Source organism: Cetorhinus maximus, chromosome 10 (genome assembly GCF_964194155.1).
Source record: "Cetorhinus maximus chromosome 10, sCetMax3.hap1.1, whole genome shotgun sequence".
Lineage (NCBI taxonomy): Eukaryota > Metazoa > Chordata > Chondrichthyes > Lamniformes > Cetorhinidae > Cetorhinus > Cetorhinus maximus.
Window position 1 is genome coordinate 85,212,896 of NC_135888.1, and position 72,089 is coordinate 85,284,984.

A 72,089-nucleotide genomic window follows, 5' to 3' on the forward strand; every position below is an offset into this window, starting at 1 on the left:
ACTGGAGGTTGTAACATCGCAAGGTCTCCAAGCCTGTTCCTTTTTGGATCCACCGATGCAGCAAACTGACCTTCTGGTAATGAGACTACAAGCAATTAACTTCATGACCTGCGGAAATACCAATCCATCGAAAGAATCCCGAAATGATTGTGGTATATGACTTTGGCAGTTGAATTCACCTAAATTACCTTTCAGGCGTGAAGACACCTTGTTCATCAGGCTTTCAATGTGTGTTTTTCAGAACAAGACAATCATGTGAATTATGCACTATTATTTTATTTATAACTTGTAAAAGTGCACTATTCTCTTCAACTGCACTTTCTTCAACTGTGTATAATTGTGAGTGAATGCTGTAGCATTAGATTTCATGGTGAGTATGAGAATAAACAATCTTCTTTCTTTATTTAAACCCACAAAAAGCTTGCTGCTAGTTATTCAAATTGTCCATACACTCAGGGGTTAGAAAACACATACGCATCTTCCTATCAAAAGCTTACTGATTGTGGACAGTTGGGAAGGGAACATGGGTTTCAGCAGTTCTCTGTCACCCTGTCTGTGCCCTTCACATCGTGTCTTGCCTAATGTACCAAGAAACCTTCCTCTCCAGCCCCTCCCACATGATTGGAAAGGCCCAGTGGAAAAAAAGACAAGTACTGAAGTCTCTTTCAGTCATAGGTGTTTGAGTTTGAAACAAAGCTACTCATTTTACAGTCTATTGTAATGACTTTGATGATGATGTTCTACTTCCCTATGCACTGCAAGATATAAATAAGATATTCTGGTCCTGCTAATTCACCCTCAGTTATATAATTCTCTGGCCCATTCTCAGTTAGTGTGCCAGATCATCAGGTTTGACCTTTCTGCCTCTAAGAAGACAATGAGCATGGTGGCAGAAGCACATGCCAAGTTGCTACCCTCCATTCAGGTTTCCTACAAATGTGTACACTTTAGCCTTGCCATGAGTGCATCCTGTTTAACTAATCAGAAATGCAATTTGTCTAAAATTAAAAATGACAACTGAAAATGCTTTAAAACACCCAGCAGGTCAGACAGCTTCTGTGGAGAGACAAAAACAACTAGCATATAGATTGCAACTTTAGCCTAGTAAAGCCTCTCAAGGAGCAGGGTTAATGTTTCAGGTCCATGACCTTTTATCACAGCTAGACAATTTTAGAGATGAACAGATTTTAAGCAAGCGTAGAGCCAGGGAAAAGGGTGAGTTGCATTTAGATGTGTCTGATGAGGAAGAGAAAGGCAACAGTGGTTCTGGCATGGGCATAGTAGGAGGTAACCTGAAGCTATTGCAGAGAGGTGATGGTTAGTCTCACTGGTCAACTTGAAAGATTTGAATGATCTGGCTCCTTTCCAAATCTTCAGCGGCAAAGTACAAGCTCCATTAACTTAACTTAACTTAAAAAAAACACATGTTGAGTTCTTATGACAAAGTATGACACAGCCATGATTTAGTGCCATCACAATTAACAACCACCTCACAGCACTGTGACTGGAGGGCCAGATGGTTTTTAACTTGTGAGGTGATTGATTTTTGTTCTTGGCAAGCTTCGTACAGCAGGGAATTGCACAGTTCATTCTATTTTTTGAAACTGTTTGATTATTTTGTGAACATTCAGTGCTAATATCTCTTTCACTTTGATTAGATATGCAGTTTTACTGGGAGTGAATTGTATTTTTTATTGGTAGTGTGATCTCTGAATGTTAGAGATCATAAACTGTGTTATGCTTTACAACTGGGACAAACACAATTACTCAAACTAGAATTCCAATGACAATCAACATGATACATTTAAACTAATTATACATTTACAATAAGACATCACACCTTTAGAGTGTTGAGGGTATTATCATTGTACATCAAAGCAACTTGCTGTTTTATGAAACCTCTGTGAGCACTGATGCTGTGTAGCTGCATTGTGTGTCAGTTCAAAATATAAAGGTGTAAATTATATATATTTCTACTATGGTAGTAAGGAATTCCCCACCACCTCCCCCCAACGCGACCCCCACCCCGCTCTCCATATGGGTTAAGAAATTATTGCCTGGTTCTGCAGAAGCTTTTATGGACAATCTTCTGATACACATTTGCCTACAATGATCTTATGGCACCCTATATGCATCATGCTCAGCTCAAGTCCTATCAATGATTTATAGAAGTGAATGAGATATAGAGCTTGATCGATAAATGCTGTCAATGTCTGCTTTTAGCATGATTCAATTGTTGCCTCCTATTATTGAAGTGAAAAGTGACATTACATATTTATATCATACTGTTATGTAGCAATTGACATTTAACTATCTATTTCAATTCCTCATCTACATGCTGTTCCTCATCTGAAAAAAAACAATGCCAATCTCCACATACACGCTGATTATATCCAGCTCTAACTTACCACCATTTCTCTCAATCTATCAACTGTCTCCAAATTGTCTGACTGATTGCTTGACTACCAGTATTGGATGAGCAGAAATTTCCTCCAACCAAATACTGGGAAGGCTGTAGCCATTGCCTTCAGTCCTCACCATAAACTTTGCTCCCTTCCCCTGGCAACTGTCTGAAATCAAACAAGACTGTTCACAACTTTAGCGTCATATGTGACCCAGAGATGAGCTTCCGCACACACATCTGTGCTATCAACAAAATCACCTATTTCCACCCCTGTAACATCGTTCAACTCTGTCTCTGCATCAGGTCATAAATTGCTGAAACATTCATCCATACCTTTGTTCCCCTTCCACTTGAGTATTCCAACAGACTCCTGGCCAGTCTCCCATATTCTACCTTCTGTTAACTTGAGGTCACCCAAAGCACTCTGCCCATTACCTAACTTGCACCATCATCCCTGTGCTCATTGAGCCATATTGTTTTATTTTCAAATCCCTCCATGGCCTTGCCCCTCCCTATTCCGCTAATCTCCTCCAACGCCACAGCCCTCTATGATCTCGCTGCTCTTCTTATTTTGGCCTCTTGACCATCCCTGATTTTAATTGCTCCACCATCAGCGGTCATGCTTTCAGCTGCCTAAGCCCTAAACTCTGGAATTCCTTTCCTAAGCCTCTCTGCCACTCTACTTCTCCTTCCTCCTTTGAGACACTCCTTAAAACCTCTATCTTTGACTAAGCTTTTGGTCATCTGTGTTAATATCTTATGTGGCTCTGTTTCATATTTGATTTTATAACACTCCTGCAAATGGCTTTACCATGTTAAAGATGCTATATAAATGCAAGTTGTTGTTATCACATTTTTAAATTATTGCAGGACCACTTTTCTGTCTTGAAACCTCAGCACAAATCGCACTCAGGATGTGAGCCTGAGAATTAATACTCATGGGGAAGAATTTTCCCTCTGTCGGGCATGTGCAGGTGCACCTCCGATCGGCACCCCCAATTGGGGGCACGCCGCCATTTTAAGTGGGGAGGCCAATTAAGGCCCACCCAGTGTGACATTCGCTATTCGCTTCCTGTGCGGGTGGTGGGGGGGTGGATTCCCTAAGCCGGGAGTGTGCTCTTTCGCACATGCGTGCGAAAGAACGCACTCATCTCCCTGAGGCTAAGTGCTGCCTCAGGGAGATCGGCGCCAAATTCAAAAATGTGAAATATAGACAAATCAAATTTCCCTGACATGTCCCCTCATGTGACACTGTCACATGAGTTGGGACATGTCCATCACTTTTAATTCAACTTTTATTAAATTTTTAAAAACCTACATGAAACCTCATCCCGCCCGTGGATGAGGTTTCATGCTTTTTCTGAAGCCTGCCAGGGCTCCCGGCCTGCCCGCTTAAGGTTGGATAGTCAGGTCCTTTAACTACTGTAATTAGTTTTTAAATGGCCTCAATTGGCCGTTAACAGGTCAGCGGGCACACAGCTGATTCAGCTGCACCCCCGCCGACCTGAAAATTGAAATGACTCAGGGTGATGTCGGGAGTTCCGCCCGACATGATCCTGCGTCATTTTACACATTGGCGAGCGCCCCCCCCACCCCCCCCCCACCCCCCACCCCCCAACCCCCCCCACCCCCCCCCACCCCCTCCCCGGCCCCAACTACTCACCAAACTCAATACCCTGCCCATGATTGCATTTTATTTGGGACAATATGCAATCAGAGTCCAGGAGTTTATCTACTGTGTTGGGTGAGTTTCCTGGGTGACTCAGTGATTAAGTATACAGTCTGAAATAACACATACCAGAAATGTACCAAGTTTGTTTGCTGAACTGTGCTGAGTTAGCTAAGTTGTGCTCTGGCAGCAACAGGAAAACTAATGCTTGTATCTGCATCTCTGTGATATGGTAAAATTAACTGGATTTCCCATTTCTAATTACTACTCAGAGATCCTAGAGGCAAGGAATGTGTGTAAGCATCAGATGAAGACTGCAGCATGCATATCTGTGACGTTGATATGATTGACTAATTTGTTGTCACTCTCTTTCCAGACTCACAAATGAAAAGAACAACAACTTGGATGAGACATTTCACATAAGTCACAATTTCAGGAGAAGGGAAAAGTAAGTGGGAAGCAATCAAAATTGGTGAAACATCCTCACTATCTGACTTAAACTATTATTTTTAAACACATCTCTGAAATCTAAAATAAAGTGTTGTTGGCTTCTCGTGTTGTGCATTACATGGTATGGCACTGCTGTTGTTATAAAACAATTGCATAAGGTATTGCAACCGTGTTTTAGAAAAAGGAAGATGGCAAAATAAACTCTGAACCTCCTCCTGACTCATTTCATTTGCCACTCTAGTGCTGAATTTCTGTGGGACCTCTGTTCCTCTGCCGTAACTTTACTCAAAGAATTGTGTAAACCACAGAAAGTCAGCTTAAACAAGGGTTGTTATTTTTTCTGGGATTCTGAAGTCCTTCCGGATGAAAGGGAATTCCCATTGAAATTTACCTTCTTAATTAGATGTGGCATGGGACATTTTATAGGCCAGAATTTTATGTTAACCACACAGCGATTATACACTGTGGGGGGGCCAAGGCCTCAGGCAGGAAGCTCGGCCTTGCCCCAATTGAGGCCCTTAAGTGGTCCTTAAATTATTCTGTGGGGGAAGCCCAAGAAAGAACAAAGTTACATCTTGGGCGGGAAGGTGGAAGTTGGGCGCCTCCATCAGGAGACCTCTTCTGAAGTCGGGCGCAATGCACACCAACACCCCCCCACCCCCACCACCCTCCCACTGCCCCACTTAAGGTCTAGTGATCTCCAGATCCCCCAGCCCTGCTGAGACCCCGATCGCTCCCTTCGTACCCTCCCAGGCCTTCCCTACCCTCCCCGTCCTGGAACCCCTTGAACGTACCTGGGCTTTTGCTCCCTGGACTTAGGCTCCAACATCCTCCTGAACTGTCGCTGCAGGAACTGAAGAGCTGCCAGCCAATCAGATTGGCCATCTGCTCCCTGAAGCAGGACTTCCTCCCAAGTGAGGGGCAGAAGTCATGCCCGCTGCCAATTAATACTCATTTGACCGAGAAATGGCTGTGGGGCACAAGGAGACAATGGGGATGTTATCCCCACCGACCTTTCAGATGACGGGAAGCGCAACCCCGCCATCTGAAAAATTCAGGCCATAGGATATATGAAAGGAAAAGTGAACTTCCATCCCATGTTTTTCTTCCAAAATCTGGAGAAGAAACAGCTAGAAATGAACACTTGTTATTCACATATATTTTTACATCTTAATGCATCAACAGTAAATTACACAAATAACAATGACAATTTAATGAGGGCAATTTGTAATTCTTGACTTATACATTACTAAAATAAATTTACTTTATGAATCATAAAGAGTAATAATGATGGTTTTAAATCAGTTTATAGTTAAAGTGTCTGGACATCATTACCTGATCTATTTCCTTCCTGTCTCCTCCTCCTCCGGGATGATGAATTAGTTATGATTCTTGTTAATCTATGTTAAAGGTTTTTGTTGTACATTGTTGGCAAGATTTAGACAAGTAAAGCCATCATATGTTATTAGCAACTAAATTTCAATTGTATAGGATGGGTTTTTACATTTGACCAAGTGACCAATTTGGAAGCTGCAATGTGGACAGTTGTGCTTCTGGGCAAAAATTCTGGATCATGTGAGGCTCAGGGGAATACTACAAAAACAATCTGCTGTGACCCAGTATTACTTTCCAATCAGCAAAAGCATTGTTTTATTTTATATTTGAAAATTTATTTCTTTTTAACTCCTCGTGATAGGAAGATCTGCCTTGTTATCTCACCTCCATCTACAAAGCTTTCCATCATCTCCAAGGCACAAGTCAGGAGTGTGATAGAATACTCTCCACTTGCCTGGATATGTATGGCTCCAACAACACCCAAGAAGCATATGATGGGTGAAAATCTTTGGTCCATCTACCTAGAGACACACAAAAATTGTGAAGCCAGGAAGAAAGCATGTTACAGATTTCTGTTAAACCAACAGGTGCCTCAACTGAGTCCAATGAAATACACTTTCTAACAGAAGGTTGAGTTTAAATCAAGTACAAGGCTGAGTTTTGCAGTTACCAGGCCACCACTACCTAGCAGGATCATTTATCAGAATGTTTTTTTATTATTATTTGTGATAGATCAGGCTGGCAGATTAGAGGCAGCCTAGTTAAACCATCAACCAATAACAACAACTACTTATATAATTTTTAAAGACCAGGACGGGAGTATTGCGCAGTTTCTCTAGCCTCACTACCCCACAGGTTGCACCGTAAGTGGAACTGTTTAGTTCATTCAACAAAATGGCCAATTGAATATGTTTGCTATTATTAGACCCAAGATAAAAGAGACTTTAACCAGGCTTCTTCCAATAAACTTTAAATGATTGATTTATTATGAAATGAAACTTCTTTTTAAAGGCAAGTTGCAAAAACTGGTTAACATACAGTTTGTAATCCACAAGTATAACTATATACCCTTTTGAATCCCAACACATACACACACACACACACACACACACACACACACATATATATATACATGTACAAAAAGGACAAAACAAATAGGGTCTCTGCAGAGGTTAGCCAATAGGAAAACTTTATGAGAAAAGGATGAAGTTTGAAGGATTTTGACACTGTTGATCTTATTTTCCTGCATGCGGAGACGGATCTCTGATCACAGAAGTTGTCTGGATATTGTTTCCAAATGAGCTTCGATGAATCACTGTCCTTGGGATTTCTCTCACCCTAGCTTCTCAGCCTTCCAAATACAGATAAATGACACTAAAATGAGGGTTTTCTGGCTGAAGGTGGATAATCACGCTGAACTCCAGACAAGGCAGGGAGATAGAGTTGAGCAACCTTCCTTTTCAGTTTACTCTCAAAACTCTGAGTCCAACACACACTTTCCAAAACAGAAACTTCTCTCATTGTTAGATGGTTTCCAGTAAATCAGCAGCATTTCCCCAACATCTGAAAACAGTGTTTTTTCTCTAGCAATTACCATTAAAATAAACAGATAGTGCTTATCTCCTCAAGTGTCTTGCTGGTCATTTAGCTGAAGTCATGTGATTTCTTGGAAAAAAACAGCTTGTCACAAACCAAAGTGAATTTGTAGCCTTTTAAAAAAAAATCCAGGTCAGTTTGCAAGAAAGAGTCCTGATTTCCAATGTCCTTTCAATTTTTAAACCACATATGGTTCATGGAGATATTGATTCCTAACAAATTATATGGGCCACTAATGCAATAAAATATTCCAAGGTGCTTCACTTGAAGCATAATAAAAAAAGTATGGCACTCAGCCACATAAAGAGATATTAGGTCAGATTACCAAAAGCTTGGTCAAAGAGGTATGTTTTATGCAGTGTCTTAAAGGAGGAAAGTGAGGTTGAGAGGTGGATAGGTGTAGGGAGGGTAATCCAGAGCTTAGAGCCTAGGTAACTGAAGGCACAGCCACCAATGATGGAGCAATAAAAATTGGGGATGCGAAAAGGGTCAGAATTATATGATTGCGGATATCTTGGAAGGTTATGAGGTGGGAGGAGATTACAGAGATAGGGAGGGGTAAGGCTATGGAAGGATTGGAAAACAAGGATGACAATTTTAAAATCAAGACTTTACTTGACCAGGAGCCAATGAAGGTCAGTGAACACAAAGGTGGCAAGTGAACAGGACTTGCAAGTCCTGCAACAGGATGTGCAAGTTTTGGATATCCTCAAGTTTATGGGGGTAGAATGTGGGAGATCAGCCAGCAGTGTATTGGGATAGTCAAGTCTAGAGGTAACAAAGGCACAAATGAAGGTTTCAGCAGCAGATAAGCTGAGACAGGGGTGAAGTTGGGTGATGTTACAGAGGTGGAAATAGGCAGTTTTGATGATGGCACAAATATGAGGCCAGAAGCTCATCTCAGGAACAAATATGACACCAAAGTTGTAAACAGACTGGTTTAATCTCAGACTGTTGCTAGGGAGAGTTAGCTAGGGATCAGTGCTTGCAGCGGGGACTGAAAGCAATGGCTTCAGTCTTCCCAATACATAATCGGAAGAAATTTCTGTTCATCCAATACTGGGTATTGGATAAGCAGTCTGATAATTTAGCAACAGTGGAGGAGTTGAGAGAGGTGGTGGTGAGGTAGGTCTTCGGCGTACATGTGAAAACTAACATTGCCTTCAGATGATGTGACTGAGGGGCAGCATATTGATGAGAAATAGGAGGGGTTCAAGGATAGATCCTTGGGGACACCAGAGGTAATGGTGTGGGAGTGGGAAGAGAAGCCATTGCAAGTGATTTCTGGTTATCATCAGAAGATAAGAATGGAACTAAGAGCAGTCCCATCCAGCTGAACGACAGTGGAGAGGTGTTGGATGATGGTGTGGTCAACCATGTCAAAGGCTGCAGAGAGGTTGAGAAGGACGAGGAGGGGAAGTTTGCTTTTGTCACAGTCACATAGGATATAATTTGTAACTATGATAAGGGCTGTTTTAGTACTGTGGCAGGGGTGAAGCCTTTTTGGAGAGAGTCATATATGGAGTTCCAGGAAAGATAGGAATGGATTTGGAAGGCGATAATGCCTTCAAGGACTTTGGAGAGGAAAGGGAGATTGGAGATGGGATGGCAGTTTTCAAAGGTGGTGGGGTCAAGAGTTGGTTTTTTGAGGAGAATGATGATGAGGGCAAATTTAAAGGAGGGAGGACCTACAACTTGAAGAGAGCGAGAACCATTTACAATATTGGCTAATATGGGTGCCAGGAGCAGAGGTTTGGTGATCAGCAGTGTGAGGGAATAGGATTGAGGGAACGGGAGGTGGATCTCATGGACAAAATGAGCTCAGAGAGGGAATGAGGGGAGAAAGGAGAGAAAATAGAGAAATATGTGAATTAAGAAATAGGGTGGGGGGGGGGGGTGGGGGGTGGTGGTGGGGCATTAAAGTAAGTTTGGTCAACTGGGCTAGGAAGGGACATTAGAGACCCAGTAGAGACAGCTGCTCTGATCCTCTCAATCTTAGTGACAAAGTGTTCATGAGTTCCTTGCACATTGTTGGAAGGAGAGTGGAGGAGAAAAGGGGAGAGGAGTATAAGGAGGTGATCTGCAGTATCGAAAAGAAGCCTGGATTTATCTTTGCATTCAAGGATGATCCTGGGATAGTGAACAGTTTTTGCAGGACCCGATAGTATTTTAAGTCATCCAGCCAGAACTGGAAGTGGATGGCTAAACTAGTTGCCCACCATGACCTTTCAAGTCTGCATCCCTTTGACTTAAGGGAGCAGAGATGAGGACCTTTCCAGGAGAATGGCCAGGGTGAGGGAGAGTAATGGTTTTATGGGAGACTTAGACATCAAAGTTGATGGTCAGGGTGCAGTTGAGTAACAATGAATTAAACAATTCCTCATTAAAATGGGGCAGGAAGGTCACTTCAAATACCTTTTTATACTGAACACTATTATTTGCTGAAGTTGAAAGATTACTCTTTGGATAATCATCTTCAAATTTATGGAAGGTTATGTTCAGATTTGTTCACAAAAACTTGTGTTATTAATAATCCTTCAACTAAATATGATGAAAATGATCCTAAGAGGCCCCTTCATTGGTCTTTTAACAAGTAATATTTAAAGGTGCTCACTGATGTCCTGAAAAGGACATGCTCTCTTAAGATTATATAATGTGGTGAGTGACTCACCTCCTGACTCTCCAAAGCCTTTCTACTATCTAACGTATGCAAGTGTGGAGTGTGATGCAATAGGCTACACTTGACTGGATAAGTTCAGCTCCAACAATACTAAAGAAGCTCAACACCATCCAAACAACTATTTGATTGGAACTCCATCCACCACTTTAAACATTCACTCCCTCCAGTAGCAGTGCACCTTGGCTGCAATGTATACCATCTACAAGATACACCGCAGCAACTTGCCAGGGCTTCTTTGACAGCCCTTCCCAAACTCAAGACCTCCACCAACTAGAAGGACAGGTGCAGCGGGTGTAAGGAAACACTACCACCAGCAAATTCCCCTTAAAGTCACACACCATTCTGACTTGGAAAAATATCGCTGTTCCTTCATTGTTGCTGGATCAAAAACCAGGAACTTCCCCCATGAACCCAGCACTGTGGATATACCTACACCACATGGATTGCAGAAGTTCAAAAAAGCAATTCACCACCACTTTCTCAAGGGAAATTAGGGGTGGGCAATAAATGCTGGCCATGCCAGCGATGCTCACATTCCAGGAACAAATAAAATGAATAAGTCCATTGTGCACATATTCTTATATATTTTTTTTTTATAATTAAGGACAAGGAAGGAGGATTTTCCTTTTTTCACATTTTGCCTCAATAGTAAAGAAGGTCATTAGCATAGTTACAAAATATGTTTCCAATGAAACTATAACCTGTTTTCCAACATCTCCTGTCTCAAATTATATTAGTTTCCTTCAATATTTAGTGCATGCGGTAGATTGCATGCAACAGCAACATTTTTCCAGAATACAGTATAGATGAGTATCAAGAACTTATTTTTGATAGGTAATGATACCAAGGAATATGGAGCTATGGTAGTAAATGAAGAAGTGGTACAGATCAACTGTGATCTAATTGCATGGTGGAACAAGCTTGTTGATGGTCTACTCTTGTGTCTAAGGCATATCCGAGTTACCAAGAAAGGTGTTTGTATCCCTGAATTCTAAATATCATTAATGATCCTTTATTATGAGTTAGACTGCCAGCTTATGTGTCAATGTTCCTTTGCACCAATGTGAAAAGAACTGCATCCTAATGTAATAGTAAGATAAACCTGTATTTGTAGCACCTTTCATGACCTCAGGACATCCCATAGGATTTTACATCCACTGAAGTATGCTTGAAGTGTAGTTACTGTCCTAACATAGGAAACATGACATCCAATTTACACTTAGCAAGATCCCACAAATAGTAATGTGATAACAACCAAATAATTTGTTTTTGTGATGTTGGCTGGAATTTTATGGAGGTGGCAGAAGTCTCGCTGCTGGGGCTGAAAGCAATTGTGCTGCCTGGGAACTTCTTGGATTTGGCCTTTCACTGGAATCATTGTACATCTAGTATAAAGCTGAGGTGGTACGCAGCTAGAGGTGGGTTAATATCTTCCTGTTTCAATGTATGCAGAGGTCAGATCTGGTCCTCTCCCCCCAGGTTTTACTGATGATCTTGTGTCACATCACATCTGAAGCTGCTATATATCAAAGTGGAACTGTTAGTATAAATGCATTGTTCTGTCCTTCAGTTTCACTGAATCTTTTAATTGGCAATGCAACAAATGCTTAAAAACATTACATCATAAATGAAGTAGTCAGCAGGAGTGCCAGTGCAGTAATTTGAGAGATATGGAAAATAGTTTACTTCTTTCTCTTATGTTGTGCTCATGGGAGTTTTGGAAACTAAAAACAACTGTAATTACTGCTGTAGCTTTGCCATTTATCATTGGTTTCAACAATCGTTCCCATGCTATTTTAGTGATAGTGGAATTAATTGCTGTGGAATTAGTTTTTTAGTCAGAATGTTCTGTCCTCAAATGATTGGATTGATGATACAATTCATTTTATTACATTTGACAGCTCTTACACAGTAATCAATCACACATTCTCAATTCTCAGGGTACACAAGCTTGGCCCAGAAGACAATTATCATACTATACACTGCACACTCTCTAACAACATTCTGAAATTAGAGAATACAGAACAAAAATGTCAATAATTTGTTTGAAGTGCTAACTCTATATCAAACATGTTCCTTAGTACCCTGCAGCAAACTGTATATATAAATATTATATATATATAAAAATAAATGTTCGTACTGTTTTTTTGCAAAAATAAATGATTTGTCTCCTGAAATCAGTTTATAACCTTGTGAAGCATAAATTTGCTGAGTTAAGTAAATAAATTGAGTCAGAAACAACTAACATTTATTTACTTCAAATAAAGCATGATTATTACCTTTTCAAAGGGCATTAAAGATATTTATTTTCCCCATTGCAGATTATGTTGCTTCATGTATAAGAAATGAAATCCCAAAAATATATTGGGTACAGTTTCCACTCAGTTGAGCTGGTTTTCTCCAGCGTAACCAATTCAGAAGATTATGGAATTTTAAGGGAAAATGATGTTCGATGCAAATCGTGTTTCTGTGATATATTGTACTAGTTTTAAAAACATTGCTCTAAAAGCTGGTGCCACCCACGAAACTAGTCATGCACTCTGGATAAATTAATCACCATTTGGAGTTTTTGCTAATTGCTCCTGTTTGCTGGCCTTCCAGAATCTACACATTTAAGCTGTCTCTTTTGGGGCAAATAACATTAATAGGAATGTTTCAAAAGCTTTTTGAATGCATTTCTTTTTGATTTACTAAGAAACTGACTACTGTATCCCAAAATAACAAGTAAATGGTTCTATATATTTTTTTTAAAGTCATTTTCAGTAATTAAAATCCCTGAAGCTGAAACCTCCTTTTACAATTCAGCTGGCTACATATGTTTTCTATATTAACAGATTCTCTGTGATGCTGCTTATGCTGAATCAGAGGACAAACTAAGTGCAGGATCTTCTGTTTGGCGTGCGGGGCGGGCCCTGCACGCCTACGCGTAAAATGACGTGCGATGACGTCGGGTGTACGTCCCGATATCACCGCGCGTCATTCCGATCTTTAGTTCGGTGGGCGCGCACCAGGGTCGGCTGCTGCCAAACTGTCAAAGGCCTGTTAAGGCCATTAATAAACTAATTAAAGTACTTGTCAGGGCTGTCTGTCCAACCAACTTTCCCTCCCCCCTCCGTCCGCATAAGTACACCGCTAAGCGCTTCCGGGTGCGCGTCACGCTGGGCAGGCCTTAATTGGCCCACCCACGTAAAATGGCGGCGCGCAGCTGATCGCGGGCGGGAATCGGCTCCGCACCCACCCATGCCCGTTCCTGACCGGCCCGCCCAACGGGGAGAAAATTCTCCCCCTATAAAGCTATTTGCCTTGTTCACTGAGCCTCAGCTACCTTGTTTCCCTCCCTGCGCTGCTGTCAGCTCACATTTTCAGCAACATGACATGCAGAAAATATTAAAACCTAAATGTTAATGAATAAGCCTAATGGTTAATTCCGTTAGATGCCCTGCTACTGCAAATTCTGAACTGTTCAGAGCCTTGCATATAGTGCACAGTTCCTATAAGCATCATACTCAGTTCTTGTTACATTTTAGGGAGAATTTTCTCACCGTCGGGAGGGCTGGTCAGGAACCGGGGCAGGCGGGCGCAGAGCCAATCACCACCCACGATCAGCTGTGGACCGGCCAATTAAGACCCGTCCAGCATGATGCGCACCTGGAAGCGCTCAGCGCTACCCGTGCGGTGGGGGGGGAGGAGGGAGAGTTGGGAGGAGGGAGAGATTAATCTTATTAGGAAACACTGAGAAATAGAGAAAAAAAAATATTTAGACATGTCCCCTCATATGACAGTCTGACAAAAAATGCAAAGAACACAGGCAGCCTTTACATTTTTCATGGAATCTCATCCATGGGCGGGATGAGGTTTCATGAAGGGTTTATAAACGAAATAATCTTTTTCATTAAAGTTCATTGACATGTCTCACATGAGGGGACATCTCTTAAATTTTTTTTCTTCTTTATTAAAATTTTTAAAACTTAAAACTTATCTCCCTGAGGCACAGAGGTGCCTCAGGGAGATTTCTGCGCTCTTTTGCGTGCATGCGCGAAAGAGTGCACTCCCGACTCAGAGAACCTTCCCCCATCCAACCCGCACAGGGAGCGCTTAGCGCTTCCGGGTGTGCGTCATGCTGGACGGGCCTTAATTGGCCCGCCCACGTAAAATGGTGGCACGGACCTGATCGGGGGCGCCGATTGGGTCCGCGCTCGCCCACGCCCGCACAGCCCCCCTGACGGGGGGAACATTCTCTCCACAATGTCTGCCTGAGATGCCATCATTTTCAGATTGTACCTTTTTTCATGTCACAGTTGTGGAAGTAAAGGTGATTCACTGTGATCAGATTGAGTGAGACTTAATAGAACTGAGGAATCAGATGGGGGATAATTGAGCTGGGGTGGGGGAGGGGTGGGGGGGAGGGGTTAATTTTGTACCTTTGAATGAATGCAGGACCTTGCATCAACTGAATTAGCCATTCAATACCTGAGATTTGGAGAGGGATAAATGCAAAATATATTTTGAAGATTATATACAGTGAAAGAACACCCGTGCCACCATTGGACATTCAAAACCTCTTAATTTTCCTAACTTTACCACTATCAAGGTGCAGCACCGACATCCATAGCAGAGGTGGAGACAGCCTACTGATTGTTATTCCCTGTTGTCTACATCTTCTGGAGGCCCAAGGCCTGGATGGCCCTGGCCTGCTAAGGGCCTACTGCTCTCGGGCAGGCGCACCTCCCTCGGCCTGACCTGCTGGTGTTGATGGGGCCACAGGCAGAGGGGATTTGGACCGCCAAGATATTGCCATGAACGGATGCCCCCACTGTGCCTGGGTGGTGGTCCTGCTCCCTTTCGGTGTTTGATGGCCCCTCCCTGGCTCCTTTAGGAGAAGGGACACCTGGAGGGAGGTCAAGGTGCCCTGGCCCCCTCTCACTTATTCGCTGAACCTCGGTCTCCAAGGCAGCTGCCACCCTTCCCATGGAGACTTCAATGCGCTTGCATGCCCGAGCCACAACATCAAACAGAACGTGGACGGACTCCTTCATCCTTCATTCCAGTCTGCTGACGAGCCTGCCTGATGTTCCCCTGCCTGTCTTTGCCTCCAATGTTTCTCACAGGGCTGACAGCAGAGGCTCATCATTGGGCTTAGATTCAGCAGGGGCCTGGTCTCCAGCAGTCCTCCGAGTGTCAGAGATCTCAGCTGTCACTGCCTTCATCTGCTATCTCTGTGAGGTGATCACCAGATTGTGAACCTGAGCTTACTCTAGAACTAGAACCCACTGAGGTGCATGTATCTGCACTGGTGGAGGGTGCAGGTGAACACAGTGATGGTTCTTCCTCGGATGCTTCCTTTGCCTCGTCATCTGAGGTGCTCTGGGAGCTGGGGCTGAGGCATTTGCTTGTCGTCTTCCTCTGCCTTTTCTTGCTGGTGGCTGGAATAGAGAGAATAGATTATTAGTGATTGGCTAGGCAGGCTCCAACCTAATAGGATGCTCACAGTCATCGAGCCCATGTTGTCGATATATACTGGATGGACCCTGACTGGCTTGTTGTGGGAAGCCAATCTCGCCTTCCTTGCAGGAGCGATCTCTATCCACTCCAGTGAGTTCTGTTGCTTGCTCCTTATGGGAGGAAAGTGTCCTCAGCTTAGGGGTAAGCCCTCCAGTCTTTACTCTCTCCCTTCTGTTGTGGGAGACCTTGTTCAGCATGAAAACAGATGGATTGACCATGAGCACTATGGATGAAAGAGCATTTCAGAAGCATGCATGTCTGTTGTGTGTGCTGAGCCCTTCCCAGTAAGGGATTAAGACGTCATTTACATAGGATCTTACATGAGATGGTGATCTTAAAGTGGCTGGCAGACATGCAGTGCTGATGCCCCATCTGCTGGTAGTGTGTGACATCCCTGTGGATTGTAACCCTTAGACTGCCTGATGCCCTTATGAGAGTGTGAGCTTGAAGTGAGAAGAGGTTTCACTTACCCTGGTGGAGCACAGCAGATCATTCATTCACCTCCTGCACTGCAGACGGTCCTTTTCTACTGGCCACAGGCGCTGGCCTCCCTGGCGACTTCCTCCCAGGCCGGTGTGGTCAGGTGGGAGGACAACCTGCCCCCATCCCTCGGAAAGAGAACCTCCTGCCTTTCCTGGACAACCTGGTCGAGAATCCCAAGGAGGCTTCGCTGAACTGTGGAGCCGAGGGTTTGTTGCATTTGGTCGCCATGGTAGTGCAGATGTTCAGCCCACACCTGGCCTGCAGTGAGTGAAGGGGCGGAACTGTTCCAGATTTGCAATAAGTGTGGAACTGGGCAGGAGAAATGATGTTTTACCCACCAGCTGCAATAGCGGCTTCTCACACCATCCCAATCCCGCTGCATTAATTATGCATTCCCGGGAAACACGCCGTTTCGATGGAGGGCAGGGTCTCATTCGCCCGCCATGCCATCACTTCGCCACTTCACCAAGCTGGGCACCATATTTAAAGTGCAGCCGTGCACACACCTCTCAATGCTTCCAGCCCATAACTACTGCAAAGATGACATGGCCCCAAAAGGCAAGAAGACTGCAGCCCTCCTGTTTAATGATGCATCCCTCGAGCTCCTTTTGGACACCATGAAGGCCCACTGTGAAGTCTTCTACCCCAGTTCTGGCCACAGGATGGGCAGCAGCATCTCTAATCTAGCATGGGAGGCTGTGGCAGGGTTGGTCAGCGCCAGTGTTCTGCAAAAGAGGACAGCCACTCAGTGCCACAACACTGTTGCTGATGCATAATTTTCATAACGAGCTGAAAAGTGGAAAAGTGGGTGCAAAAATCCATCCCATCGCCCAATGGAAATTACGCCGACTTTCCCACCCACCACACTCTCCGGAATGGAAAATTCCGCTCCATCTCTTAGTAATCAGACGTAATCATTATAAGCGGTTTAAGTAAGTATTTAATGACAATGAAAATTCTTGCTCAGCATTTTTAATTAATGTTCCGACAAGAATCAGCTCTTGGAGTAAAAAAAATCCTGGTTAATGGAGTTGGATTGTGAATGACTGACTCATCTAATGACCACCACTTAATCAAATTAATTGAAAGTATAACATTTAGTAAACAACCTTGAAAATTATATGTAAACATTGGAAAACAATGATACAATTATTGCAGGTAGCAGGTTGTGCAATGACTTATCTTTCGTCATGTGCTAGTGATGTCACAAACATAATGAGTAGGATCATGTAAAGATATAAATACTGCTGAAACCAAACGGTTTAATGTAACCCCAGAAACTTCAAAATGGAGAGAACAAAGTCTTTCCTCATTGCTGCCCTCGTGGCATTCATTTTTGCTGGTGAGTACAATTTGCACTGATGCATTTCACCATAATCTTTAAAATGAGTTAAGAAGTTTAAAATTATTTTGATTAATAGGACATTATATCCAATTTTAGTAACATTCATCATTATTTTGATGTCAGAAATACCTGTAAATGGAACAACAACCAAATGAAGAAGGAAATATAGCACCTAAAAGCAATTCTGTAAATAAAATCAATGTTTATTATATTTATTTGTTTCAGAATTTAGCTCATTGGGGTTCCTTTACAGTGGTGTGGTTTTATGTAAAAAAAAAATAGATCTCCACATGTGTAGGGATAACAGACAATCCTTCATTTATTGTGCATATTTTTATTTGCAAGTTTTAACACTGTTCATTTATCTCATGTTCTATAAAACTTATTTACAACTTCAACCATTATGAGGTCTTCAGATGATGCATATAAAGTGATAGCTTTTAAATCAAGGGATGCATCCAGTTAAGTATGTTATTTGTTAATGGTTTGTGCTCTTCTTGTATTTTAAAAGATCAGACAGAAAACAATACAGAATATAATTTTTGTCTTCAACAGTTTTTAATGTATTAGAAAATGTATTGGCTGGTTCATTTGTTTTCAGCTACATTTCTGCAGAATATCAGTTGACTTTGCTTTTCCATAAACTACGAGATGGGTTAAGTTAATCATGCACTTGAGTAACCTTCATTCTATATGAAATCTTTGAATATTTCAGATATGTCCAAAGCTATTAATATTAATGAAGAAACTGAACAGGTAAGATCATAATTTGATTTGTCACCCAATACTTAAAAAGGATTTTACAGGATTTGTGTCTTAGTATTGAATTGTGAAATATTTAATTTCTTGTAGCCTGCCTGTGATAAATACATTTTGCCAGCATGTGCGAAGAATTATGCTCCTGTCTGTGGCACAGATGGCAATACGTACTCCAATGAGTGTTTGATGTGTATTGAGATCAAGTGAGTGAATTATTTATTTCACGTTAGGTTAAAAGTTAGAAATATGAATCACTTAAAAACCCAAAGGATGTTTGTTTGTACAGATATCACTTCCATGTACTGTAATTAGAAAGACTATACAAGCTGATTACATAAACAACACTTAGCTAAACTGAGACATCCCAAAGAGCAAACAATTGTTTTTTCTGTGAGGATAAAACTTCTGGAGTTTTTTTAATTGAAAGTAGTACCAAAGATAACAAAATCCCCCAGTTACAATAAGGGTTTACATTTCAGATGAACAACACCAGATTTATTTTAAAGTAGCTGTATATACCTGGAAAATACAGGGAAATGTTAAAAAAATAAACCTATAGCGCCATAATGTTAATAATGTCAAAAAATGCATTAACAAGGCATTGAGCCTGAATGGTCTCAGACCTTTTAATCTTTTCACACAACAGCTAGTAAGAATCTGAAATTTATTGCTCAGATAATTGGAGCCCAAGACAGATGGTTAGATTTTTGTTAGATCAGGGTAGCAACGGCTAGGAGCTAACACAGCTAAATGGTGGTGATCTAATTGAATGACACCGCAGGTTTGAGGGGATGAATGGCCTTCTTCTGTTTTATGCTGCTGAACCACTGTAATTTTCATTATGGAAGTGCAGCAGAACACCATATGGATGCGGGAATAAAGTTATGGCACTGTGGTGACAAAAAAGTCTGAGGAAATTCAGAACCATTATTTGTATGGGAATCTTCTGAAGATTCAGGTTAAGTGCCATTATGTCTCAATGAATAATAACCTACATAGTTAGGAAGTGTGGAACTTAAAACTATAGAGTAGAATTAAGATCAATATAATTGTTAATATTATAATAATAACACTATTAAGTACTGAACACAAAAATGATGTTTCTAGACCTCGGAAAAACAGCTGGTTCAGAACATTCCAAGGCTATGGTAGTGAGTAATGACTTTGTGATGAGTTTACGTGTGGGAATATACCAACATGATACAAATGTTCACTCAGAATGCCTGCCAGTTTCACCTTAAACTCTGTTTTTCTTCCTTTACTTTAGAAAATGTCTAAACTTCTCACTCCTACACCAATAACATTTGTGCTCAGTTGTCTGTTGAATTTGTCAGTAAGGAAAGGTAATAAGGAAAGGTAACAAAGATCTGTAATCACCACCTTACACTGAATATTTACATTCTTTTTCAGGCAAAGAAAAGCTAACATCCGTATAACAAAACGAGCAGAATGCTAAAGATACATTTCCATACCAGAAGATGGAGTGCATTTTGTAAAAGCAATGAATGACTAAGTTGTGAACAAAATAAACAGAATAACTTAATACTGTATGTTGATTTTTTTCTTCCCTTGATAAGTCGATATGAGGTTCTCTTTTGTTTAATATTGCCAGAGGTAGAGCACTTAACTCGTGACCAGAAGGGCACATTCTTGATAAGATCCACCTACCAGAGTGGTTAGTTTTATTAGTTCTAAGACCAGCCACTTAATTAAACAAAACATGAAATAGAAATATTATATATTGGGAGGTGATTAGTTCAGCAGTGTTTACAAATTATGAATGTGGCAGCATTATTTAAGGTAGGAACTGCACTTGGCAGAAACAGTTCTGCTGGTGTTAACCGGTAAATGGAGAATGAAAAAATGGACCTTATATTGAACTCATTGACTCATTGCTTGTTCCACATATCACACTAACTTTTATTCCTCATTTTCCACTAGCAGTTAATGAGGGCATTGTGAGGCAGTCCTTTTCTTCTCTTAATTTCAGGCACAATCCCCACCCACCATTAAGCCTGCCAATTTAAAGAGGGTATTAAAGGATCGATAACAACAGCAACTTGCATTAACTTTGCACCTTTAATTTCATACAATGTCCCAAAATGTCTCATAGGGTAATGAATTATGGAACAAAATTTGACACCGTGCCACATTAGGAGATTTTAAGCCAGACAATCAGAAGCTTGGTCAATCAGGAAGGTTTCAAGGGGTGACTTAAATGAGACAAGAGATGAAATGAGGTAGAGAGATATAGGGTGGGAATTCCAAAGCAGAGGCAGTTGAAGACATGTCCACCAATGGTGGAGTGATTAAAATCAGGAATGCTGAACCGGCCAGGATTCATGCGGCGTAGAAGCCTAGGGGATTGTAGTGCTGAAAGAGATTACAGAGATAGGAAGTTGCAAGGCCATTTGAAAACGCGGATAACAATTTTAAAATCAAGGTTGACTTGACCAGTAGCCAATGCAGTGAGCACAGAGGTAATAGTTGGACAGCACTTGGTGCCGGTTAAGACAAGGGCAGCAGAGTTTTGAATCACCTCAAGCTTATGGAGGGTAGAACATGGGAAACCGGTTAATAGTTCATTGAATAAATCACATCTGCAAGTAACAAGGGCATGGATATGATGGTCTCAGTAGCAGATAAACTGAGGCAAGATTGAAGTCAGATGATGTTAGGGAGGTAGAAATAGGCAGTCTTAGTGATGGTGCAGGTATGTGGTAGAAAGCTCATCTTCGGGTCATATATAATACCAAGGTTGCAAACAGATTCAGGCAGTTGCTAGGGAGGGAGATAAAGTCAATAAATAAAAGCAAAATATGTGAATTGTGGAAATTTGAAATAAAAACAGATACTGCTGGAAAAGCTGAGCAGGTCTGGCAGCATCTATAGAGAGAGAAACAGGGTGAATGTTTCAAATCCAACATGACTCTTCTTTAAAACACTTCAGTTTTGAAGGAGAGCCATATTGGACTCAAAACTCTGTTTCTCTCTCCATAGATGCTGCCAGACCTCATGAGTTTTCAAACACTTCCTATTTTTATTTATTATAGGAGGATAAAGTCAGTGATTAGGGAGTTCAGCTTATGACAGGGACTGAAAACAATGGTTTCCATCTTCCAAATAATTATTTGGAGGAAATTTCTACCCATCCAATGCTGGAAGTTAGACAATCAGACAATTTAGAGACAGAGGAACAGTCAAGAGAAGTGGAGAAGAGGTAGAGCTAGATAGTGTGAATATAGTGTGGAATTGTTCCACATTTGCACTAAGTGTGGCAGCGGGCTCCAAAAACTATGTTTTACCCACCAACCGCAATGGCAGATTTTTGTACCATATTGACCTCATCCCGACATGCCCTGCCTCATTAATAATGCATTCACAGGAAACACACCAGATCACTGATGGGCGGGCTCGGATTTCCCATATCGCCGTGACCTCAGTGCATCATCCCTCTGGGCATTATATTTAAAGTACACTAGAGCGCAGACTGCTTCATGACTACAGACCATGACTGCTCCAGGCAACAGATGGCCCCTAAAACAAATGTGACGGCTGCCCGCGCTCTCTGGGGTGCCTGCTGGATGCAATGGAAGGCCACTGCGATGTCTTCTACCCCCACTCTGGCCGCAGGAGGTCCACCAGAGTCACCAATCCGGCCTGGAAGGTGGTGGCAGCAGCGGTCAGCGCCACCGGAGCACAGAGGAGGTCAGTCATCCAGTGCAGGAAGAGGATGAATGATCTCATCCATTCTGCCAGGGAAAGTCAACCATCCCATCACTCTCAACTCACACTCACAAATCCATCAGACATCCACAGGGATCTCACACTGCAAGGGACAACACCACTAACTCTCACTCACACCCTCACATCTCCAGCAGGCTCATATCCTCTGGAGCTCACATCCTCATCCCATCCATGGCTCCGCTCACCACACCAACATTCCACGCAGTGCCATGCATCCTGCTCACACCCTCTCCATCTGTTTCATGCAGGAGAAGCCTGCTCACAACAGGAGGGAGAGGTCCCAGACTAGGGGTGGAGTGGCCCACATTAAGCCCCTCACCCACTTTGAGGAGTGTGTCATCTTGCTGACTGGTGAGGACATAGGCCATGCCTGCAGCAACGGTGAGGTCGGCAGCGAACACCTACCTGAGGATCCTGCACCACATCATCCCTCTCTCAACGCAACTGTGAGTGCTCTCTCTCCTGTTTTTGACTCTGCTGCCATGCACTAATTATCTCTACTTTGGTTCACAGGGAGCTCTGCCAAGCAACTGAAGCCATCAGCCAGCCAGTCCCTCAGCTCCACCCATATCCTCACCTCCAGCCAAGAGGACACCTTCATTGAAGAGCTGGAAATAAGCAGCTTGGAAAACCTGTCACAGCGTTTACCCACACCCTGCACCAGCGCAGAGACACGCACCTTGGTGAGACCTAAAGCAGACTCGGGTTCACAACCTGGTGGTCACCGCATGGACACATGTCTGCGGCCAGAGGAGGCAGGTTCAGCCCAGTTCTCCGGCACTTGAAGGACTGCTGGGAAAGAGGCATCTGTGAGGTCTAAGTCAGATGATGAGCCTCTGGATTCGGCCTTCAAACTCATTGTGCAGAACCAGCAGAAGGTGGGGGAACATCATGCAGTGCTGTTGGAAGCACTCAATGGAGTGGCATGCGAGTTGGAGAAGTGCATCCACCTGCTCTTTGATGAAGTGGTGCCCACATGCGCGCGCATGGAGGTCTCCATGGGAAGGATGGCGGACGCCAAGGAGACCCTGGTCCAGCAGAACGTGGAGCTGTACACAGGCCTGCATTTCATAGCCATGGGTGACTTCCTGCAGTGTCATATGTACACTGAGGGAACATGTTCATGTACACGCAAGAGGGAAACGGGGGACCTTGACGTCCCTCCAGGTGCTACTTTCCTTCAAGCAGTCAGGCCGGGGCGCTTGGGCACCTGAAGGGAGGAGGAGCTACAGCTCGACACCCCAGGTCATCCACTCAGGAATCTCAGAGCTGTCTTCTCCCTTCGAGTTCCCTTTGCCTGTGATCCTCTCAAGCTCATTCTCTGTCACCATAGAGGGAGCAGCTGGCCCATAGGAGGACAGCCAAAGCAAGCCAGGGCCCCCAAGGCCTCAGCTGTCCAGAGGACCCATGCCAAAGTCATTAGAAGCAACAGGGCCAACCATTGCAAAGGCTGTCTCATCCATGCTGTGGATGTCAGGGCAGCACCTTGAAGCATTAGGCCTAGAAAGGTTAAGAAATTCTGATCACAATTGGTTGCATGGGTGAATATTTTGCCACTTTATCATCTGAAAATATATTGGGCCGTAACCTCCGACTAGTGTCGGAAAGTGCTGCCCGCAGAAATTAGGAGAAATAAATACCTACTTACCTGGTCTTGAAAATAGCATTGGCACTTCCGTTCACAGGAGCTGCTTGGGGCCTGTATCAAAAGATTCCAGCGAAATCTAGCTCCAGTGTATTCAAGGAGGCCACACCCCCTTTTTTACAGCACTAGCTGCTGTAAAGCAGGTAAGTTTAACGGATCAGGAAAATTGACAGGCCAGGTAAATGTCTAAGGCAAGTGTGTAGAAATGCGGGTGCAAGGATCCTTCCCATCTCACATTCATCTCAATGTCCTGAACATTTTCAATGCTGCCTGCTGGGATTCTCTTTCAGTTGTCCACCTGAGCTGAACTACATCTCCGGCCATCCGATGATCACATTCCCATGCAGCACCTCTTCCCACTTAACACGAGTCTCCTTTCACTTTTGGTTGTAGAATCATGGTGCATGTAACATTTGTCTTTAGCTCCCCCATCCTTTCCCCTCCCCCAGTCACCCATGTCCTTTCCCCATCACTGTTGCCCCACCCCCGGCATTACCTTCCACTTCCCCACCGTCACCTACCAGCCAGAACCCTTTTCTTTCGGGAATGTCCAGAGAAGGGGCATGTTGCCTACCTTCCCGAAAATCGCACCCCCATCCCAAATGATCTCTCCAACCTCGTCTTTCCCACTCCCAGGGTCTGTGTTTGCCTCCGAGTCACTGTCAACCACCCTCACTGTCCCTTCTACTGATACCATCGCACACTTGCCCTCCCATCTTATCGGCTCACTCTGCCCTCTCTCATTCTCACCACTGCCTCCTACCAGCCCCACCCTCATTTCACACCCCAGGAGGCAGTCATGGACTCCACAGACCCCTCCCTTGTATGTTCGCCTGGACATCCCCCTACCTTACTCCTTCCTTTCCCCCGAACTCCTTCCTCCCCCCAGACTCCTTCTTCCCCCTGGACTCCTTCCTCCCCCCTTATTCCTTCCCCCTTTCTTATTCCGCCCTCCAACCTTGCTCCTTCGTCCCCCTTACTCCTTTCCCCGTCCTTTCTCCTTCTCCATTCCTTACTCCTTCCTTCCCCCTGGACTCCTTCCCCCTCCAGACTCTTTCCCCCTCCAAAATCCTTCGCTTAGACCTTCCTCCCCACTTATACCTACCTCTCCAGTTGCCGTATTCTCCCCCATTACACCCTCCTCCCTCCATGCTCCCTCCCCCTTCCCCTCTCCCAATCTCACCCCCTGACACCTTTGTTCCCCCACAACCTCACCCGCCCTGGCACCTTCGTCCCCCCTCCCAACCTCAGCCACCCCAATACCTTAATTTCCCCCCAACCTCACCCCACCTGACACCTTCATTCCACCCTTCCCAACCTACTCCTGACACCTTTGTTCCCCCCTCCAATCCTCACCCCCTCCAACACCTTCGTTTCCACCCTTCCCAATCTCACACCCCCTGACAAGCCTTCCTCTCCTAGTCAATCCTAGACTTTCCTCTCCCACCCCATCTTCCTCTCTCAGACAAACCTATACCTTCCTCTCCGCCCCCTCAATGAGCATCCATTGCAGGCCATGGCCAAGACACTTAAATCCCAAAGCAGACCCTCAACAGTGACCTTCCACCTCCGTGAGCTGCTTTGCGGCAGAGCCATGTCCATGAGAATCCACCCAGCATGCGATGCACGTGTTCCTCCAGGTTCCCGCTGTTGTCGGGCTCCAGCATCTTCTGCTCCCCGGATGTACGTGATGTGAGCAAGGTCCCCGACGCTAAGTCCCAACTTCTGCACATCACACTTTTCAAGACGCGTTCTGCACCGGCATGTTTTCCTGCTGATGTGGGCAGTAAATTTGATGTGGGAGGATGTTTCCGGCTGGCTGGGCTTATAGAGATATGCAGACGTATTACAATGAAGTTCCCGATGTGCGGTGGTGGGAAACCTGGCTCGCCATTAACAGGCGGAGCGGGCGATTGCAAACTGGTTTCAGGATGTTGTGAAATGGATTTTTGGCCTTCCCGCCATATTGTCTGCTCACGCTCGCCATGACGCCCAATGCCAGCGGGCATGGAAAATTCTGCCCTCTGACACTAGAAGAGTTCAAAGTTGATGGGCAGGATATTGAGTTTGGTGAGTGGGGGGCAGGACCCACTCGCCAACGCGTAAAATGATGCGGGATGACATCAGGCAGAATTCTCAACATCACCCCGCGTCATTTCAATTTTCAGGTTGGCGAGGGCGCAGCCGAATCAGCTGTGCGCCCGCCGACCTGTCAACGGCCAATTGAGGCCATTTAAAAACTAATTGAAGTAATTAAAGGACCTGCCTGTCCAACCATAAGGTTGGCGGGCAGGCCGGGAGTCCTGGCGAGCTTCAGAAAAAGCATGAAACCTCATCCACAGGCGGGATGAGGTTTCATGTAGGTTTTAAAAAATTTAATAAAAGTTTAATTAAAAGTGTGGACATGTCCCAACTCATGTGACAGTGTCACATGAGGGGCGTGTCAGGGAAATTATATTTTTCTATATTTCACATTTTTGAATTTGGCACCGACCTCCCTGAGGCAGCACTTAGCTTAGGGAATCCCCCCGCCCACATGCACAGGGAGTGCATAGCGCTTCCTAGCGGACGTCACGGTGGGCCAATTAAGGCCTGCCCACATAAAATCGGGGGCGCCAATTTGGTACTTAAATTTGACAAGGCACCAGGACTGGATGACATACATCCAAGGATATTGAAGGAATTGAGAGTGGAAATTGCAGGGACACTGATCAAAATCTTTCAGTCTTCCCTAGACTCAGGGGAGGTTCCAATGGACTGCAGAATTGCAAACATTACACCTTTGTTCAAAAAAGGTTGTAAGGATAAGCCTAACAGAGGCATTCAATACAGGGCCACACAACAGACTTGTGAGAAAAGTTATAGCTCATGGAATAAAAGGGACAGTAGCAATGTGGGTACAAAATTGGCTGAGTAATAGGAAACAGTGAGTAATGGTTAATGGATATTTTTCAGGCTGGAGGAAGGTTTGTAGTGGAGTTCCTCAGGGGTCAGTATTGGGACCCTTGCTTTTCCTGATATATATTAGTGATTCAGATCTTGGTGTGCAGTGGACAATTTCAAAGTTTGCAGGTGATACAAAACTTGGAAGCATTGTAAACAGTGAGGAGGACAGTGTAGAACTTCAAAAGGACAAAGGCATATTGGTGGAGTGGGCAGATAGATGGCAGATGAAGTTCAATCCAGAGAAGTGGTTTATTAGACAGCACCTTCCAAACCCACAGCTTGCACCACCTAGAAGAACAAGGGAAGCAGCTGCATGGGAACACCACTGTCTCCATACTTGCCCTTCAGGTCACAAACCATCCTGACTTGGAAATATATCACAGTTGTTTTACCATCACTGGGTCAAACTGCTGGGACTCCCTCCCTAATAGCATGGTGGAAGTACCTTCACTACATGAACTGCAGGAGTTGAAGGAGGCAGCTCACCACCACCTTCTCAAAGGCAAATAAGTATGGACAATAAATACCCATCCCTTGCCAGGGACATCCACACCCCATTACTTGATATAAAAAAACGAACGCCTGGAGATATATGTGCTATAGGAATCTCCGTACCTTGTATAAGGTCTTCCATCTCTTACATTTGTAGTCAAGTCCTCTGAGTGTTGCTGTGTCAGCTGTCTTCTGTCACACATTTTGGGTCTCTCTCTTCTGGGGAGGCTGCCCTCAGTGCCACTCAGGCCAGCCTCACTATCTATTTCAGTAATACCTCAAGGTAATCACCTGGTCTTGTATACCTTAAAATTGGACTCTAGTTCAGACCAGTCCCAGTCATTTCTAGGTTTTACTGTTTTTTCCTTCAGGGATGATAGCCAAAAGAAAATTTATAACTTGGCTATTACAAACTTTTAAACAGTTGCAGCAGTGCTCCAAAATTCCAACTGTAGAAGCAATCTTGCTTTTAATACATAATGGGCAGCTATAATGGAAAGTCAGATAGGTTAGAAATGTACAATGCGTTACATGATTTACACTATTCCCTTCCTGGCAGTCTTAAGCTTGACAGCCCCTTATCCATGGAGAAAACAAACCAATGACAAACAGTGTGGCCCCAAATGGGAAAACTTGGTTTAGTTAAGATCATGGACTGCAAATCACAACCTACATAGATAAGAAGCAAAATGCAATTGCCATGATCATGAATGAGATTTGATGATACCATTGCAATACAAACTACTAAGGGGAATTCTGGCTCAGATCCTTCTACAGAGGAATTGAAACCCTGGTCCTTTTAAACTAACCTTTGCTAAAGTATGAATGTTAATGCAATGGTATACAAATTAAGATGGCAGCAGCTGTTCTCTAAGATTATAAACTGTTGTTAACTGCCGGGAAACATAGCCAAAATGGGGTCCATTTCCCCTCGGTATCATAGATCAAGTAGAAAGACCTTTTTAGAACTGTTGAGTGGCGCTGTGCATTACCGAATGTTGTGATGTGTCTGAACTAGAAAAAGATCAGAAAGGCTGGGGTGCTTCTCTTGAGGAGAATGAAAAATTCAAATAGAGAATCTTATCTGGGCAGTGCCTGCTCTTTCCTGGCTGCAACTGTTCTGTAGATATCAGCAATTAAGTGAGCAAACTGTGCACATGTCCTTGGCAGCAAAGGCATAGAAACCAAATTGTCTGACGAGCCAGGGGAAGGTTTACAATGAAAGGTTACAAAAATGTCTCTAATGAAAAAGAGTTACCACTTTAAGCCTGCTTCCTCTTACCCACAGTATGAGGTGATGAATTGAACAGAAACTGGTTTATCTTATGCTCTTCAAAAAAAGCAACAGTCCTGAAAGAACACTTCAGCTTGGTAACTCAGTGTTAACCTATTTATGCATTTGTAAAAGATTGTTGATGTAAAGAATTAGATCAGAAAGAAAAGAACTTGGCTCTGATCTTTATTCCTCAATTACTCAAACCTTCTGTCAAACCATTGAAGACAAGTAAGGGAAAACATCAAACATAAACTTTGAAATGATGTATTAGTACACCAAAAACAAATAGTTTACAAAAATGAAAATGTGTTTCCATTCCGTAAAGAGAGGGATCAATCGACCCATTTACTTCAATCACATTGTTGACTAAAATCTCACATTTTCAAAGTTACAATGTTGAAATTTCAGAAATGGTTCTGCTGTATCTTGCAACTTTGTACTTAAAGGGAAAATCCTTTTCCCATTAATATTGACATATCAATACTTTCAAAGAGTAAGTAATTGGACAATAGGAAATAGGAATGTAGGTTGATTTGTTCCCCCCATACCAATTGTACATTTTCTGTTGCTGCCCTAGCTGAGATCAGCTAGCTCAGTAAAGACGAGAGATTGAACCTAGGATTTTCCTGGGTTGTGTAGCTCATGAAGCCACATATTTGGCCACCACTGAGTTATTCGGGATTTTTTTTTACTGATCTCTCTCATCCAGATTTACTAATAGCAGAATAATAGATTAAAACACATGAAAATTAATGATGAATGCAATGAGATAAATTTCCTATGTCTGCATGGGAACACTCAACCTTAATATGAAGTGAGGGAGAAACTCTGCAGGGCTCTTCAAATTTCCCAGGAAAACTCAGAAGGATATAAATAGAAACCCTGGTGAAGTAGTTTGTTTTAGCCATTTATTCTATTTCTCAGGGGCTACAGCAGTAACTTAGGAATGTCCACAGAAAAATTCCAGTTGAATGTCCTTATATAGGAGTTAGATATAGCTCTTGGGGTGAAAGGGATCAAAGGATATGGGGAGAAAGCGGGAGCAGGCTATTGAGTTGGATGATCAGCCATGATGATAATGAATGATGGAGCAGGCTCAAAGGGCTGATTGGCCTACTCCTGCTCCTAGTTTCTAAGTTTCTATGGGCAGAATTTTGCCCTTGATGGGCGGGCAGGCCCCACTGGCTCGGCAGCGGTGGGCAGCCGAGCGCCGCCGCCGAAACGGACCCCGCCGCCATTTTAAGTGGGCGGGCCAATTAAGGCCCGCACCCAACGGGAAACACTATCCGCTTCCTGTGCGGGCGGGGGGTGGAATTCCCCAACTGTCAGAGTGCGCTCTTTCACGCATGCATGCGAAAGAGCGCACATCTCCCTGAGACTAAGTGCTGCCTCAGGGAGAGCGCTGAAAGTTTTTGAAAGTTTAAAAATAGAAAAATAAAAAAATTATTAACATGTCACACGAGATGGGGCATGTTAATAAATATCACATAAACTTTATTAAAGTTTTTTAAAACCGACATGAAACCCCATCCCGCCGGTGGATGAGGTTTCATGTTTTTTCAGAAGTCCGCTGGGGCTCCTGGGCTGCCTGCCAGCCTTAAGGTTGGATGGGCAGGGCCTTTAATTGCCTTAATGATCCTGTCAATGGCCTCAATTGGCCATTGACAGGTCGGCGGGTGGACAGCTGATTGCGCTGTCCGCCCACCTTCCTGAAAATTTAAATGCGGCGGGATGATGTCGGCGGTTTCCCCCGACATCATCCCACGTCATTTTCACTTCGGCGAGCGGGCACCTCCCCCAGCTTGCCGACAGAAAAATTATGCCCCATGTTTCTATCCTTATCTCCCAAAATAGTCTTATTTATTTCAGTCTTATTGTTCTATAGTCCTACCTTAACTGTGGTATCTGGAAGGAAAATTTACATTCAAACATATCTTTACAACTTTAATATACCTGTTTACTTATTGATAAGTTAATGATGTATTCAATTGTCCTACTGTTGGCATCATATAGCTGTAAAAAGTGCCTCCAGATAACATTCTGACTTTCTTTTCATGTTGTCATCTGAAAAAAACAAACAAAAGTTCTGAGGTAATATTAATATTAAATTGATTGTTGATATATTTGTGATCTTCATTATAAAGGTAATTGGAAAGAAACTGTACATCTTACTCAGAGACTGAGTCTACTTTGTCATAATTCCATTTCTATCGAGATGATTTTGTATTTGCTTTACTGATGATATCATAATAAGTCCCTGCTGATATGCCTTTGATATCATAATGTAACATGATGTATGGGAGAATTTGTGGGGTTAATTGATGAATCATACAGTATGATGTTATTTTATAATTTTAGATGTCAGAATTTGATTGGCTAATGCCAAAATTAGCATAAAACAAAATGCACATTTGTGATATATACTTTAAGTCACAATCAATCACCTGGGTGCTTTCATCAATTTTGAAACATGAATTACAACTGCCTATCCAACTAGGTAACATTATGTTAGGGGGCTAAGACCTCACACTCTGTATTTTTATTTTATATATATATATATATATATATAGGTGTGTAAATATCCTCATGGCTAATTTCTAAATTTTTAAAAACTGGACAAAGACTTTTTTTAAATGGCTGAAGCTATGTCTGCCTGTGACTGTCAAACAATACCAGCCGATATGGCAGTTTCACAGAAAATGACAGCTCATTATCTCAGAAGAGACTCTAACTACCCGCTGTGTGATGTAGAGTCCAAATTCAAAGGGAACTACACAAAGGCCATCTACATTTCATAAATCAGGCCTGGTCAACTGGAGCTTATTCATCTGCTAGGGCAAAAGACCATGCAACCTCCCTTTAAGATTTAATGGTTAGAACATTAAAGATCTCATGGACCCAGAAAAAGGGATACACACCCTTTGCCAAAGCCAGAGTGGAGATATGAGAGTCATTTGACATGAACCTCCTAGCTGAGAGGACTAATAATATCACCTTGTAGAGCTCTGTCTGCCATTTTTCCACCTACAAAGAAGCAGCACAGAAAAGGGGCTCTGTCCAGGTTTGAATGCCTGGCTCCATCTACACTGTCTTGACTGGAACCTTTATACCATCACCTTCAAGACTGATTAATCTCTGCATGCCTATCTCATTGTGGATGTCATCTCTAATGGAAAAGTGAATTATTCAGCATTAGTTTTCAGCCTGCCGATCTCTGTGAATAAATACTTCATTGGACTTTTATTCTGGACTCTGGACATGTGTGAAATAATAATTATTCTCTCTGTGGTCTTTGCCGTGTAAATCTTTCTTTCTCTATCCCTCTTTTAATGTATGAGTGCTTAGGGAGCTATGTAATGACTCCCCTGCCATGTTTTGAGTGTGTGCAAATAAACTAACCTTCTGAGTTCATCCTCAAATTTGCTGTGGGTTATTAATAGAAAGTTGGATCACACCAAAACTGAGGGGTTAGGGAACATGGCACCACTTTTAAAGAGGGAAGCAAATCAAAACACAATTTTGCTTATGGACGGGTGGCTAGAGGAGAAATCAGTTGTTATAACACTGCAATTGATAAAGGCTAAATTGTTTAAATCCCAGAGGGAAACTTGAACAACTGTCACAACCTATATTTTCAATTGGTATGTTTGGGATGGAGCTCTGAATTCAGGAATAAGACCACCAAGCTTCGAAAGATTAATATAAAACTAAATTAAACATTTATTAATTTAACAACAAAGTGAACACATACACATGTCTACAAATTGCTACCATAATAACTTTTAAACAAATCCCCAGATTAATCACTCCCAGGTAAATCTTCACCAAGGCACCAATAATCCATAGATTTTAAACAGACACCAGGCAAAGCATATTTAACCTTATGAATTCAAAATGAAGTTCCTTTCATGTTTTTTCCTTTGCAGACACAGTTGTAAGCTTACAGGCTGGTTAGATCTTAAATGCCTCTGACTTATACGTATAAACTCCGTCCTATTTATACCTAGCTTCCCATTTGAATGTAAATTTTCCATTGTATTATTAGGGTTTTAAAAAAAAAATTACCTCTCCTAGCAATAATCCTTTCATTCCACCAATTTTATTAGTAATATAAACATATTGCTTGGCTTCTCCCAGCTAGGTGCAAGATTTTACCCATTCTTTTGAATGGTTTATTCAAAAAATCCAAATTTACACTTTACCTTCTCCTCCTTACGTTTATCTAATTACCACTCAAGCTACTACACATCAAAGCATCCAGACTAACTGGCTTTAATCCAATTAAGCCACACACAGGCACACACATAGACACAGATCCTACTACAATTCCAATTTAAAAATAATTTCCAATAACATTATAGACATTAATATCTCTTCATGACACAGTGCTGTTTAAATTAACTCCCCCTGCCTGTAACAATTATTAGAACACATTTAAAGACAGCACCTGATTCACTAAAGGAATTGTCAGCTGTAATATTTGACAAAAAGTGAATTTGAAATTTATATGTGTCAATATCACAAGTGCAGATATTTATCCTTATCAAATCTAATTCTAGGACTTGTAATATTTTAAAATCATTTTTTTTCCTGCAATTTATCTAATATTTCTCTTTTTATGCCAATGTTTCTAAAGGTGGTGACTCACTTTGAATATGGCTCCACAGATGGTGCATCTATGTTACCTTGTCAACTTGCCATTCATCGTACGTGGCTAAGTGTAAATACTAACCAACACAACAAATTTTATTCTGGTTTTGTTGTATTTTCTTAAAAGATCAATGTGATTTGTTTCCTTTTAATTAACTTTATAAGAGTACAATCTACTGCACCGTACCTTGGCATACAAAGGAAGCGCATAAACAACAACTTTCAATTACATAGTGACTTTAACATAGGATGACACAAAAGTAGCTGCCAAATTAGTTTGCATCATCTGAAAAAAGAATAAAACTTTTCCAAATATGAGTGAAAAATAAATGCTAAACTTATGCCGTTAAGCTTGATGATGGTTCTTTAAATTCACTCCCATCTTTATTATCATGTTTAATAACCCCAAACATTGATCTGAAATATGGAAAATAAGGTGTGTGACATCATATTTGCTCCACTTGTGTGGAGCCATCTATTAACAAGTGGGAGCTATCTAAGAAGAACTAGTAAACTGGGAGCGTAAGCCCTGAGACATATATTGTGCACTTCGAAGTTTCACCAGGAACAAGAAAAAACATCAGAAATAAATATTTCAAAATTAAATAAACTTGCCAATCTTACATATACTTAGAGACACACAGTATGTCTGCAATCTCAGGGACTACTTCCTAGGATGCCAGCTGTATCCATCCAAATCAAACCCAAATCCCTTTAATACCCAGCTGCAAAAACTTACTGGAATTCCCCTTCCCCTGCTGTAGGAGGTGCGGGGAATGATTTCTGCTCATTGTTCTGACCCTGCCCCAGATCTTGGGCTAAGATTCATTAGTTATGCAGGATGGGCTTCTTATCAGGATTCTGCCAGCAGGAGAGCACTCACCCTAATGGACCACAAAGATGTTGTGGTGCTAGAGCCGGATTTGCACTGCAGGACAGAAGAGAAAGGATCATATCTGAAGGAAGCAAAAAATGCCTTGAAAACTGTAGCAACACTTTTACTGAAGGTCTCTGACTGAATTGTGGCCTTCAACAGCTAAGTTTTTGAGGCCATTAGGAGGGGAGAGGAGGCCACTTCAAGTCCTCTCGCTCCTTTAAGTGATCTAGGGACATGCCACTACCACGCAGGGACTACCACTACCCTCTGCCAGTCATTATGGATTAGAGGTGGAAACAAGTATAAATGGGTAGGAACCAGGGCCTAGTGGCATTTATACATAGGGGTGGGAGAGGAAAATTTAAGTCAGAATAGGCAGATGGTTATAGGCCTCATCATCCAATTTCTGTTCCAGCCACCTGCCTACCAGATGTAGCATGTGATCGTCGAAGAGAATTCAGGCCTTTTGGTCAAAATGCATAATTTACCGACCAAACATGTAATGATCAAAAACCACTCTTTTTGACGTAAATCCAAATATTTCTGCAATTGATTAATATTAAACATAAATAGGTCTCACCCCAGATGCCTTGTATCTTGGACTGAGTACACTGGCAACAATGATATATGCAGATGCTTGTGGAGTGCATTACTTCTGTGAGTGAACCTGGTTTTAACTTTGAAGGTATCATAATGCAAAAACAGAACAAAAATGGACTGTGGGCAAGATATTACACTTAATCACAGCATTTGCATTCCTCAATAATAATTGGCAGCAGTTTTGTATTAAATATCTCTGTTTACTCTTACTTATTATCACCATATAACTAACTACACACTGCTCAGTAAAGGATGCTTAGGCCAGGATGTTTCAGTCGGCATGCGGGGGGCGGGCCCGACACGCCGGTGCATAAAATGACACGTGATGACGTCGGACGTGCGTCCCGATGTCATCGCGCTGTCTTGCGATGTTTCGTTCAGTGGGCGCGTGCCTGAATTGGCTGTGTGCCTGCCGATAACTGATAGGCCTATTAAGGCCATTAACGAAGTAATTAATTTCAAGTTTATGCTGCCCGTCCAACCTTACGGCCCTTACGTTTTTTTTAGGAAACCTAATCCACAAGCGGGATGAGGTTTCCTAAAGCTTTTACGAATTAAATAAAAAGTTTTTCTGAAAAATAAAAACATGCCCCAACTCATGTGACACAGTCACATGAGGGGACATGCTTCATTAAATTTTTACTACATTCATTTATTTTTTGCCAAAGCGCTTCAATCTCCATGAGGCAGCTCCGTGCTGCCCGACTCTCCCTCCTCCCCCCGCCTGCACAGGTAACGCGCTACCGCTCACGTATTACGCTGGGTGGGCCTTAATTGGCCCACCTGCATAAAATGGCTGTACGGAGCTGATCATGCGTGGCAGTCGGCTCCGCGACTGCCCCTGCCCGCTCCCGCTGAGCCTGCCCGACGGGGGAAAGATTCAGGCCTTAATCTAAGATTTGTAAAGCTAGATTTGTAATTAATATTTTCAGATAGAAAGAACTTGCTTTGAAATGGAACCTTATCACTTGGTGGCTTATTGGAAAATTAAACACTGTTATAAATTATTCATCTGTTTAATACCACATGATTTTGTTGAACTGCATTATATATTTCCAACACTGATTTATTTCAGAATGTCTCAAAGTACTTCACATCCCATTAATTACTTTCTGAAATATAGTCAGTGCTATGTTGCTTGATTGAGGGTGAGCCTGACTTCCTTAAGATTAAGGAGACAGAAGGGTGTGACTGCTTCTGCACGCCATTGCGATTGCCTGGGTCTACACCTACTAATCTGCATTATTTCATCAATCTCAATATCTCCCACTGCTTGAGCAGAGTACCTTCTCACCAGCTCTGTGGTAGCTTCATAAACAGACCTCTCTGATGTTGGAGATGCTCCCTCAGCTTCCCTGTTCTTCACAGGCATCAAGCACAAGTTTCTCTGATAACAAGAACTGGATTTCCAGATTAAATAGGTAGATGAGGAACGAACGTGCTGATGTGTCATGAAAGGAGAAATTGGCAAGAGGATTGTAGATATATTTCAAAAGAGAGATGCTAAAGACATAGAATAAGGATGTACCATAAAAAAGTATACTAACAGTTTCAGGATACTGTGGTAGGGAAGAAGAGGGCCTATAAAGACTATTGTACTCTTGAAGAAGAAACTGCCAAAATTGAGAACAGAAGAAACAAGATTAAGGGCAGAATTTTTCTGTTGGTGAGCTGGGGGTGGGGCCCGCTTGCTGATGCAAAAATGACGCGGGATGATGTTGGGAGGAACCCCCGACGTCATCCCGTCCCATTTAAATATTCAGGAAGGTGGGCGGACAAGTGAAATCAGCTGTCTGCCCGCTGACCTGTCAATGGCCAATTGAGGCCATTGACAGGGTAGTTAAACCAATTAAAGGCCCTGCCCGTCCAACCTTAAGGTTGGCGGGCAGGCCAGGAGCCCCAGCGGGCTTCAGAAAAAACATGAAACCTCATCCACCGGCGGGATGGGGTTTCGTGTTGGTTTTAAAAAACTTTAATAAATCTTCTGTGATATTTATTAAAATGTCCCATCTCGTGTGACATTGTCACCTGAGGGGGACATGTTAACAATTTTTTTATTTTTCTATTTTTAAACTTTCAAAAACTTTCAGCGCTCTCCCTGAGGCAGCACTTAGTCTCAGGGAGATGTGCGTTCTTTTGCGCACATGCACGAACGAGCGCACTCTGACAATTGGGGAATCCCTCCCCTCCCCCGCTTCCCGTCGGACGGCCCGCTAGGCTGGGCCCACCCACTTAAAATGGCGGCGGGGCTCGTTTTGGCGGCAGCAATCGGCTGCCTGCCCGCCGCCGAGCTGGTGGGGCCCATCCGCCCATCAAGGGCAAAATTCTGCCCTAAGAATGGGATAAGGAAAGCCAAATGGGAGTATGAGGAAAAAATCAATAAACATCAAAAGGAACAAATATATCAGTAAAACGAGAATTGCTTGGAGAAAGGGGGGACCCTGAGAGAAGGGGATTGTTCATTAGTAGATAATTATCAAAAAATTGTGGAGAAAAATGATGGTGCTGTATAGTTAGCCTTTAGTCAAGAGCTAAGTATTTGGAGCAGAGGTGAATCCCGAAGTGATTGAGAGTGAGATGCATTATACTATGATGGATATATGTAACATGGTACTGGGTCAGCAGTGCAACATGAAGGCATAAGTTTTGGGCTCAAACCCTAGAATTTTCTGATTCATGGAAAACTGGAGTTAATGGAATCTGTAAAATCCAATCAGAGGTGTTTTAGGGTAGAAAGCTGCTATGCTTTTATTCCTGCCCATTATATGGCATTTTTCAGTAATATGTTATTTGAGTTTCCTGCCCATATTAGGTCAGGCATGTTCAATAATCCCCTCTCTGCCAATAGAGAATAACAGAAGCAGGGCTGGGCCACAGGGAGCTGGTAGAAATCCTGCTATGGGCACGAGAATTATGTTAGAAACCCAGCAAAAAATTCTAGGCTAAAAAATCCAGTAGTAGTAGGTTCATTAACACTACAGGGAATGCTAGGATGTGTAGATAGGGGTCAGACATAGACTGCAGATTGAAGTTACCAAGTAAAAAGCAAAAGGGATCCTTGCATAATAAAAACTTCTGCTTTACTGCGGCCACATTTAAAAATTGGAATATGTTTGTCCTAAGCATTTTCTTACCTTTTCTGTTTTTGTTCTCCAACTTGCTGACACCTGGTTGGTTGCCTAAAATGAGGGGCTATGGCCTGGAAATTAGATTGTGCATGAATTCAATATGCAAACCATTGCTGCACAAGCCACATGTACCTAGTGAACCTGCAGCAGGACCAAAGCCAGTTAGTTCTCTGGCTTCATTAGGGTAGCATTGGTGAGCTGCATGGACCACTTGTGGCTTCAGAGGCTGCTCACCGGCAACTGGGAAGCAGGTGAGTGGTGCCAGGTAGCAGGCTGTTGTTATAATGCTCTTCCTTGTTCCATAATAATTATGTAAGTAAACATCTTTTTGGTGGCATCCTTTTAAGGGCTGCTGTTTTGGCTGCTGAAAGCCTGGAGAAACTGACTGCGCATGTTGTCATCATTTTGAATGTTAAATTTGACAAAAAAGCCTGATACAGGCATTACGCCACAATTTACATTTGCCAAGGCTCCAACACCAGTTTCAGGCACCCTGACCACCTACTGAGCAGCCCCAATGAATGTGACATACACTCTGGGCTGAATCCTCCCAGAATTGCACTAAGTGAGGTAGCGGGTGTGAAAAACGACTTTTTACCTGCCGGCCGCAATGGCGGATTTTTGCGCCGTATCATCCCCTTCCTGCCTCATAAATTATGCAGTCATGGGGAACATGCCATCTCGCTGGCAGGCGGCCTCCAATTTGGCCATTTCATTACCTTGCCGCTTCCTCACTCTGGGTGCCATACTTAAACTGCAGCTGTGCACACAGTTCTCAATGATTGCAGCCCAGAACTGCTCCAGTGAAGACATGGCCCCAAAAGCCAAGAAGACGGCAGTCCCCCCCGATTCAGTGATGCATCCCTGGAACGCTTTTTGGATACTGTGGAGGCTTGCCACAACGTCCTCTACCCCCGCTCTGGCTGCAAGAGGCCAATCAGTCTCTCTACTCTAGTTTTGGAAGTGGTGGCAGCGGTGGTCAGTGCCAACGCTGCACACAGGAAAAGGATGAATGATCTCATCAGTGCTGCCAGGGTAAGTTGATCATCTCATCACTCTCAACTCACCCACTCACAAGTCCATCACACATTCACTGGAATCTTGCTCACTGCCAGCTCAAGGGACATCACCACTCACTCTCTCACACACCCTCACATCACCATCTGGCCTCATCTCCTCTGGAGATCACCTCCTCAACCTGTCCATGACTCCACTCAGCACACACGCATGAGGAAAGCCAAATAGGAATATGAGGAAAAAAATATGGCATATTTCTCATTTTGCCTGGCATGTGCCTTGCTTGCTATTCTCTCCATCTGTCTTCATGCAGGACAAAATCGTGTACAATCAATGGGAGAGGTCCCAGACTGGCAGTGGAGTACCGGACATCAAGGTCCTCATTCCATTCAAGAGCCGCATATTGTAGCTGGCCAGAGAGGATGTGGACCATTCCTGTGGCAATGGTGAGGTCGGTGGAAAGCATCCAAGGGGGGATCTTGCACCAGATCATCCCTCCGTCAATGCTACTCTGAGTCCACTGTTCTGTATGTAATGCAGCTGCCAAGCACTAATAATCTCCACTTTCTCTCCGAGGCACATCTGACATGTCACTCTCAGGCAACCTTGATCCCAACCCCAGCCCTGAGAGCACCTTGGATGAGGTCCCTGAGGGCAGCACCACTGAAAACTCATCATGCACTTATCCACACTCCACCAGTGCAGTGACACACACCTCGGTGGGACCTAGATGTAGAGCAGCCTCGGGATCACAATTTGGTGAGCACAGCACACAATCTGTTCTACAGCAGGCAGAGGCAGGGACATCCTTGGCCGCTGGCACTCAGACTGCTGGAGCCAAGGAATCTGCTGAGTTGGAGTCAGATGATGAGCCTCTGGACTCGGTCCTCAATCAGTTGTTGGAGCTGCAAAGATAATAACGGGAACATCAGGAAGGGATGTCTGGTGCACTTCTCAGATTGCAAGGGACGATGGAGGAGTCCGTCCGCTTTAAGTCCAAGGTGTTTGGGCCATCATGCCCAATGCACCGAGGTCAACACTGACAGGATAGCGGTTGCCATGGAGACCTTGGTCCAGGACATCAGTCCTGCACTGCTGCATAGGCTGAACTCCATCGCTGACTCCATAGTTGGCCTCCAACAGTGACAACACAAGAGGGGTGCTTGGCAGCACGATCTCACTCTAGCTTTCCCTTCTCCTCAAGGAGTCCGCTGGGGGCCATCGGGCACCCATAGGGTGAAGGAACAGCAGCTCGGCACCCAGGGCCATCCACCCAGGTGACTCTGGGAATGTGCGGCCGCCCCAAAATCCCTCTTCCTGTGAACCCATCGTCTGCAGTTCCACTGCCCGAGGAGGGTGCACCTAGCCCACAGCACGATGCCCAAAGCAGGTTGGAGCCCTCCAGGTCTTAGCCCTCCAGAGGATGCCTGCCAAGGTTATCACAGACTGAGCGTAGCAGTCAGCTGGCTGCTTCCACTCTGCTGTGGATGTTGGGGGAGCACCAAGACGTAGCGGCAGGTTAGGAAGGTTAAGAAGATGTACTGGGTGGGCACAGGTGTTAATCGCTTGCACATAATGTTCACTTTTGTAAATAAACTCCCAAGAATGTCTCCTTGACACCAACGCAATGGTCCGGCTTCACATTCACTGGACTCATTAGTGATGCCTGTACCTCGACGGTGCTCATCATTGCTGCCAGAATGTCGTGGGCAGGCGTCACAGAGTTCCGTCATTCTCTCTGTGTGCTCTCAACACCTTTGAGGTGGGGCTGGCTGCATATCTTCAGCATCTGTGACCGGTGACGGTGTTGTCCTGGGGGGTACATGTGGTGAAGGCGGACAAAGGATCAGGTGCATATAATGTATCACGGCTGCATCTCCATGATATGACCCTGATCACAGCACACAAGCGAGCTGCCCTCAGCCAGACAGGAGTCAGACATTCACAGAGGCAACGTGAAGATCTACGCAGTGTCCTCACTGCATGTCATCATCATCTTCCTGGAATTTAGCAACTATTAGGCCTCTGCTGCATCTCCATGACATGAGCCTGAGTATTGAGGGAATGTGCACTGCCATCAGCCACAGAGGAGTCAAACATTCACAGATGTAATGTGAGGATGTCAGGGCTGTTCTCACTGCATCTTGTCATCATCCTCCACGAGTTTTGCTGCTATTAGGGCCTCACAAGTGCACCTGCCATGTCTGGCCAGTGTGATGGCCTCATCGCCGGCATCCTTGCCTTCAAGGACCTCTTCACCTTCATCCCCTACGACAGCCTCCTCATCGGAGGAGATGTGCAGATCTTCCATCTCCTCCTCAGGCAGGTCATTCCCTCTTGCAGTGTCAGGTTGTGTAGTGTGCAGCAAGATATGATGATGGGTGACACCCTGTGGGGACTGTACTGCAGTGTTCCACCAGACCTGTCGAGGCACCAGAGCCTCACTTTCAACATGCCAATCGTTTGCTCAACCAGAGTTTGGGTTGCGGAATGAGTCTTGTTATACTGTCTCCCTGCTGCAGCCTGAGTCCGCCACACGGGCGTCATCAGCCACGTCCTCTGTTAGTAACCTTTGTCCTAGAGGAGCCAACCCTGCAGCTTCTGTGGACCCTGGAAGATGTCAGGGATCTGAGACCTGCTGAGGGTGTAGGAATCTTGGACACTCCTTGGGAATCATACGCAGACCTGCAAGATGTGTTCGCTGTGGTCACAGACCAGCTGAACATTCAGTAAGTGGAAGCCCTTGCGGTTCACGGTGCTTGTTGCCACGGAGATCTAAGTGCCACATAAGTGCAGTCAATGGCGCCCTGCACCTGTGGAAAACCAGAGATCTGTGCAGGGTGCCACTGAACACATCCTGCAAGAAACTTCTTTACTCCAAGGGTGGTGGACCTGTGGAATTCTCTGCCACTGAGAGCTGTGGAGGCCAAGTCACTGAATATATTTAAGAAGGAAATAGATAGATTTCTAAGCTCTAAGCTCTAAAGGTGTCAAGGGGTATGGGGAGAGAGTGGGAGTATGGCGTCGAGATAGAGGATCAACCATGATCATATTGAATGTTGGAGCAGACTTGAAGGGCCGAATAGCCTACTCCTGCTCCTATTTTATATGTTTCAATAACTTGCCCAGTTGTCCAATTGTTCTGCAGCCACCTAAAACGCACATTAATTTACAGTCTGCACCTGAGGGAGTGAAAGGTTCTGGAGCATTTGGTGGCACATTCATGCTTTTGCATTGCTTAAGTGGGCCAAAATGTTCCAGAGGCCTGACTCCAAGCATGTCAATGGAGTTGTTGCTGAATAGTTTCAGCTGCGGAAGAATGCTCATTTTTGACATGCTTTGTCAAGTGCCTGGCCACTTCCTTCACCATCCCCCTCCAGGCATGTACTTCCATCAGTCTGTGCTGCCTCGACACCACCCCCCACCCAGACTGGTGCCCTTGCCCCAGCACTGCATTGAAAGCCAGCTGGTAAAAAGCAACATGCCTGTGCCCCGCCCCCCACAAATGCATGGCGCCTCTTCCTTGATGTCCCAGGGGCGATTCTCGTGAGTGCTGCGCAAGGTTGTGTGCACTCACCTCTGAGTTCCCCTCGAAGTTCAGCTCGCCAGGTGCACGGCTTTTAAAGGCAGCCCTAAATCACGCCGTTCTGAAGTCACGCCTACATGGGTAGTAAATTTGATGTGGAGGGATGATTCCGGCATGCAGACACAATGATGAGATGCAAATACATTTAAAATTAGGTGCCCAACATTGGTCAGCAGGAAAGCAGCCCGCCATTGACTGGCGGAACAGACGATCGCAAACTGGTTTCACGATGTCGTAAAACCAATTTTTGGTCTTCTCGCCATATTGTCTGCTCACGCCACTAAACACGCCCGCCGCCAATGGGAGCAGAAAATTCCGCCCTCTGCCTGCAATATTGAACCAATAGGTGTCCTAAAACTGGCGTAGCCCCATTGAATATCAATGCTCATATGTTATGTGGTACCATGAGTTGTAAGTGCTGGATGGCTACCTGACAGAACAAAAAGTATACTGGATTAGACAGCCACCAAGGTGATTAGAGAGCCATTTTTCTCTACCACTGAGGGCTGTGAAGGCCAAGTCACTGAATATATTTAAGAAGGAAATAGATAGATTTCTAGACTCTAAAGGCATCAAGGAGTATGGGGAGAGAGCGGGAGTATGGTGTTGAGATAGAGGATCAGCCATGATCATATTGAATGGTGGAGCAGGCTGAAAGGGCCGAATAGCCTACTCCTGCTCCTATTTTCTATGGGCAGAATTTTCCCCCCGTTAGGGGGGAAGTTGAAGAGCGGGCGCATGGAAGCGTGCCTCCGATTGGCATCCCCGATTGGGGGGCGCGCCGCCATTTTACGTGGGTCGGTCAATTAAGGTCTGCCCAGCGTGACGTCCACAAGGAAGCGCTAAGCGTTCCCTGTGCGGGTGGGGGAGGGATTCCCTGAGCCGAGAGTGCGCTCTTTTGCACATGCACGTGAAAGAGTGCACTCATCTCCCTGAGGCTAAGCGCTGCCTCAGGGAGATTGGCTACACATTAAAAAGAATTGAAAACAGAAAAGAAAAATTACCTGACATGTCCCCTCATGAGTTGGGACATGTCCATCACTTTCAGTTTCACTTTTATTAAAAATTTATAAACATACATGAAACCTCATTCCGCCCATGGATGAGGTTATTGCTTTTTCTAATGCCCGCCAGGGCTCCCGGCCTGCCCGCCAACCTTAAGGTTGGACGGGCAGGTCCACTAATTACATTAGGCCATTGCCAGGTAGGCGGGTGCACAGCTGATTCGGCTGAGCCCCTGCCAACCTGAAAATTGAAATGGGGCGGGGTGATGTCAGGAGTTCCGCCCAACGTCGTCCCGTGTCATTTTACGCGTCGCCAAGTGGGCCCCCCCACCGCTTGCTGACCAGGAAATCCTAGCCTACATTTCCATAACTTGCCCAGTCATCTAATTGTTCTGCAGCCACCTAAAATGCACGTTAATTAATGTACAGTCTGCGCAAAAGGTCCTTTTGACGATTTGGGATGTTACAGATGGAGAGCGGATCCACCATTTCACAGATTTACTGTCACTCGCTCATACCTTCCCAAACACCAGCACAGGAATTCACACCCGAGTGGTACAGGCAGTGAGTTAAATGATCTACATAGCTCAGCACATGCAGGCTCAAGGTGCAAGTGGAAAGGCCAGTTTTGGTTCACTAGTGGACAAATCTGTGTCACGGGCCTGCTGAAGAGTACAGAGCTGCAGACTTTAGGGACATTTTTAAAGAAAAATGTTTTCTGTGGAACAGCCATTGCTGAATGGATTGGACAGTTTGTTAGAGAACTTTTGTGATATATTGCAGGTGATGAATGAGGGATCTTACCAACTTGTTTGGTGTTTTGGCATATGATATTGACATGTTGCAGTCAACAGTGGATTGTGAGCTCACCTCAATGGAGACTGTAGCTGGGCCTTCCTTGAAGGAGTCTGTGGCATCATTAATAGCATTTTTCAGAGATGTTAAAACTGATGCCAAGCAGTATCTAGGGTGTACCACCTCCTTCATCTTGGTCAGGCTGGGAAACTGAATCAAATATTGGTTTCAGTCACATCACAGATCTCCTGTAATCTGCTCATTGCCCAAAGAAGGCAAAGTCATGAAATGGGAGTTGAACAGGTTGCATACTCACTGTATCCTTGCTAGGTCCTCAACAAATGCACACCCCGGTGTCAGATATCCAACTGGACCAGACTGCCCTGGCTGCTATTGAATTGCTGAAGTTGACAGCAGAGCCTTCGCAGACCAGGACTTCTAGATGTTACCAGCCAAAAGCATCTCAAGAGCTCTCATCTGAGTCGTGGCACCCTTTCACTTCCCATGCTGTAGATAAATGTAGAAGTAGTAGAGTAGATAAGACAGAGTAGGTGAGAGATCATTTAAGGAAGTCCTAATGTGTTCATACCTAGTTTGTAGGTGTTCATATAAAAAAGTGAAATTAAATGCTATTAAGAAATTTTGTGTTCAGAGCATTTCTGTACAAGTTTTTGACCCTGCAGTGACATTTATCAACCTTTGGATAGAAATAGTTTGTTGGAAGGTGGTGTGATGACCTTTGACCCAGAACCAGATACAGTACAGTAAAATTTGTTAGTTTTTTAAAATGCCTATGGAATCTGTAATTGTTTTTAAGAACGTTTGAAAAGAACTTTTAAGAGTTTGCTTCAATTGTAAAAGGATCAATTGTAATTTTCTTGGATAATAAGAAATACTGGTCCATATGACCTGGCAATCCTTGACCTGGAAGCAGTACCAACAGGAAGGAAATTAAGAAAGGAGGTGTATGGCCAGAGGAAAAGAAGCTGCAGCAGGGGAAGAACAGAGAAGGCCTATTTACAAATAGCTGTGTGTGTAATACAGTTAGAAGGGACAGAAAGCTGAAGACAGGATTACACTGGGGAATGTAAATTATAGTTTTACTGCTGCTGCTTCAGTTTTGCCAGAACCGACCAGGCCGTTTAATGGAATTATTAAAGGGAAGATATACGAATTAGTAGCAGGAGTAGGCCACTCGGCCCCTTGAGCCTGCTCTGCCATTCAATAAGATCATGGCTGATCTGATTGAAACCTCAACTCCACATTCCCACCTATCCCGGTATCCTTCCACCCCCTTCCTTATCAAGAATCTACCTACCTCTGCCTTATAAATATTCAAAGGCTCTGCTTCCGCTGCCTTTGGAAGAAGAGAGTTCCAAAGATTCAATATGTTCTGAGAGAAAAAAATTCTCCTCGGGCAGAATTGTCTTAGATTTGCACTAAGTGCAGTAGCGGGTGGGAAAAAGACCATTTTACCCACTGGCCGCAATGGCAGCTTTTTGCGCAGTATTGTCCCATTCCTGGCGCGTCCCGCCTCATTAATAATGCATTCTTGGGAAACATGCTGGGTTGCTGGTTAGGCGGCCTCTGATTTGCCCGGCCCTCCATCACGTCAGTTCTTCAGTAAACCGGGCGCCATTTTTAAAGGGCACCCCTGCACAGACCTAGCATTCTTCAAGGGATAGAAAGCTGCTGGGAGCAAATGGTTGCCAAAGAGAGGAAATGTGCTGCCCCCAAATTTAGAAACGCCTCCCTCGAGCGCCTACAGGATGCATTGGAAGCCCGCTGCCAAGCCCTACCTCAGCTCTAGGCGAAGACCAGCAAGCAAGGTCACCAATCCAGCATGGGAGGCAGTGGCAGCAGTGGTCAATGCCAAGTCCCTGCAAAAGAGGACAACCACCCAGTGCCAAAAGAGGATGAATGATCTCCATTCTGCCAGGGTAAGTCACCCTTCTCATCGCTCTTAATCTCACACTCACTAGCCCATCACACATCCACAGGGATCCCACTCAGTGCCAGTTGAAGGGACATCACCATTCACTCTCCCATACACACCTTCATCTGCACTGCAAATCATGTCCTCAACCTGTCCATGGTATCATAATAATAGCTGATTGTGGTTGTGGACTCCAGTATTAGATACTAAACGGTACTCTGTACTATATACGGGGTCAGCTGACCTGGGGGTCGAAAGTCAGATGGCACATGTTGGAGCCTGTCTTGATAGAGTGCAGATACTGCGGATATGTGTTCATGTTAGGAAAATGTGTTATCAATAAAGTTAGCTCAGCTACAATGTCCACGGCCTGTGTGCATCATTCAAAAAAGAAACAAGAAACAAGACATGGTGTCAGAAGTAAACTAAATGCAACAATGGAGGTTCTGAAACCACCGACAAAGCTCAGTTTGGAGGGCAAACTCACTGAAAACTGAAGGAGGTTCCTGCAGCGATTCGAGCTGTACCTCACAGCGATGGGCAGTGATAAAAAAGACCCTCAGGTACCATCTTCCATCCTTCTTCACGTAGCAGTGGAAGAAGCCCTAGAAGTCTATAACACTTTCACATTTGAAAGTGAGGAGAAACGGAATGACTTGAAAGAAATAATGGAAAAATTCGAAGCCTACTGCAGCCTTAAGAAAAACATCACATATGAAAGATATAGATTTTTTATGTCCACACAAGGCAGTGACAACATTAGTCTGTACATAACTGAGCTGAGAAAATTACCTAAATTGTGTGAATTTGGAGAGCTTGAAGAATCACTCATCCAAGATCGCATAATTTGCGGGATCACAAATGACTCTCTGAAAGAATGGCTTTTAAGAGAAGTTGACCTCATGCTATCTGCAGAGCAGCAGAGGCAACCAAATGCCAGATTAAACAGATGACAGAAGATGATAAGCCACACACGGTCAAGCAGTTAGATGCAGTTAAACAGAAACAACCCTGGGAAAGAACAAATAGACAGCCTGAAGGTAAAAAGAACAAAACTGCTATTAAAACATTTAAATGCAGCCAGTGTGGAACAGAGCATTTACCACGTAGATGTCCAGCCTACAGAAACCAGTGTAAGAACTGTGATAAACTAAATTACTTTGCTAAGACGTGCACATCAAAGAAAGTGCACACGGTTGACACAGACACTGAAACAGAACTTTTCGTTGGTGCAGTAACAACAAATTCCAAAAAAGACGAAGGTTGATTTAAAAATTGCTAACATGATAATGAAATTCAAGCTTGACACAGGTGCACAGGCAAATGTCATTCCCATATACCTGTATCGTAAGATAAGCAAAGAAAAACAGCTAACTAAAACAAAAGTGAAGCTGTCTACTTAAACAAGTGAAAAAATTGCTGTACAAAGCAATTAAGTGCACACTTAAAATGAACTACTAAAACAATCTCAATTACTTCCATTCATAGTGGTGAAAAATGATGCAAAACCCATTCTTGGAATCAAAGCTTGTGAAAATTGGAAGCTAATCAAAAGGATAATGACTGTCACCACCAATGACATCCTGGGCAAGTATAAAGATATGTTCCAGGGGATTGGCTGCCTAAAAGGAGAATACACCATCAAGATTAATGAAATTGTGACTCCCAAAATACAACCATCCAGGAAAATACCAGTAAGGCTGAGAGACCGACTGAAAGCAGAGTTGAACAGAATGGAGAAACTTCACATCACCAAGAAATTTAAAGAGCTGACAAAGTGGGTTAATCAAATTGTAATTGTAGAAAAATCAGATGGGAATCTACGAGTCTGTCTGGATCCCAGAGACCTAAGCCTGGCAGTACAAAGAGAGCATTACCAGCTGCCCACAGTAGAAGAGATCACGTGTAAACTAGCTCATGCTAAATACTATTCAGTCTTGGATGTGAGTTCAGGCTTCTGGCAGATCAATCTGGATATACGCAGCTCCCATCTCTGTACCTTCAACACACCATACGGGCGATACAGGTTTTTACGCTTACCTCTTGGCATTAATTCAGCTCCGGAGGTGTTCCACAGAACAGCATAGCAGCTGTTTGAAGCGTCAGAGGGCATGGGAACCTATATCAATGATATGCTGGTCTGGGGAGCCTCATAAGAAGAACACGACCACGGACTGAGGCAGGTGCTGGCCAGAGCTAGGGAAAGGAACTTCAAGTTGGAGAAAGAAAAGAGCAAAATAGGTCTTCATGAAATCACATACTTGGGACATGTATTAACAAGTGAGAGACTGAAGCCGGACCAGAGTAAAATCTAAGCGGTTGTATACATGCCACCCCCAGAATGTAAGAGAGACTTAGAGAGGTTTTTGGGAATGGTGACCAATCATGGGAAATTCATGTCAGACCTGACAGCGCCTCTCAGAGAACCTCTACAAAATTATGTAGAATGGCACTGGGAACAAAGTCACCAGGAAGCTTTGACTAGTCTGAAGAGAACACTGACCCAGGCACCAGTGTTAAAGTAGTACAATGTCAGTCAGCTGGCCAAGATCGCAGTGGACACTTCAAAGACTGGCCTAGGAGCTGTCCTCTTGCAAAATGAGGTACCAGTGGTAGACGCTTCAAAGGCAATGACTGAAACACAGCAGTGATATGCCCAAATAGAGAAAGAAATGCTGGCAATTGTGTTTGCCCTAGAACACTTCCACCAGTTTGTCTATGGCAAAGACGTGGAGGTAGAGTCTGATCATAAGCCTTTGGAAGCTCTACTTAAAAAGCCCTTGAACTGTGCACCACCAAGAATCCAAAGATTACTAATGCGTATGCAGAAGTAACAGGTCAGTATTAAATATAAACCGAGCAAGGAAATATACATCGCAGACACGCTGTCACGTGCATACCTACCCATCACGGTGGAAGAGGATAAAGAAGCACAGGTTCACATGCTGACAAAGAGCTTACCTGCGGCTGTATCTAAACTGGATGAGGTCAGGGAAGTAACCATGAACGATGCCACCCTGAGAAAACTGCAGCAGATTGTGCAAACTGGCTGGCCTGCACTTCCGAGCGGAGTCCCTTCTGCTGTACAAGAGAACTGGAACTTTCGTGAGGAACTTCATGTATCAGGAGGAATACTTTTCAAGGGAAAAAAGATCATAATTCCTGCAACACTGTGGAAGGAAATGCTACAGCGCATACACGGAAGTCACCTCGGCATAGAAACATGCAGGAGAAGAGCTCGAGATGTCATGTATTGGCCTGGAGTGGGAGCACAAATCAGAGAAATGATGAATGCATGCGCAGTTGGCCAGAAGTACAATAAATCACATCAAAAAGAACCACTTCAACCACACGGTGTTCCAGAGAGGCCCTGGCAGAACATTGGGGTGGATTTGTTCACATTTGACAACAGTGAGTACCTACTAGCAGTAGATTATTACTCAAAGATTTTTGAGTCTGTGCTTCTGAGAAATGATAGTAAGAGCATCACTGTAGTAAATCATTTAAAATCAATTTTTGTTTGCCATGGTATACTTGAAGTGCTCATCTCAGATAATGGTCCATCATTCTCAGGCACTGAGTTTCATAAATTTGCACAGGACTGGGAGGTTTGCCACACTATGTCAAGTCCCAAATATCCACAACCCAACGGAATGGTGGAACGTATTGCGCAGACGTTAAAACGCCTGTCGAAGAAGGCAAAGGCGGATGGAAGAGACTCCTACCTGGTTCTGCTGGATTTCAGGAATACTTCGGGAGGGCATTGGATCATCTTCAGCACCAGTCCTGATGCTTCCACTGCGCCCCAACTGTTATTTCCACAGCCAGTGAGCTACAGCGTGCAGGACCTGCTCAAACTGAGACAGCAGAAGCAGAAACAGTACTTTGATCGAGGTACCCGACCTCTGTCTGACCTGTACATGGAAGAGACAGTGAGGATTCAACATGAAGGGATCTGGGAACCTGCTGTTGTCACAGGAATCACAGGAGAACCGAGGTCTTACATGATGCAGACTCCAATCGGTCAACAGTACAGGAGAAACCAGAAATTCTTACAGAAAACAAATGAAACGCAACCCTGCTCTGAACCAGAAAGTGTAGCTGAAGATCAAAAACCAGAATGCACCAGTGAAGCAACAGATAACCAGACAAAGTCTGAGAGTCCTTAAAACTATCCAAGGGATGATAGTGACACAGAGCTGGAGAAGGCTCCTTGTCCTTCAAAATCACCTTTGTCACCATTCAGAACATCCAGTGGAAGAATTGTGAAAAAACCACAGAGATACAGAGACGAGTAAAAGACAAAACAGACTGATCAAAACAGAATGAGAAAGAATAGATAAGAGACTTTGTGTACTTGAGTTGTATAAAAGTATTTTTTTTAGAAAAAGGGAAATGTCATTATAATAGCTGATTGTGGTTGTGGACTCCAGCATAAGATACTATACGGTACTCTGTACGATATACGGGGTCACCTGACCTGGGGTTTGAAGGTCAGATAGCACATGTTGGAGCCTGTCTTGATAGAGTTCACATACTGCAGAGATATGTATTTATGTTAGGAAAATGTGTTACCAATAAAGTTAGCTCAGCTACAATGTCGAGGGCATGTGTGCATCATTAAAAAAAGAAACAAGAAACAAGACAAATGGCACCACTCTCCACCCATGCTTGCCAGGCATCCTTCTCATCTGGCCTGGCAGGCATCCTGCTTACACCCTCTCCATCTGTATTCATGCAGGACCAGCTGGCACACCGTAAAAAGGGAGATGTTGCAGTCTGCTGCAGGAATGCTTGACTGCAAGATCATCACAGACTTTGAAAATAGAATCCTCCAGCTGGCCAGTGATGATCTGACCGTTCTTGTGCCAATGGTGAGGTCGCCGGTGTTCAACCAGGTGAGGATCCAGCAGTGCAATATGCTACGAGTGAGTTCCCCTGCTCCACAGTCCCCTGCCATGCACTTATTATCACTCCTTGCTTTCACAGGCACATCTGGGAAGCAGCCCAGGGGGTCCATGACCCAGGTCCTCGATTCAAGCCCTGAAGACACCTTGGAAGAAGAATCTGATGACACCCTCATTGAAGACCCATCACAGCGCTCACCCACACCCTCCACCAGCGTAGAGACACACATCTCAGTGAGACCTAGCTCTAGAGTAGCCTCGGGGTCATAATCTGGTGATTGCACTACAAAAACAGAAATACCTGGAAAAACTCAGCAGGTCTGGCAGCATCGGCAGAGAAAAACAAAGTTGACGTTTCGAGTCCTCATGACCCTTCAACAGAACTAAGTAAAAATAGGAGAGGGGTGAAATATAAGCTGGTTTAAGGTGGGGGGGTGGGGGTCCCACTTCTCTCCCCCCACCTCCCCCCCCTCCCCACCTTAAACCAGCTTATATTTCACCCCTCTCCTATTTTTACTTAGTTCTGTTGAAGGTCATGAGGACTCGAAACGTCAACTTTGTTCTTCTCCGCCGATGCTGCCAGACCTGCTGAGTTTTTCCAGGTATTTCTGTTTTTGTTTTGGATTTCCAGCATCGGCAGTTTTTTGTTTTTATCTCTGAGTACATTGCACTGTCTGATCCAAAGCAGGCGGTGGCAAGGACTCCCCAGGTTTCCAGCACTCGGAGGGTTGCTAGAGGCCAGAAATCTGCTGAGTCTGAGTCAGATGACGAGCCTCTGGACTCGGTCATACCTCAGATTCTGGAGCTGCAAAGACAAGCTCAGGAATATCAGGAAGGGATGTCTGCTGCACTCCTCAGATTGCAAAGCACGATGGAGGAGTCTGTTTATCTTCAGGCTGAGGTGATAGCACTGGCATTGCAACGCACCGAGGTCAACACTGGTATGATGGCGGCTGCCATGGAGACGTTGGTCCAGGACATTGGTCTTGCACTGCTGTACGGTTAGAGCTCCTTTGCTGACACTATAGTTGGCCTCCAACGCTGTCAACATTAGACGGGTGCAGGGCAGCTCGATCTCACTTCAGTTTCCTCTTCTCCTCAAGGAGTCAGCCAGGGGCCCTCAGGCACCCATGGGGAGGAGGATCAGCAGGTGCAAACTCTGGGGCCATCCATCCAGATGACTGCTGGATTGTTCGGTCCATCTGAATCTCCTCTTCTCCTCTTTCTGTGAACCCAGCACCTCCAGCTCCACAGGCCAAGGAGGATGGCAATGCCACACAGCAGGACCCTGAAAGCAGTCCGGGGCTCCAGATCTTGGCTCTCCAGAGGACACTTGTCAAGGTCATCATACGCAGGGCGTAGCAGTCAGCAGGCTGCCTCCAACTCTGCTGTGGATGTCAGGGGAGCACCAAGACATAGTGGCAGGGTTAGAAAGGTTAAGAAAATGTAGTTTCACCACATGGGCATGGGCATTAATCACTTGTACATAATGTTGACTATTGGAAATAAACTCCCAACAATGTCACCCTGTCTATGGCTCCTTCTTATGACGAGCAGTATTTGTGTCATTCGCAAGATAAAGGCAGGTGTCTGAGTCCAGGGCCTCACCCCTGTGCTTTGTGCAACCTTCCCAGCACACTGATGGTGCGCCTTCATAGTCACTGGATACATGAGTCACGCCTGCACCTTGATGGGGCTTATCATTGCTGCCAGAATGTCCTGGGTCGGTGGCACAGAGTTCTGTTATTCTCTCTGTGTGCTCTCAGCACCTTTGAGGTGCAGCTGGGCCCCATTTCATCAGCTTCTGTGTCCGGTGACAGTGTGGTCCTGAAAGGGTCAGCTCACAAAGGATACCATAGGATCAGAGGAAGTTAAAGTTTCCCCATTGCATCTCCCCGATATGACCTTGTTCAAAGAGTGCAAGCGAGCTGCCGTCAGCCAGACAGAGTCAGACATTCACATAAGCTATGTGAGGATCTATGGAGTGTCCCCACTGCCTGTCATCATCATCCTCCTGGAATGTAGGGACTATGGGCATCTGCTGCATCTCCATGACAGGAGCCTTATCACAGAGGGTATGTGTGCTGTCATCAGTCAGACAGGCATCAAATGTTCACAGATGCAATGTGAGATCTATGGAGTGTCATCACTGCATGTCGTCAACATCCTCCACGAATCTAGCAGCTATGAGGGCCTCTCAAGCGCACCTGCCTTGTTTGGACAATGCGATAGCCTCATTGCTATCACCCTTGCCTGTGAAGACCTCCTCACCTTCATCCCCATCAATATCCTCCTCATCAGGCAGCTCCTTCCCCTGTTGCAGCACCAGGTTGTGAAGGACGCAGCAGGTGTGACACCCTCTGTGGATTATATTGCAGGGCTCTACCAGTCCAGCCCTGGCTCCAGAACCTCATCTACAATGTCCCAATGATTTCCCGCTCCAAAGTGTGAGTTGCAGCATGAGCCTTGTTGCACCTTATCTCTGCTGCACTCTGAGGCCACTGCAAAGGTGTCATCAGCCACGTCCTCTCGGGTAGCTCTTGTCCCCGAGGAACCAACTCTGTGGACTCTGGATGATGTCAGGGATCTGAGACATACTGAGAATGTAGGAGCTGTGGACAACTGAATATTCAGCGAGTGGAAGCCCTTGTGGTTGACGTAGTTGACTGCTTGCTGCCATGGATACCTAAGCGCCATGTCAGTGCAGTCGATGGCATCCTGCACCTGTGGAAAAGCAGAGATCTGCACAGATCTCAGTGCTCTTGCTTCCTGGTTTGTCTGATCCTGAGTGAAATGCACAAAGTTGTGTGCCTTTGCGAATATGGTGTCCATGACCTCCTGGATGCACTTGTGTGTGAAGACTTGTGAAATCCTGCAGAGGTCACCTGTGGAGCCCTGGAAGGAGCCACTGGCATAAAAATTGAGCGAGCGGGTCACTGTCACGGCCATTGACAGTGGATGCCCTCCAAGTCCCCATGGCGCTAAATTCTGCAGCACGTGGCATATGTGACTGACCAGTTCCCTGGACATGCACAATCTTCAGTGACACTGGTTCTTGGCCATCTACAGGAATGACAGGCGCCACCTGTAGACCTTGGGTCTAGCTAGACGCCGACCCGCGATGGCTCGCTGTGGCTCCTCAGCTGCATGCGCAGGAGCCCCAGCCATCCCTTCTTCTTGAGGGAGCTGATCCTCCCTCTGCCTAGCAGGTGCCTCTGTCACTCTCTTCTCCTTTGCCTCCGCTCTCTGTAAGCCATGAGGCATACAGCTAGTCCACCAGGCTCCATGCTCCTGATGTACTCCTCCTGCAGAATGAAAGAGAGAGACGTGTGTGTTAGCTTGGGTGTACTAAGAGCCTCTCTTTGTTAAATCCGATGGCCCCTTAACATATGCCGCAGTGTGCTGGCCACCGCTTGGATGGCCAGAGTTTAGTGCACTGCATGGCTGCCCAAAACCCCACCCAACTCTGCCCCATTCCACCCAACCGATTGGCGGCAGCTTCACCCACTGGACTGCATGCTCTGCTGTCAGCTCAGGCGCAGGCATTCTCTTAGCCCACACTGCAAGGCTGCACTGTTAACTTGAACCGTGGGGTAGACTAGTCCAAACCTGAGTGAAGACATTGCAAGGGGCTGTGAGTGCCTCCACCAGTGACTTCTCCATGGCCAGCTTTCGCAAGGAGATTGTACAATGTGTGTAGGCATCCAATTGTTCTGCAGCCTCATAAAATGCTCATTAATTTGCAGTCTGCGCAATGTTGGTGTGCACTCACCTCTGAGTTCCCCTTGAAACTCAGCTCACCAGGTGAACGCCTTTTAAATACTGTTGTGAAACACGTCGGCATGCAATCGTGTCAACGTCCCCGGATGATCCAGCGTCGGGGGGGTGATTCTGCCGAGCAGACAAGTTGATGTGATGCAAATGCAATGATATGTTGGATGGCAGGAAAGGCGGCCCGCCATTGACAGGCGGAGTGGACGACTGCAAATTGTTTTCCTTACAGCATAAAACTGATTTTTGGCCTTCTCGCCATCTTGTCCACTCACGCCCACCATGACACCCGACGCCAACTGGGGCAGAAAATCCGGCCCTCATCTCTGTCCTAAACAGGTGAGCCCTTATTTTTAAACAGTGGTCCTGGTTCTAGATTCTCCCACAAGAAGAAACATCCTTTTTACATCCACTCAGGATCTTATATGTTTAATCATGTTGCCTTTTACTCTTCTAAACTCCAGCGGATACAAGGCCTGCCCAACCTTTCCTCATAAGACATTCCAGGTATTAGTCTAGTAAACCTTCTCTGAACTGCTTCCAATGCATTTTCATTCTTCCTTAAATTGTACTAATATTGTACATAATACTCCAATTGTGGTCTCACCAATGCCTTAAATAACTGAAGCATAACCTCGCTACTTTTGTATTGAATTCCCCTCACAATAAACAATAACATTCTATTAGCTTTCCTAATTACTTACTGTACCGGTAGACTAATCTTTCATGTTTCATGCACTAGGACACCCAGATCCCTCTGCATCTCAGAGCTCTGCAAATTCTCACCATTTAGATAATATGCTTCTTTTTTATTCTTCCTGCCAAAATGGACAATTTTATATTTGCCCACATTATACTCTATTTGCCAGATCTTTGTCCACTCATTTAACCTATTTCCCTCTGTAGCCTCCTAATATCTTCTTCACAACTTACTTTCCTACTTATCTTTGTGTCAGCTGAAAAATTAGTAACCATACCATTGCTCCTTTCATCCAAGTCAATTATATAAATTGTAAAAAGTTGAGGTCCCAGCACTAATCCCTGTGGCACTCTACCCGTTACATCTTACCAATTAGAAAATGACTCATTTGTGCCAACTCTCTGTGTCCTGTTAGATAGCCAGTCTGGCAGCCAATATGTATCCCCCTCCATCATGAGCTTTTATTTTCCGCAATAACCTTTGATGTGGCACCTTATCAAATGCCTTTTGGAAATCCAAGTACACCACATCTACTGGTTCCCTTTATCCATCTTGAACGATAGCTTTCTCTCATACTCTAGTTTTTCCCTATTTTTAATCTTTTAGTTATTCTTTGCTGTTTTTTATATTCTGTCCAACCTTCTGACCTGCCACCCATCTTTGCACAGTTATGTCTTTTCTTTACGTTTGATACGATCTTTAACAATTTTAGTTTATCATGGATGGTGGGTCTTCCCCTTGGAATTTTTCTTTCTTATTGGAATGTATCTATTCTCTGTATTCTGAAATATCCCCTTAAATATCTGTCACTGCATCTCTATTGGCCTTTCCCTTAACCTAATTTGCCAATTCACTTCAACTAGCTCTACTTTCATGCCCTCATAATTGCCCTTATTTATATTTAAAATACTAATCTTAGACTCACTCTTCTCTCCCTCAAATTGAATGTAAAATAAATGAGTCTCTGGAGAACCTGTGCCATCAAGACTGTCATGAACCTAACTAAGGAGGTACTACAGGAATGTGCTGTTCAGGTGATGACTGTCTCTGGGAGAACTCGGGTGGAATATGATTGGCAGTGAACGGAACTCAAGGGCCGAATTGATTGAGTGAGAAAGTGAGAGATCCTATGTATCAGAGGCCGAGTTAAAGAATTTTGGAATTACACATGGTGCCACATGTCAGTGGGGAGTGATGCAGGTGTTTGTGGGTGTGTAAGACATATATTTGTTAAATCGATGATTTAAAGTGAAATTTACCTTTTTATCTGAAGTATTAGTTCCCTGTTAATTCATGATTAATTTGCATTGGGTTTAAATTTGTGTTAAAATAAAAGTTACAGAAAGTGAAATCTGATTGGTAATTTCTTCATTAGGGAGTTATTTGGTAAATCTGGTCATTTTGGTTTACAGCTCCTCCACTGGGATTATAATGATGGAAGGACTTGTAGGAGAAATATTGTATGTTAATCCAAGTGAAGGTCAAACCTTGTTCAGTTGAATTACTGTTCAATGTGCTGTTGCTAAGAGCTTGGGCAGCAGGCGGGTAATCTCTAGCTTCTTCACTGTCCTCACTGGCATCTGTGTAGCCTTTGTTATCTGTTTGAAAATCATCATCCATTGGCAGCTCCATGTGAACTTTCCATTGTAGAGAAAAGTTATGGAACATGCAACATGCAGCAAACCACTGTGATATGGGGCATTCTCACTGTGTCATAGACAGCAGAGTTATTACTTGATCACTCTGAAAATCTGCTCAAAGAGGGCTGCAGTTGATAGGTGAGTCTTGCTGTAGCACAGTTTGGTCAGCAAGTGTAGACCTCTGAGAGGGGTCATGAGCTACATGTACATTTAATAGCTTTTATGCCAAAAGACCCAGCTCCCCCACCTTGCATCCCCCACTAACCCCACCCCCTCCAAGCTCCCCCTCAACTTCTGTGCAGGAGCAAAGGAGGACTGGTGAAAGATGGAAGTAACATTGCAACACTCAGGGAGGTATGCACAGACATGGTGTACTGCTGGTAATCACACAGTTGCAGATTAGTGGATTGGAAGTCCTTGCAATTCATCAAGGCAGTGAAATCGCCTAAAGGAGCTTGCAGGCCACATGGAGCAGTTGGTGGTGCTTTGAACATAGGGAAGGTCTGCAATCTGTGTCAACTCCTGCTTATTCTGGTTGTGCACGGGGAACATAAGAGAAACTGTTTACTCCAACATGATATCAATCATCTGCTTATTCCCAGCATAAGCTGCAAACTGTTGCTAATATATTCTATTGCAGACTTAAAGGAGCCATAGCTAAGGAAGAGGATTTAATATAAGTGAGAGAAATGGTAATGGAGAAAATAATCAAATTAAGATAGTCAAGTCTCCAAAGTATGATGTTTCCATCATTTTCCACCCCAGAGCATTGAAAGGAACAGTTGAGGCAATTGATTACAGATGCAATAGTCTGAATTTTCCAAAGCTTTCTAAATTTGGGAATTATACCTTTGGACTGGAAAACTGCAAATATCATTCCATTATTAATAAGGGATGTAGGTAACTACAAAATTGCCCTTCAATATTAGTTGAAGGGAAGTTACTGGATTTTATCATCAGAGCCGGATTGACTGTGTAATTGGGCAAGTATGAAGTGATCAAAGAGAGTCAACATGGATTTGTGTCCAACAATTTTATTTAAAAATTTTGAGACGGTCACTAACATAGGGCAGAATTCTCCCACACATGGCGGGCGCGGGGACGGGGACGGGGAGTGTTTCTCGTGGAGGCTGCTGGGAATTCAAGCTGTATTGTATGACCCTGGCCTCATTAATTGTGCAGTCTGGGGTTTCCTGATGTTTCGTACGGCAGGGCAGGCTGGATGGCTCATGCACCGCCATCATATCCAGGTGCCATTTCTAAAAGGCATCCAGACATCACTGACCCACCATTGAAGAAAGAAGATGGGCCTCCTTGAAGACACTAAAGCTGGAAGATTCACATGATAGATGTTCCCCCAGCCCACTGCAGCATTTTCAGGGCCTACAGTTGCTGGAGGCCACCATCCTGAATGCTGCAGGCAGCCCCAGGACTTCTTCAGGTAAGTCCTCACACATATACACCACGTTGGTCCAGATATGTTCTGGACCGATGTGTTTCCCACTGGTGGCATGGCCGGTTGGGCCGGGGCGGGCGATTCCAGCTGGGCCTTCATCTGCATCCTATTAGCAGGATACAAATTGGTTTCATGCTGGCCTCCAGCGGGTTTTGCAACCCACCATGGTGGCCAGAAGCAGAAGATCCCTCTGATTTTTTTTGGACCTCCCATCGTATTCTTCCCCCTCCACCCCCAGCCCATCATTAAAGCCGCTGGGGGATGGGGGGTTGCGGTGCACGGGAGAATTCTGTCCATAGTGGATAAAAGAATGTCTATGGGCGTTGTGTCTATGGGCAGAATCCTCTGCCCTCTCTGGTGACATGTTACAGACAGGGAGTGCATTCAATTGGACGGGAGGGGGTGGGTGAGCATCCCACTGCCTTCTCGCCTACACTCTGATTAAGTCCAGGGTGGGAAGGCCTGTGTTTGGTCTCCCGCCCTGCTGCCAATCGAAGTCCTTAAATGGCCAATTCATGACCACTTAATGGCCTCATCCTGCTGCAGTGGGTGGACCTGTCACCATGTGACTAACATGACAAGTAAACTTGTGTGGGATGCTTGTTATCTCCCGGGCAGTGTTCGTCCTTCAAAGGCATTAAGTGCCTGATTGAGAGACATACATGGGAGTGGGGGGCCCACTCAGAGACACTCCCCGGCCCTTGTTACTGACAATCCCTCCACATCCACAAAACCCCTCCCGCCATTACTTACCTGTGGCCTGGGTTGGTCTGCTATCCTGATCCTCTGGTGGCTGTCATTCCATCAGCAGCACCACTTCCCCAGTAATGCTGGTGAGCAAAATAGTTGCCAGCTTCTGATTGGCCAGCAGCTCTGGGTAGGTGGGACCTCTACCCCAAGATCCTGATCCTGGGGAAAGGTCCACCAGTCACGTCTCAACTCCCTGATTGGGTGGGCCTTCCCTAAAGGAGGAAACACAGGTTCCTTGTCAGCTCTCCAACTGGCAGGCAAGACCCCTGTTGCCTCCCCAAGACACTGCCCTATAGACCTTCAGAAGGCATTTGATGAGATATTAGAAAAAACAAACGTGCATATTTTAAAAATGTGATTAATGCAGATTCCAATAGTGATTCCCTTGCTGTTATTTCCAGTATTGATAATCCTTTGCAAATTCAAATGCTTATTTATGAGGAATATAGACTCCAGCCTCCGATTAGAGCAAGTTTTGTATTTAATTCTGTAAAACCCAATCAGATGTGTTTTAGGTTATTGAGTCAATATGTTTACATTCATGGAGAGACAGACAGATGAACTGACAACAGTGCAAAACAAATTTCCCTGATTCTGGACAGTAGATGGTTAGAGTCAATAGGGGTATGTGATCTAATCACTGTAATTGAAGGTCTTGCATTTATTATTATACAGATCATAGTCGATAGAGCAGGAAACTCAAGCGTCATTTCATTTCAAAGTTAATGTAAAAGTTTGCTTGTATAATAAATAAACAGCATGTGGAGGATACCAGACGTTTGTGAAATGTGTCAAAAATTCATAACTTCTGCTGAACACTAATTTCAAGCTGAGCTTCTGACCCTATATACTCTCCATTAAAAACACTGCCTAATTTCATCCCTGTAATATTGTTGACCTCAGTTCATCTGCCACTAAAACTTTCATTTACTCCTTTGTCGCATCTAAATTAAATAATTCCAATGAACTCTTGATTGGATTCCCATCCTCCATGCTCTGTAAACTTCAGCTCATACAAGACTGGTGGCCATATCTTACCCTGCATCAAGTACCTTGTGCTGCTTTTCCACCATCCTTGCCCTCACCACCATTGTTTCCTCTAAGCTGCGTGAGTGTGCAAACAATCTGCAATGTACCGCACTGTGCAAGAAGGCCGTGTACAACCAATGTTACCTTTAAGATGCACGTGTGCACATCCACGTGGCAATTGTTTAAAAAAGCATGCAGTACAGCAAAGAGGCTGCAAAGAAAAATTAGAGGGAACATTGTTCACTACTCATATTGGCTCCTAGTTCTCTAACACCTCAAATATCATCCTACCTTTAAGTTCTTCCTTGGATTTTTCCTCTTTGTGTCTGTAACCTCCTTCAAACTCTCTGTTCTGCTGACTCTACCTCTTGAGGATCACCCCTTCCCTTTGTTCCACTACTGGTGGCCATGCATCTCCAATCCCCTTTTCTCATAACACCTTCCTTAAAATCGCCTCTTTGAGCAAGCTTTTGGTCACCCCTCACATCATTTCCCTCTCTGGTTCCGAATCCATACATTTCCTCACACTTCTGTTTCCCTTCAAATAAAGTACAAAGTGATATAGTTGTTGTTGCCATATGAATATTGGAATTGCATTTGCAGCGGTGCAAATGGCTGGTTTTCCATCAAAGCATTATTTCTTTGTAAACAAATTCCTGCAGTTACTAAATGACAATTTAAAGCTGGCCAAACAATGAAATGCAATCCTCTGGGATCAATTATCTGTGTTTTCTGTATACTGGGCCTTTTCTAATGCATATTAATTTTAATGCAGTTAATAAAGCATTCAGTATCCTAGGCCTTATTAATAGGGCCTAGGATACAAAATAGAGTACAAAAGCAAGGTGGTTATGTTGAACTTGAATAAGACATTAGTCCAGCCTCAGCTGCAGGAGCACAGCTAGTTCTGGGCACTGCACCTTAAGGAAGATGTGAAGGCATTAGAGAGAGTGCAGAAAAGATTCATGAGAATGGTCCCAGGGATGAGGAACTTCAGTTCTGAAGTTAGATTGGAGATGTTGGGACTGTTTTCCTTGGAGAAGAGAAGGCTGAAAGCAGGTCTGATAGAGTTATTCAAAATCTTCAGGGGCCTGGACAGAGTAGATAAGGAGAAACTGTTCCCACTCATGAAAGGATTGAGAACAAGAGGGCACAGATTTAAAGTAATTGGCAAAAGAAGAAAAAAATGACATGAAGAAAACCTTTTTCATGCAGCGAGCGGTTAAGGGCTTGAATGCATTGCCTGAGAATGTGGTGGTGGCAGGTTTAATAGAGGCATTCAAAAGGTAATTAGACTGTTATTTTAAAAGAAAGAATGTGCTGGGTTACGAGGTGAAGATAGGGGAATGGCACTGAGTGAATTACTCATTCAGAGAGTCAGTGTAGACATGATGGGCCAAATGGCCTCTGTGAGGGACTAAGCTCACACTATATATTTTTATAATATATATAGATATCCTCATGGTTCTTCCTAAAATTTAAAAAACTGAACATAGATCCTTAACATGGCTGAATTTATGTCTGTCTGTGACCCCCGAACAAAAGGAGCTGCCTGGCAGTATTAGGGAAACTTGTACATCGTTATCTCTGGGGAGCCACTGATGACTTCCTGTGGACTGCACAGGCCAAACTCAAAGAGAGTTATTCAAAGGCCATCAGCATTTCATAACCCAGGCTGGCCAACAGGAGTCTGCTCGTTTGCTAGGACAAAGGAACCTGCAACCTTTCTTTTAATTCTTAATGGTTGTGACATTTAACAATCTTAGGCATCCAGAAAAGGGATACACATCCTTTGGCAAAGACACTGTGGAGATATATACATGTTATACAACATGGCCCGATAGCTTGTGGAACCAGTAATATTGCCTTGCTGAACTGCAAAGCAGTTAAACTGCTGTTTACTATCTAACTGGCAGCCTCATAGAAAAGGAACTCTGCTCAGGTTGAACACCTGGCCCCATCTACACTGCTTCTGCTGGAAATTCTGTACCATCGCTTATGAGACTGATCACTGTGTGCCTATCTCATCATTTGAAATCAACACCACTGGAAAAGTGAATTATACAGCATCAGTTTTCAACCTGCCGACCTCCATGAAGGAAAACCTCATTGGACTTTTATTCTGGACTCTGGAGCCTACGTGAAAAAATATTTCTTTTTCTGTAATTCATTGTAAATCTTCCTTTTCTCTATCCCTCTCTTTACTATCTGAAGGTGAGGTGGGTGGGGGTGGGGGGGGCATTGCAAGGCCTCTTTTCACATTTTGAGTGTGTGCAAATAAACTAACCCTTTGGGTTCAACCTATTTCGAGTTTGCTGTGGGGTTATTAATAGAAAATTGGATCACGCCAAAACTGAGGGGTTGAGAAATATGCCACTGCTTATAAAGAGAGAAACAAATCAAAACATCTTTCTGTTTACGGACAAGTGATGAGAGGAGAAATTAATGTTTTAACTTAAACCCCCTCCTGTCCATAACAGAAATTGTGAGCTCAAATCTGGGATCACCCATTTGAATTTGATCAGTGTCCAAGTAAGACAAGTGCCAAAACTGATATAAAAGAGTCAATTGGAAGCCAAAAGGAAAAGCTCAGTGGCTGGAATGAATTTTAAAACATAGTAACTCAAAACAGCAAATTCCCTTTTCCCTAACACTAAGAAAATGGCAACTTTTGATACTCAGATGTGGGTTAAGCAAGGAGATCTGAGCGGTGGAACATTAGCATCCTTCAGCACAGAGCAACTGAAATCTGTAGCTAGGGAGGCACAGTTAAAATTGCCCAGTAAAACAATGAGCAGTGAACTGATCCAGTTGTTGATAGAACATTTGGATGAGACATATCCAATAGGTAGATGAAGGGTTCAGCCATGACTCCGAACCCCTTCCCTAACTGAATTCAAGCTGAACAAACTCAGAATGCAGCTAGAGTTTAAGGAATGGGAAAGAGAAGCTCAAGAGAAGGAATAGGAAAAGGAAAGAGAATTCTAGCTCTGAAAATTGGAAATAGGGCTAGCAGCTCAAATGGAGAGAGAGAGGCCGGACAGCTGGAAGATGTGAGGGTAAATCTCTCTCTACCCGGTAGCACCCCCTAGCTTCCTAACCTAGAACCACTTCCTGAGGCCCCCAAGTATGCTGGATTCATTCCCAAATTTGAAGAGAGTGATGTGGAGTCATTTTTTGCCACTTTAGAGAAAGTAGCAGGACAGCTAAAATGGCCATCGGATATCTAAACCTTTTTAATTCAAGGGCAGCTGTCAGGGAGAGCCCAAGAGGTCTACTCCATGCTACTTCCTGATGTGTCCATGAATTATGAGCAGACCAAGTCTGTCATCCTAAATGCCTACAAGTTAGTCCTGGAGGCAGAAACCAAGCATGCTGTAGTTCCACCACAAATAGTGATCACCCTATTGGGCTCTTGATGACAGTTCCTACAACACCTTAGCCTAAACCAGAATTTTTACCCCATTGAGTCCTATAGTTGTATTGCTGGTTAAATAAAATATATAAAGAAGTTTCAAAATTGCATTTTTGTTTTACCAGAAAATAAATCATATAACTTAATAAGATATTTCAAAAATGAATCAAATAGAATGATATAGATTCTTTAGAATATCACAATAGTTGGGGGGAAATGAGCAAGAACTATTTTACGCAGCGAGTGGTAATGCCCTGGGACTCACTGCCTACAAGGGCGGTGGAAGTGGAGACGATGAATGATTTCAAAAGGAAATCAGATGGGCATTTGTGGGAAATAAATTTAGAGGACTACAGGGATAGAGCGGGTGAATGGGATTGAACACATTGTGCTACAGAGAGCTGGCATGGACTCAAAGGGCTGAATGGCCTCCTTTTGACCATACTGTCTCAATGACAGTATGGGCTTGATTTTATCAGCCCCCTGGGGACTGGCTGGGAAGCAGGGTGAGAGCGGGGGCAGGCATAAAATGGTGAGGGTTGGCAGGGGTAGGGTGCCATTTGCCTTCCTGCTGCAATGGCATTCTGCCAGCGGCAGGGAAGGTGGAGGATGGCCTTCCAACCCAGAGGCCAATTATGCCACTTAAGCCAATTAAGAGCCATTTCCTGCCACTGCTGGCATTTTACCAGTGGTGGGCTGGCCTTCCGCCTGGCAGCTTTCCTGCAGGCTCAAGTGGGGCCCTCCTAATCAGACATTTTCTGGCCCACTAAGGGAACCCCTGGTGCCAATGTCCAGCCCTGCCAGCAACACCCCTCATTGCCCTCACCAATCAACCCCCTCCACCATGCTGGGGCCTGTTTAACTTGTCCTGGAGTCCCCTGACCCCACTCATCCTGTTACAAGTGAGGTATCCATCACTGCACTCTGTTGGGTGGGTACAATCCCAGCAGAGGCCAATGCTCCTGGTGGCACTGCTGAGCCTGAAGAGCTGCCGATCTTCCAATTGGCCATCTTTTATAGGGATTGGAGCCCCAGTAGTAACTAGTTAGCTGCTGAACTGACCTAAAATGTGGCCAAGACTTCCCCCAAATAACCAAGGCAGGGTTGCTCCACCCCCTGCAACTTTCTGGCCCATCTGTGGGCCCCTGATAAAATTTAGCCCCATATATTCTGATCAGGATGTTCTGTAAAAACTCCAAATAGTATCAAATATTAACACCATTATTTGTGCTGTGCTTCAAACTTTTTTAATGAGGAAAGTAAGAAATACTATGAAGATCAAATGCAAATATCACATAGGTAACATCCCCTCCACAGTCTTTTAGCCATTTCTACGTGATTATGTATTCCAAAGTTGGTTGACCATGTCTGAATGGCTGTAAAAGGAGACAGCATTATCGAAGACCAGCTGTGATGGTGTTTCCTGCCAGTTAGAAAGTGTGCTGTACAAAGATCTGTGATCAACTAGTCTGCCATATTATGCTCAGTGCCTTCCATTTGCTTTAATTAATGTGCTCTCAATTTACTAGCATTCATCATGGCTGTAGTCTATTTATTGTAAAATGTTAACTGCTCAGAGGTTGAGTGTAAAGCACTAATTTCTTTTCAGATTAACAAGGCTGAAATAATAATGATCTCTGATATTAATTTGCTTCAAATCTGCTTTGAAGGTGGAGGTTAATAGATTAGTCATGCCTCAAAAAATGGCAGCTGTCGGCATTGATAAATATTTTGAACTCCCTTTCAAACAAGCCAATGAAAAACAAATTTAAAAGACTTGACTGTGCATTATACCATCTTTGCCATTGTTCTTTTGATACTGTTTAGCACACTTATGTGCTTTTGAAGAAAAATGCTTAAAATGGCTCACAACATTCTAAATGCAGATCTGCCAATGGGTTATAGAGGGTTAATCAGCTTTGAGTTCTAATGAAAGGCCCTAGACATGTGTCCCAACACTTGATTAGTCTGGCTGATCACATCGACTGGATATGTTTGGAGAACAGTAACAATCAAACTCTAAACATTTTCCAACCTTTTTGATGATGAACAAATTGATTGGAAGAAAAGATGAACGGAAGAATTATTGGAACTTGAACTGGGGTGGTAATGTTAAAATCAATAGCCACAATATGGTATCTGGCATAGTTTTCAATGCTGTCATCTGGAGAATATTGATTCTCGTAACATTTTTCTGAAGAGAATCCTTCTGTTCTTCTGGATAGTTCATGCTTGGCATTATACCAGTTTGTGTCTTGACAAATTTAAAAAATACTCATTGCATTTTTAAATGCTTCTGTCAGAACCATATTGGACAAATAGAAAATATTTTTCTCTAAGCCAGTACCCTAAGGCATTCTTTGTTTTACAGGAATTACCTTAATATCTTATGAGTAATTATAGTTGACCTTTTCTTTGACTGCCAATCATTAGCGTTTTTTTGTTTCTTCAACGCTCAATATTATGATACCATACAAAAAGTTAATTTACTCAGTCACCATCTAATTGGTATCAATTATGGCTGTCCATCTTTCTTAGACATTTTCATTGACTTAAATGCAATAGACATTCACTGATTGTTGGGTCTTGGAAAATAAACTCATTTTCTAAATAATCATCTTGACTATTTTTTTGACCTTTAATTAATATTAATTGCAGAATCAATGTTAATCATGCAATATGACTAAAGAAGAAAGTTAATGAAACTTGAGTATTTAATTTAATTACATGTCAGTGGACCTTAATAACGGATGTTGGCTCTATCAGCAAAAAAACATATTAAGCACAATAAATCCCCAAATGATAGTACAACACAATTAGATAGAATTCCATCCTGATTTTAATTCAGATTTGCATCAGTGGCAAAGTTAGGATTTGTGCAATTTTTCAGACCTGAATAAGAAATAATTACTATAAGGCTGGACAAAAGATTTTATGACCAGTGAACTTGAGGATGCAACTTGCACACCAGTACAATTGCTTTTTCTCTCATCTGATTGGAATTTAAAGGCTACTTTGGCTTTCCTGGTTATAAATCCATACCACAAAGCTGAGTTAGATATCTAGTTTGTTACTTAACTCACGGGAAAAGAGTATTCCTATGTTTGTAGAAGCGGATAATATGGTCAAGGAATATAACAGAAATTTGTTCTATTATTGCTGAAATTTGATGAATATTGCTTAACTATTAACATGAGCTGATATACTGCTCATGTTAGGATATCTTTGTTCGCTAGGGGATAGAGTTTCCGCTTTGGGTGCAATTAATGATTCTGATGCAAGTTGTGCCCAAATTGCAGCTTTTTTGAAAAGCATTTTTGATTCCTAAGTTTTCTCTCAGACTTATTTGCTGAGTGCAAAGTCTTCCCTGAACTAGCACAATTGGGCAAAGTTTTAATACCTATTTTCTTTTTATTATAAAAATTGCTTTGAAATGTTCCTTGATACATTTATAACAGCTTAAGGTAACTTGCTAAAGATTGATTAATACAGCTGAAAATGGCTTTACCTCAAAAATATGTATTTTAAATCATAGGCCTGGATTTTCGCTCCTGGTCGGGTGCGCAGAGTCGAGATATTTCTGCGTCCAGTGACTGAAATGCAGGCACAATACCAATTTCACGCTCACTGTTCATTAGAATGATTTCTTCATGCAGCCAGTGCTAACAGTGCTGCCAAGTGGCTGCACGCATTAGCAGAGGGCCAAAAATTGTAGCTTCTTAACACCACTTAAAGCAACCTGCACTGCGTAAAAGAAGCCGGCACCACTTAAAAGGGAGGTACATTGTGCTGCAGCAGGTGCTGGGTATCATGTAGGAAGTGGCCTGGAAAAGGTGATGAATGGTGCAACATGGGGGAGAGCAAGCTCCAAGGATTTTAAAGGCTGCACAGGAGGTCCTGGTGGAGGAGGTAGAAATAAGGGAGGATGTCCTGTCTCCTCACCGGTAGGGTGGTGGGGTTGTTGGGGGGTGGGTGGGGCGGGGGGGGAGCGGGATTGTGGTGAGATGGGTATGGGGTCCTACAGAGATGTGGTCAAAAGACCACATTGGGAGTAAATAGCTGTAGGGGTTAATGTCAGGAACTAAGCCTTGAAGATCATTTGACTAATTTATTGGAGTTCTCTGAAGAAGTAACAAGCAAAGTGGATAAAGGGGAACTTGTGGATGTGCTGTACTTAGATTTCCCGAAGATTTGACAAGGTGCCACATCAAAGGTTACCATGCACAATAAGAGCTCACGATGTAGGAAGTAACATATTAACATGGATAGGGGACTGGTTATCTAACAGGAAGCGGAGAGTAGGGATAAATCGGTATTTTTTGGGTCGGCAAGAAGTGATGAGTGGAGTGTCAACTATTTACAATTTATACCAATGACATGGATGGAGGGACAGAATGTATGGTTCTTAAATTTGCTGATGACACAAAGCTAAGTAGGAAAGTAAGCTGTGAAAAGGACATAAAGGGTCTCCAAAGGGACATAGATAGGTTAAGTGAGTGGGCGAAAATTTGGCAGATGGCGTATAATGCTGGAAAATGTGAACTTGTCCACTTTGGAAAGAAGAATAGAAAGGCAGCATATTATTTAAATGGAGAGAGATTGCAGAACTCAGAGGCACAGAGGGATCTGAGTGTCCTGGTACATGATTCAGGAAAAGTTAGCATGCAGGTACAGCATGTGATTAGGAAGGCAAATGGAATGTTGTCATTTATTGCAAAGGGAATGGAATATAAAAGTAGGGATGTTTTGCTACAGCAGTACAGGGTGAGTCCTTATCCAAAATACTGTATACAGTTTTTGTCTCTTTATTTCAGAAAGGGTATAAATGCATTGGAAGCAGTTCAGAGAAGGTTCACTTGACTGATAACTGGGATGGCGGAGGGCTATCTTACAAGGAAAGATTGGACAGGCTGGGCCTGTATTCATTGGAGTTCAGATGATTAAGAGGTGATCTTATTGAAACATATAGGTCAGGATTTTCCATGTGTCAGGCGGGCTGGGCGGGAGCGGGCGATTGTAGAGCCGACCACCGCCTGCGATCAGCTCGGAACCGCAATTTCACGCGGGCTGGCCAATGAAGGATTGCCCAGTGTAGGTCGTGAGCAGTAGTGAGCACTACCTGTGTGGGCAGGGGGAGGAGGGAGAATCGGGTCCAGCGCTTTCTCAATCTCCCTTAGGCACGGAGCTGCCTCAGGGAGACTGAAGCACTTTTTAAAGACATTATTAAAAACATTAAAAATTTAATGAAACATGTTCCCTCATGTGACTGTGACAAATAAGATGGGACATGTTTTTATTATCAAAATAAAGTTTTTATATAATCAGTATTAGTTTTAGGAAACTTCACCCTGCTCGTGGATGAGGTTTTCTAAAAAATGTAAAGGTCGCTTGGCCTTTTCGCTTGCCTGCCAACCGTTAGGTTGGACGGGCAGCATAAATTTGGAGTTAATTAGGTACATTACTGGCCTTAATAGGCCTTTTGATTATCGGCGGGCATGCAGACGACTCTGGTGCGTGCCTGCCGAATGAAATATCGCGAGACAGCGCGATGACGTCAGGACATACGCCCGACGTCATCGCGCATCATTTTACGTTCCGGCGTGTCAGGCCTGCCCCCGCATGCCGAATGTAAAACTCTGTCTATAAGATCCCAAGGGGACTTGACAGGGTGGATGCTGAATGAATGTTTCCCCTTGCAGGTGAAACTAGAACTAGGGGGCCCGGTTTAAAATTAAAAGGTCTCCATTTAAGATGGGGATGAGAAGAACTGTTTTCACTCAGTTGGCCGTGAATCATTGGAACTCTGTTCCCCAGAAAGCAGGGGCTGCAAGGCCAAGGAATATTTTTAAGGCAGAGGTAGAAAGATTCTTGACTAACAAGGGAGTCAAAGGTTATAAGGCATAGGTGGAATGTGGAGTTGAGGCCACAATCAGATCAACCATGATCTTATTGAATGGCGGAGCAGGATCAAGGGGCTGAAAAGCCTACTCCTGCTCCTAATTCGTATGTTCGTACCTGGATGCAGTGCCATAAGAATTCAATGACCTCACATGAGTGATTAAGATCATTAAATGCATCTTTAAATGCAATAGCTTACCAACTGCACCATTTCTCAATTCGTCACATCCCCTTCATTCATCTGCCAACAATTTCTATCAATCAGAATTCAGATCTAACGTTCATAGGCTGTACCACTGCCTCCCACACTCAGCACTGCTGCGAGCTTCACACCCACATCTCACAACTTGCTCACACTGCCAGCTATTCAATCATGAAAGCCACATGACCCAGGCACATTGTACAACACTCGCTGACGCGCTTTCCCTCTCTCTTGCAGAACAAGGTAATGCAAAATTGAAGGCAGCAGTAGCTAACCGGACTGTAACAGGCATGCCTGCATGTCATAACCCATATGGAGGAGAATGTGATGGTCATTATTGAAACAGCCATTGCTGAGACTGTGAGCACTGGTGGGGCTGGAAACATCGAACGTGGTAGTCTCCGCATATTTAATCTACCTTCTCATTTACCACTCAAATTGTCCAGGGATTGGAGAAACACCAAGAAAAGAGTAATAATGAAGACACAGTACTGTCACTTGATTTCACACTTCAACCACCAGCTTAGAAGCTCTGTGTAACCTGAAGAATAGGTTTAGGAGAAATTTTTCATGGAGACTATGGCCCCGCACCCCCAGCAAAAAAGCTGGGTGTGAGTCTGCCTCTGCTTAGTCGATTTTACAGCTGTCAGGCTGTTAATTAGCCCAGGGTGGATGTCCACTAGGGAGGATGTCCCAACTAAGATAGCTTCTGCCAATCAAATGGTTGGCAGCTCCCTAGTCCCAGCAGCACTTGGAGCGATGGCGACAGCTGGCACCACAGGCAACCTCCCACACTAGGAAGCATGGAGCCAGATATCAAGTTAAGTCTGGGGTTTTGCCAGGACTGCGCTCGCAGGCCCGGTAAGGGTGATGGGAAACCAGTCTGCATGAGGGACTACCTTTGGGGGTGATTAGGGATTCACCCTTTGACTGGCCAATTAGGAATGGGCAGTAAATACTGGCCTTGACAGCAATGTTCAAATTCTGTGAATCAATAAATAAAACACCGCTCCCTGTGGACTTTTACAACATGGAGGAACTTTGGAAAGCACCAAACACTTGCAGAATCATAGCAACAGGCAGAAGAAATCAACCAGGAACTAAGTAAGTAAGCACATGTACATAGTTTATTGATCCCTTTAAATAACATTGATGGATCGATCTTCCTTGATGTTTCAGCTGTGCAAGGTTAAGAGAGGATGTAGGTTGAAGCATTAAGCTTCAAATGGTACAGCTGGCATTAAATCAACATTCCATATCAAGATAGTGTCAAGATGATTTATGGAAACAGTGTTTGCACACACATCGGATGTCATTTTGGTCTTGACCAGCACACATACAGCTCAAACAATGGGTGCCACCAAATATAGTTTCACACCCCAAATGTTAACAGAGAGTTTACTTAATAGATAAAATTAACAATTGAACAATGTAAGATAGAGTTGTCCAATACCAGGAATAGTGGTTACTCTGGCCTGGATTTTCCATGCCGCCGGTGTCGGGCGTGTTTGGTGGCATGAGTGGACAATATGGCGAGATCGGTTTCACGATGGTGTGAAACCAGTTCGCGATCGTCCGCTCAGACCACCGAAGGCGTTCTCCGCCATCAGACATCGGGAACCTCATTGTAATATATCTGCATTTCATTATTAGGCCAGCCCATTGGAATTGTCCCACCCCACTGGATCATCCACCCACATTGGTGGGAAAGCATGCCAACATGTTTCACAACAGCACATTTAAGGCATGCGCTTGGCGGTCTGAGGGGAACTCGGAGGTGAGTACGCAGTCACAATCGCCAGGGTCGCCTGTTGGACATCAAGCTTGGGGAACGTTGGGGGGGTTAATGGCAGCCATGTCATTGAGGTGACTTGTGGGGAGGTCAACGGCAGCCCTGCTGTTGAATATAATGCACAAGCATTCGGGGTGGGGGGCAGGGCGGGCGAGGGAAGTGACCAGGCTTAAGGAAGACTTGTATAAAGTGACCATTCCTCTACAGCTGAGACTGCTCAGGCGCAGCCACATTGACTTGATTGGAGTCGTGCTTCTAGCTTATCTGTCCACTCAAGCAATGCAGAGGCACCAACGTGTCACCAAGAGCTCCAAAGCTTTTCACCCAGCCCCCCGGCACAGACTGCAAAGTCATGAGAGTTTTAGTGGTCTGCAAGACAGTTGGATGACTGCACATGTTGTACAATCTCCTCTCTAAAGCTGGCCATGGAGCAGTCACAGGTGGAGGTGCTCACAGCCCCTTGCAATGTCAGCATCCCGGTTTGGACCAGTCTCCCCCATGGTTCAATCTAACAGTGCAGCCTTGCAGCGCAGGTTAGGAGAATGTCTGTGCCTGAGCTGAGAGCACAGCATGCAGTCCAATGGGCAAAGCTGCTGCAAATCAGTCA

At 44.1% G+C, this 72,089-nt stretch overlaps 1 protein-coding gene across 1 annotated transcript; it reads left to right on the plus strand.

Moving 5' to 3' along the window:
• Positions 1–17,392: 17,392 nt before the first annotated feature.
• LOC144685265 (trypsin inhibitor ClTI-1-like) lies at positions 17,393–19,766 on the plus strand. Its single transcript, XM_078549686.1, has 4 exons — positions 17,393–17,461; positions 18,180–18,220; positions 18,317–18,426; positions 19,634–19,766. The coding sequence occupies exons 1-4, from the start codon at positions 17,407–17,409 to the stop codon at positions 19,677–19,679; spliced, it is 252 nt and encodes an 83-aa protein (XP_078405812.1). The 5' UTR covers positions 17,393–17,406; the 3' UTR covers positions 19,680–19,766.
• Positions 19,767–72,089: the final 52,323 nt, after the last annotated feature.

Bases quoted from the DNA above. Each gene is read 5' to 3' on its own strand.
- LOC144685265 (XM_078549686.1), top strand. From the start codon at position 17,407: ATGGAGAGAACAAAGTCTTTCCTCATTGCTGCCCTCGTGGCATTCATT. The intron at 17,462-18,179 runs GTGAGTACAATT...TGAATATTTCAG, and splicing joins CGTGGCATTCATTTTTGCTG to ATATGTCCAAAGCTATTAAT. The intron at 18,221-18,316 runs GTAAGATCATAA...AATTTCTTGTAG, and splicing joins TTAATGAAGAAACTGAACAG to CCTGCCTGTGATAAATACAT.